The following is a 57,974-nucleotide window of genomic DNA, read 5'->3' as shown; positions in this document are numbered from 1 at the left end:
TTGCATATTTCTTAAAAGTTAAAGGAAGAAAAATATATTACTTCGACCATCTCTCATTTTTTTTAATGTCCTTCTTAGGGAATTGGAGATACAAAATGTCCTGCTACATCCACTTGCAGATCCGGCTTAGACTTGCTCTCAAAGATTGTGAGAGCAAAACCATCATTTGGTAACCTGTATACATTCAAAATATAGAATCGATAGTTTAATTTCTGGCATCCATAAACAGAGATGGTTATTAAAAATATAAGTAGATTTTCACCAAATTTGGTCGTGAGTGTTTTCTAGGTACGAAGGACATGCACCTGCACTCAAACCTCTCCAAGCAGACTTGACATCGTCAAGGAAAGCAGTTGATTGTGCCATTGTTTGAAAAACAAAAAGGAACAATGAGAGGTTTGTTACGAATATAAGTAATTATTTGATAAGTTAGAAACGATAATGACGTTCTCTATTTATAGTGTAGTAGGTTGTTAGGGTTTTTGGATCCAAGATTTCCGAAAATCTTGGAAAAAAGCAAAAAATATAAGATACGGTAAATAACATATATTCGTATTTGGTAAACTAATGAATGATTCACGCTTTTAGGAGAAATAAGGATATTTTGGAGTCTTTTATAATTACGATTATATTGGAATGAATATTACATGAATATCTTTTACTTATTAGGCGAGATATAGAGAATCTTTTTGCTCGAATATGCTTTTAATTACATACCAATTATGATAAATGGTTAGGATTGCAAGAAAGCATTTTTGTAGATGATCAAACCCGATTAGTTAATTGTGTATTGATTAGATCTTATGTGATCCAAGACCCACCCATTTTGAAAACACGCGGATCCTATACGATTAATGAAGAGTCAAAATTTTTTTGACCAAACTACCCTTGACGATTTTGATTAACCATATACAAAATCCAAAATTGAAATTGAAATTGAGGCCAAATTAGACCATTTTTCAATTTGTACTTCCCTTTTAATAATAAAAGGATAACAAATTCGTGAAATTCCAACATAACGCGTTTAGATCTCTTTCTCTCAAATTCGTATTCGTGGCTGTCATTATGATGGCGAATACAAAAAAAAAAAAGTTATTAATATTTGCGTCGCTTTTGGTTGTTAGTTTGCTTTTCCGACAATGATACTTCGTTGATGATAAATAAGTGACTTCAGATTTTAAGATTTGATATAAATATATGTACGCGTTAATTTGGGAAATTATAAGGATATGGTTCAATCATGAGTTCTTTTTCAAGTAAGAGAGAAGCTATTTTGATTTCAACTATTTAGAGAAATTTTAAGGAATAAACTAAAATAAAGATTATATATGGACCGACCATATAGGGTCCGAATGGTAATAGCGCTTTTTGCTGTGCGGGGAAAGCGGTATTATAGTGCGGTACGGTTCAACTGCGGTACGTGCGGGAGAAAAGTATTTGCGGGACAAGTGCGGTTTGTACAAAATAAGCGGTACGGAATAATGTTTGATTGGTGAAAAAACTATTTGCGGTACACAATAAAATGTTTGAATGATAAAAAAAGTAACAAGCGGTACGCATTACCGATTATAGATAAATATGTTAGAAATAAATATACTAATATTATTAGTGTTTTTTTGGTAATAAAGAAACATTTTCATATATTTGTGAACTTTAAATATTGATGATCAATAAAAAATAATTTGGCATAATTATTGCTAAAAATTTTAATCATAAAAAGCACAACACTATAAAAAAATACTATTATTGGTTTGAACCTAATTGTTCTCGCATATATTCGTTATTCCGTAAAACACCAGTTATAGTTTCTAGCAGTTGTAGCTTATTTTCATCGGTGCTTTCAGCTATGTCAATGAAATACTTACGCCATAATGCTTGCTCCTTAAGTGTACTTATGTATGTCCAGTAAAATCTAGTATATTTAGGAAGGTCTAGCGCAATGAATATCTCTTCCGCCTTTTTAAATTCATCGTAATCATCTTGGATCTGTATTGTTGTTTCAGTGGAAGCAGTTGAAATTTCGATTGGATGAGTTGAACCTGTTCGGCTGGAAGACATATCTACATTAAATAAATCCAACGATTACTCTGCAATTTTATAAATAAATTAGATATAAGTATTTTATTTTTTTAGTAAAATTTTTAAATATATATATATATATATATATTTACTTGTTGTTCAATATATATTTAACAAAGACCATACTATATTTATAAGTATTGCAACATTTTTAAGTAAAAACAAGTAATATTAGTCTATTTTTAGTTTCATGAAGTTTAAAAATTATTATTATAATAGGTTATAAGTAAGCTAATATTATTGGAAAAAAATTATGAAAAAATATTTCACATTTACATTCACGTCCATGGTTTTTGATGTGATTATAAAAAAATTATAAAATAAATACAATATTACCTGAAATATTAGGAAAGGAAAGATGCTGTAAAAAAAAAAAAAAAGAGAGAGGTAGGTCACGTTGGATGGAAGGAAAAAAATCTTTAGATATGTTTAGCTGGATAGAAAATGTAACATATATATAGGCTATTTTTAATAATTAAATATTACATATTTTTACTTCTATCCATTATCTGTTTGCGTTTTTCAAAAACCACTGGGTATAGACTTGAAATGCGGTCCACCCTTTAATCTGTTGGAGAAACCGCAAAATTTTTTTTTTTTTTTTTTTTCGAAAAACGCAAATTTCCAAAAAAAATTATGATTGGTAAAGTCATTGCGTTTTTGATAAAAAAAGTGGGGAAAACCGCTTTTTGTGTGTCACCAATCACTACCATAATGTTTATAACCGTTATCAGTATTCTTTTCTAGCAGTCATCAACTGTAAACTTTAACCGACCATTTTCGAATAAACTACCATTATTAATGATCCTTATTTCACGCAGAGGAAATGGAAAGAAAAAAATGCTAAAGTTCCCTACTAATTGTAATAAAGTAACCAACCAAAACAAAAAGATTAAAAATTATCGTTTCTAGTTTTCTTACATTCTCTAAAATTAAATAACTATAAATTGCATGCTAACCTTAACAATAATTTTCGTTTTGCTTGTGCATATTAATTTTTTTTTTTACATGGATATTATTTCTCTTAATTTCATCATATATTCAAAATTGTTTTAAAATATGAAACAGAATTTATTGGAACTATGGAAGAGATGTGCATGACTCAGTCAAAGCTTTCTTTTCTCCCTTTGTTGTCATAACTTTTGGCTTTTGCTTTCTCATAATTTATTTATTATTTTTATTAGCCAATAAATTGATTTTTTAATTATATAATATCTTATCCTTTTGCTTCTGACAACGACGACATTTTCAACCTGATGGAGACTTTTCAGAAGAGGTTCAGTTTTTCAGTCGAAACGGTCTGATTCCTTTCTTTACACATTTTTGTGATAAATCCATTTCGGTGGCGAACATTAAATAAAATCTCAATTCAGTTTCCTTTATTTTTTTCATGAAGAACTCGTATTTTCAGTTTTAATCAATTACTGGGGAAAAATACTTTTTACTACTTAAAATCAGTGTTCTAAAAAGCGGCCTAGGCGGTCGTCTAGGCCCCGACTAGGCGCTAGGCTCTCATGCGACGCCTAAATAACCGCCTTGACCGCCTAAAATTATATAGAACTTGTTTAGTGTATTTTTTCAATTTTAATTAGAGTTTTATTTATATATATAGTTATAAATATTCATATATTGTTTAATATAAATATAAATAAATGTTTTATTTAGTTTTTGTTTATAATTTCATAATTTTTAGTTTTATATAGATATTTTATATAACTTTTATATATAATATCATCTTTATAATGTTTTATGTTATAAACGTTTAAACCGCCTTAAAAATCGCCTAGGCCCCGATTAGGCGTTTTAGGCGCTAGGCACTGGGTCACCGCCCGCTTAGCGCCTAACGCTTTCTTGAACACTGCTTAAAATGGGCAGAAAATCTCCAAACCCCAATACACACACGTTACGCGTACAGTTTTTAGAACATTGATAAGTAGTCAAATCAGTATTTAGACAAAGAGAATATATATATATATATATATATATATATATATATATATTAGACAAAATAATATATTTCAATGTATCCAAGCTATTTTCGAAAATATAGGGTCTAAATGGTATTCGAATAATCTGGCTGAATCCGGCTGAATTGCTGAATCTGGCTGAATTTTTAGTGATTTTCAGCTGAATCTAGCTGAATTTTTACATTTTCAAATGGTAACCGCTGAATCTAGCTGAATTTTTTGTGATTTTTAGTAGTATCTATCACAATAATTAAAACTTTAACTGAAACATATCGTCAAATACTTATGAATATTAATAGAATAATTAAAAAATATCTAAATAAACTAGATATATAAAATTATCCAATGGTCTAATTAACTATTATACTAATAAATAAATACTAAATTATCTAAAATTAATACTAATATAAATAATATATTGGTTAGCAAAATTGAGTTATTCTTTCATATTTAATTTTTGAACTATGAAAAATATGTAAATAATTAATGAAAAGCTTTGTAAAGCATTATTGAAAACTTGATTTCAAAAATTAACATGATAATAAAATATATATTATCTAATTATTTTTTCTATTGTTTTCTAGTATTTTAATCAATAATATGATCAGGCTGATTAAGAAAATTATTAAATTTTTTTATATTTTAAGTAATATTTTAGTATGAGTTACGTTGTTTTGTGAAGTTTTAAAATTTTATTTTAAATTATCTAAAATTTTTTAAAATTATCAAAAATTATCTATAGTTATCCGAACATGAATTCGTCTCTTTTCTATTCTGGTAGTGATATATTATGCATCTGAATTATCCATATATCGTATATGTATAATTTAACTTATTTTAAAATATAAATTTGTTGTATAATTTTTGATATCCAAAATATTTTAATTCAATTTAAGTACTCGTTATTATCCGAACTTTTACAAGAAATGAATATATCTACATATCTGTTGGTGTTGAAAAAACTGCTGAATCTGGCTGAATTCAGCTGAATTTAGTTTTATGCAAATGGTGATTGCGGAATTGCTGAATCTGGCTGAATCCGGCTGAATGTTTTTATTATGTTATCATTTGGAGCCATATAGTGGGTTTAGTTTTGGGAGATTTTACTATTTTAGTGTAATTCATTTCTTATAGAAATGAATTTATAGAAAATACTATATGTAACATGACCAGATATTTGATACCTGGTTATAGGTTAGTTTATTCATACCTAAATGACAAGTTAGTAAGAGTTAGCATATAATCCAGACTAATAAACCTTCATTGCCATTTTATGCTGCAATTGTACAACAATGTATGCCTTTTTGATTTTTTAAGCACAAATTTGATTTTTTTTTTGTTCAAAGAAGCACAAATTTTATTGGTTAATCGAGTTCATTTGCATAGAAAACAAAGTAAAATAAAAGTGAAATATGTCATTCTGAAAAATAAAATAGATTATACATTTACTCTAACTATTAGGAGAGAAATTACAATTTTGCTTAGAAAGTTGATCATGGAAGAAGGTTACGGTTTATTATTATGAAAACATTTTAGATGGTCCAAGGCTTTCTGGACTGCTCTTGACCACTCAACTAGGAGTGTGAAGGCCAAGCGTACGCTCATGAACAACATGGCTAACGATATAGCCTTTACTATTTAAGTAACTAGGGCCTTTGTAGAGTCATGAGTGGACCCTAGATTTTATGGGACTAGCTTTTTAAGATAGTTATTGTCAAATTGGCGTACGTGATGCTATAAGATTCCACTCAACTAAATTAACTACAAAATTTGTCTCAGCTAGATATATGTGGTGTTACAATTTTCGTCTTAATTTGTATGATTATTTTTATACGTGTTAGGATCCCTGTTCAAAAACGCGGCTTCCGCGGCCGCATAATCAGCGACTAGGCGCTCGGCGGTCAGGAGCCGCCGCGATTTCGTCAATTCGGCTAACAAATCGGGAAATGTTAGAAACTTTTATTTTTAGGGAAAATAAAGGTATAAATCAGTTTTTAAAGTATAGATCTATCATATTTGGGTAAAAATCACTAAAAATACAAGAGAAAACGATAATAATCGTGAGAAAAAAATGAAAACGGCTGAGATTAGGGTTTGACGTCGCATAGAATGATGATGAAGACGAGGGCATTTTTGTCATTTCAGTAAACCAGAAAAAAAAAAAAGAGCCAAAACAAACATATGCGAGGTTCGAACCCCGGTTCGTTAGGATTCCTACACGCAACAAGCCACTGGACCAAGTCATTCTTTAAGTTATGTTCCAATATTTAGTTTCTATACATATATGTCGATAAAAATACTGAAAATTAATCCCCGATTAATCCCCGATTTAATTCCGATTTCCGATTAATCGCTAGGCCCGTACTCACCGCCCGACTAACTCCTAGCGATATTTTGAACAAGGGTTAGGATTCGAACACGACACCTACGCTTTTCCCATAAAAAAATTATTTGGATTTGAATGTTAACTGCAATTCTTAGACTTATTATGCATTTTGTTTTGGTAGATATCATCTTTGGTCCAATAACAAATACTAGAAGACTTAAAAAATAAAAACAATAAATATATAAAAAAACCAAATAGAAGACTTAAAAATTAAATGACAGGAAAATTTGATTAACAACTAACTTGACAAATGAATGAAATTGAAAACATGATACAATTTAAGAGATTCAGCTACTAAAAAAAAAAAAAAAAAACTCAGTTACATACGTATAATTTATATGGCATAAAAACTGTTTTGGATTTAACACTATATCTAGATTTTACTGGTAGTCTACAAAAAATATCCTCTATTATTTACGAAAAAACTCCAATTGTTTGTCTATGTTAAAGAAAATGTGAATAAAATATTTTAAAATGGCGGTAATAATTATTAAAAAAGTTGGATAAGAAAATACTTTTGCAAGAAAATATTATTGTAAGTTACTATTTGCATTTGAAACAAAATTTTAATAAACAAAAAGTTATTTTGCAAGAAAATATTTAGGCAACTTATTTTTGCATTAAAATTAATATTTTCGGTCCTTTTTGCAACTTCCAAAATTAAATAGGAAGGGAAATAAATAGTGAAGAAAAATACAATTATATACAGAAAAAGAAAAACACAAAGGGTGTGACTGGAAGACATTAATAGAAGAAAAGAAAAAAAGTAGAATTAGTTTTCTTCTACATTTACACCAGTCAAGAAGAAAATGTTTTCTTCTCAATTCTTCTGAAAAAGCCAAAAAGTAGAGAAAATTTTCCCTCTACAAAACTAAAGTAGAAATAATTCTTCTAAAAACTAGGTTTTGGACCCACGCTACGCGTGGGTTTATTTGTTATATCTTGGTGAAAATTATATATGATTGATGATAATTTTTAAATTACTATTAAAGCAAAATTTTCAGTTCAAATGCACAATTATAAAAATCAATAGTGTTTAAGAATAAAATCTTATCAAAAGAATCATGAATCAATCTTATTTTCTCATATTCAATTGGCCGCTAACACCTATATCTTCGTTTTCTCTTCACATTCATCGTTTCTTACTCTTCATATTCATTCTCGTCATCTACATTGTCAATTTTTCATGGTCGTCGTCACCGTTACTTTCCGCTTCTTCGTTATACTCTTCCTCTTCCTCTTCCTCACTTTCTTCCTCATCCTCTCTATCTTCTTCTATGTAAAACATTTATTATTATGTGGTCAAAAATAAAGCAAGAAATATAAACTTACTAACATTAACCAAACATAGCTCCATAAGCCTATGAATTAACTACCCGAAACAACGTCGTTCATTTGACCTTCTGAACTCGAAATTTGACGCCTATCTACCAAAAGTTTGTTCCACGTCTCCAGAATACTCTTACCAAATTTCAGATTATATCGAGTACGTTTGGATATTCATGTCTCTACTTTGCTTGTTAGATCTGAAACTTTAGAAGAAAACTTCTCGAACAAGTTGAAGAAGCTTTCTTCTAAAAATCCGTTTAAATCTATATCCTACCATTAAACCTCAAGACACTAATATCAGAAACCTCACCATCAAGTTTTAGCTACATATGAACCAAACGTTACAATAAAAAGGTCATGTTAAACTGTTTTCTCACTTTTCTTTTCCATGAATGATAATCCAAGTTTATCTTATGGTATCACAATCGAACATCTTCTCACGACAATGGTTTTCTCTCTATCTATCTCTCTCTCTCTCTCTCGCTGGTCGCCAATGTATCCGCGTTTCTCTCTTTCTCCTTCATTTTTTACATGGAAAACAACCCTCTTTGCTACCTAGATTATGACGTCAATTATTTATAACGCAAGAAAACTCTTATCAATTAAATGTATTACCTTTCTTACGTCTCTTCAATTCCCTTTTTTGATTGAAATTGGTACTCCAATAATAACAACTTTTTCTACAATTTCAACACAAGTCTTTATACCTTTTTGCCTGGTTAGATGTCATCCAACTGAAGTATATAAAACCTAAGTTAAAAAAAAAAACAGAATCACATAAGAAGTTACCTTATTAGCCATAGTTGTATCCACATTTTAACGTAAAACAATTTTTCCTATATTGGCCTAGACATCTTTTCCAAGAGAGATTTCTTGTATGGCCTTACATGTATGTTCCTCAACTTCCACCACCACCACCACTTCCTTAGATTTATTAGCATGTGGCACTTTTTGGGCACAAGCAATTGATGCTGAATTCGTTAGAACCACTAAATAAGCTTTCAAAAGAATTTGTCGTAGAGTAACACAACTTGTTTCCCAGCGAACCTCCTGTAACCTCCAAGACCAGAATAATTGCCTATTTTCTCATAACATTTGTGTTATTCAAGACCAGCATAGCCACCACATGTACTAAATTATTGATACTTTCACACATATATATACTCGATTTAAGATCCACACGTTTTGAAACTTTTCAAACCAAAATCCTTAATGCTATAAAATTGTAAATTACTTGCGGAGGAAGCAACATGAACATGATCCCATATATAACTAATAAAACATATGTGCTTGTTGTTGATCCTTCTTCTGTAAAAGCAAAAAATTAACTCAAATAATCAAATCAAGGTCTTATGATTCATAACCGATATGAAAGAGTACAAACATCGACCAATGATGCTTGTCATCGATCCTTCTTGTTCTTGAAACCCAAAACTTTTACGCAAACAACATCAAATCATATATAACATCATACACAAACACATGTTTTAGGGTTTATCAGAAATATAAAACAGAAACAGCCCGACAAAGAGAGAGAAGTGCCAGTAGTGGCAAAAGCGATGAAAAATATAAAAAGAAGCGCCATTAAAAGTAGTAATCAACCCTAATTGTTACTAACAACTTGAAATTTATAGCTTAAAAATTATAATCAAATCAGATGCCTCCGGTTATTATTTATATTGAAAAGATCTAGAGTTAATCGAATATGTTTTTTTTTGTTAATATTCTATTTTTTGTTGGAAAATTAGAAGATTAACAAAATAAGAATATAAGTTTAACGTATTTCATATATTGTTTTTCAAAAATTTACGTTTGTTTTCTTGTATATATTGTTTTTCTTATTTCCATATGTTGTTTTTCAAAAGTTTACATTTCTATTCTTTACATATATATCTTTATAAATTTAATTATCTTTAAAAATTTAAACTTGACATTTTGATTATAATTAGAAATATTTCTATAAAAATTTAAACTTAACATTTTGATTATAATTAGAAATATTTCTATATTTTCAAATTACACAAGATTAATATAATTAGAAATATTTCTATATTTTCAAATATTTCTCTTACTGTTTTTCTTTTCTTTTTAGATAAAACTTTAATATAGAAAATTATCATAATCAAAATATGTTAATCAACGAGATGTCTAATCGCGATTGGTCGTTTAAAATCCTATGTAGACGCTTTTAAGAGCTTATAGTCTCGACTTTTATATAGTATAGATTTATTTTCTTCTCTCCTTATAATTCTTCTCAATTCTACTTAAATTTTCACCGATCACACCCAAAATAAGAAAGAAGAACAAGTCTCTCGTCTCACTACCAGACAAAACATGTCTTCTCGCAATCTATCTATCCCCTTCTCCCTTATAATGACTCTCTTCTCTGGTCAATAATCTCAAAAACCCTTCTCTGCTTTATCAAAATTCTCTCTTTTTCCCACAAAAGATTCTCAAATTTGTTGTAATCTCTCCGTTTAGATGGCGCCGGCGACGGAGCATCAGAGTTCGTTCTTGAGTCGAATCAGCCGTCGCAGTCAGGTTGTTTCCATGGAGGTTAATCACGAGCAAGAGCTCGAAGAACTCGAAGATTTTCAGAAACACGCAGCTGAGCGTTTCACCGAGCTCTTACCACCGACGGATTCGCCGGAATCTCACCCGATTCTTTCGATCCAGTGGCTGAGGAAGCTTCTTGATGTTTTCATGTCTATAGAATCGGAGTTTCGTTCGGTTTTAACAACGAATCCGTCTCAGATCTCGAAGCCTCCGTTGGATAAGCTTGTACCGGAGATGCTTGATCGGATTGTTAAAGCTCTTGATATTTGTACCGCCGTAGTCAACGGCGTTGACTCAGTCAGACAAATCCAGCGTTGTGCGGAGATTGCTGTTACGGCGTTGAAACAAACGCCGTTAAGTGACGGAAGCGTTAGGAGAGCTAAACGGGCTCTTACAAGCCTCCTCGCCGCTTTAAACGTTGATAAAAATAGCGGTAGCAGCGGCGGAGGAAGTGGTAGGAGGTCATCGACGGAGCAGTGGTCTTCGTTTGGTCGACGTAGCGGCGGAAGCGGAGGAGGAGGGTGTGTGAGTAAGAATTGGTCAGCGGCGAAGCAGATTCAGGCAATGACGGCGAATCTCGTAGCGCCACGCGGCGGAGAAGCGTCGCCGATGTATATAATGAGTAGTGTGATGGTAATGGTGATGTGGACGCTAGTTGTAGCGGTTCCTTGTCAAACAAGTAACGGCTTAATGGTTCATTTACCGCTGCCGAAGAATCAGGTTTGGGCTAGCGCCGCCGTGAGTATCTCCGAGAAGATCGGAGAAGAGATGAAACGGAAGGAGACGCGTTGCGGTGGATTGATGGAGGAGATGCAGAGGATGGAGAGGATTGGGTTGAAGATGATGGAGTTCAGTGAAGGGTTTAGGTTTAATGGGGAGGATGATGTGACGGCGGAAGTGGCGGAGATGGAGGAGATTTGCCGGAAAATGGAAGATGGGCTTGAAGGGTTACAAAGAAGAGTTAGAGAAGTGTTTCATAGATTGGTGAAAAGCAGAAGTGAGATTCTTGAAGTGATTGATCACTGATTGTAATCTCTAACTCTTGTGTGAAAAACCTAATCTTTGAGTAACTCTTTTGGTTAAAGAAAAGAGTAAAATTACAGGTTTTTGATTGTTTTATTTATGAATGATAATCTTTGATGTATATAAATTACAGTTCGTAATTATAAGATATGTATACACCATGTTCCTTTTTTTGTGTGTGTAAAACTTAGATTGCAAAACTCTATTGTTAGTATTTGATGTTCTAGTTCTCTTTGATCAATGGAATCATCAACCTTGGCAGACAAACAAATTAAGTCTTTATTTTCTTACACTGAGGTTTATGTATACTCAAGAGAAGATATGTTGCTTGGACAATGTATCTTCTAAAGATTGGTATAAGGTAGGTAAGTAAAGTATAGTCTTCGTATGTAAAAGTTCTTCTTACACATTGAGTTTTACACTAAGTTACACTTGTGTTTAGTAGCTTTATCAATGGTAAATTTGAGAAGAGAAGTCGCAGTCTCGCGGATAATCACAATTCACAAGTGGGTCAATGGGTTTTACTCAGCCCGATATAGTTTTTGTTCCAGCATTGAGCTTACCCTTTTGGGTCATGTGGCCCAATATAATTTCTTTTACATTTTTAGAAGAAATAGTAAGATTGTTTTTTTTTTTTCGTTTGACATCAAAATAAGATTGATATGAAAAATAAACTAGTTACAAAATTAGAAGAAAGTTTCTACGAAAAAAAAAAATCTAGAAAAAAGTTTTCCTAACCTTTTTTTCATCTTTAAACATTTAATCATTTCTATTCATAATTTTTCAAACCTTTTATGTTTACTAATAAGAATAATAAATTTAATAATTTTTGTATCTCGATTTAATAATTTTGCTAATCATAATTTCTAATCGATGTAATTTAAAATAATAATTTATCTCAAGATGTAGCACCATATTTCTAGCTTTTGTTATCTTGCACATATAATTTTTTTCATCAACTTTAATCTCTCTAATAAAATTGGTTCACTGTTTACTATTTTCTAAAGTTAAAAAGATTTGGCAACATATTTCTAGTTTTTTTTTTTTGGATCGACAAGGCCCGATCAAACCAATTCATACTACGCATAATAACGCGATTTATTGAAGTCGAACTCCGGTGGAGAAGATGGAGTCAAATGGACTTAACCACTTGACTAAAGTGAAATCTCCCACAACATATTTTCAGTTTTAAATGTTCTTTTACATATATTTTTTTTTGTCAAACTTAGTCACTTTTATAAAACTTGTTAAATTTTTTTTCTTAAATTGATGATATTTGTTGATGAACAAAAAAAAAACATTTCTGTTTTATTATACAAATTTATCTATTGCTTTCTTAGAAAAAAAATTATAATGTTAAAGCAAATTTTTCTTGAAAAATAAATGGATGGAAATGTTAGTACAACGATTTCACAAACGTGAAATTTATTGAACCACATACAAATACATATCTCGAAATTGTAAACACTAAACACCCAAAAAGTTGACAAAAAAACAAAACCACCAATATAACGATATTTAAAAAAAAAAAACAGATTCGAAAGAAAAAGTTAGAAACACTTCTAATTAACAAATGCACATGTTCTCCGGATCTCCCCATCCGACCCGGTTTTGACCCCAATCCTTCCCATTTTCTCCATGGACTTCGAGAACTCAGCAAAGAACTCTTGCTCCGATCCTCCGGAAAAGCGTTTGACCTGAGCCAATGCCGCGGGATTCATAGTCAATGCAGCGTCAGACTCGAAAAGTCCACGACGTTTCAGCACCAGACGGTAGTAGCTAAGATCGAAGGTGTTTCGACTACCGGGATCCATTTCGACCGTTGTGGTATTGTCGGCGAGAGCCAAACATCTCCGTGACTTGAGATTGTCGACATATTCGCTGTCCATTGACGGATCTTGGTCTCCAACGCCGGTAAAATTGAAGAGACGGTTTGAGAAGGAGGAGCAATGAGACACTCCAATAGTGTGCGCACCTAAAACGTTTAAAATGACACTGTTTAAATACCATAAATTAAAACGACACCGTTTAAATAACCCATTAAATCAAAACGCAGTGTTTTGTTTCTTCTATGAGTTTTAGCTCAACCAAAATTTTATAAACCGAACAAAAAAAAGACAATTTGGAGTTGGATATTACCGGATAACAAGACAAGGTCTTTAACATCAAGTCCTTGGTTTCCAAAGAGGGTTATAAGAGTCGTGAAGTTTCCGAAAGGAGGTGGAATATTGTTCCTAGCCTCGGCAAAGTTAGAGATACGTCCGTCTCTGCGTCCCGTTGGAACATTCCATGTCGGTCCACCCTAAGCCACAATTAATCAAAACTGGTTAGTTTTTGTGTATTGGTCAAAACGAGGTAATTAACTAAAGTATTAGCATACTCACAATTGCAACAATAGAGTCTCTAGTAGCGAGGGTAATGATATCAGCGCAGGAGACGATTCCAGGACACTTTGATTCTAGAGCAGACTTTACTTTATCGATGAAATCGAAACCTCTAACAGTTAGATTCGGAGGAGCAAGCTTCTCGACTTGTTGGTTGCTCGATGTCGCGTTGATCAAGATCGAACCATCGCAACCCTGTCAAAACCATGCATACATATTAATATAGCTATCTATATACAAAACTAAACGTTTTCGCATATACTATATGATTTAATGCATGGCTAAAGTAATATCTCTGAATTAATTTTTTGTTTCTTTGTTAAAGCCTCTGTAATATTTTGATGATACTAACACATAATGTTTTTTTTGGGTAGTATAATCTATATTTATTAAGTGTGCTTATGATAATCAGTCTAGTATACGATAAATTTGATACAAAAAGAAAAGAGAAAAAGAATACCCGCACGAAGCAATCATGAAAATGCATCCTAATAAGCCCAGCAGCCAAAGAGGGTGCATTGTGGATATGTTGGTTGACAACATCTTGGACAATCTTCTCTGCGTAAGGGCAAGTTTGGTCGTAGAATCCCATCTTCAATTGTGCTTCTGAAAATCTCACAAACCCTTGAATCACAAGAATCATCATCACAAGAGCCAACCCGAATTTCGCCATTTTTATACGAGACACTTAGAAAATTTGATTTGAAAATGTTTGGAGAATAAGAGTTCCCAAGTTAGGGATTATATATAGTGTTGGTCGTGAGACGATAAAGCAATGAGGACAAGAGAACAAGAAGAAAGAAGCTACCTATTTTATCAAAAAAAAGGAAGAAGCTACCTAACATGTTCTATTTTTTCCTGTTTGATTTCAGTTATCATCATAAAAATACTATTGCCTTGTGTTTTCTTATTGTTATTTCTATTTTCTAATTTATTCTTAAATATTAGTTATGGTGTACGTATATCTATATAATTAAAGAAAATTAGTGAAAAGAGACAAATTCTTTCCAAATGTTTATAAGATATAATAAATGTAATTTAAGTACATTAAATATAAATAAAATAAAATGGTTACAATGTAATTTAAAGAATATTAATTTAAGTACATTAAATTATATAAAGTATACTAAGTTAAATTGAATAATAAAATTAATTAATAAATATTTTAAAACGTTTAAAACCTTCACCGGGATAGATATTTTGGAGATTTTCTGAACGGTTGAATTGTTTTTGATGGAACGTCGAGTGCTCTAAATTAAAACAGAATGAAAGGTAGATGGTCTAGAATCGAATACTTGATCAATTATCCGCTGGAAATGATCAAGCAAGGCTTCTCCGACCGCCTTCCGGAAGGGTAACGATATGCAATATATAGTAGCATGGCTAAAACAACTTATGCAAGAACAAAAATAAGTTTGTCCTCTCATAAAACCTTTAACGTTTTAGTCATACTGAATCAACGTGACTGAAAGTCCGATTATCGAAAATAAATGGGGATTAAGCGCCTATAGGTCTTAGTTCGAGAGATCTAAGTCTCGATTACTGTTTAGTAAAAGAGTTTAATTAAGGATGAATGTTGCTTCTCGGAGTGGGGATGTAACTCTTTGAAATGCAACTTGGACAATAAGGGATCCAGATGAGGAAGAGGTAATATAGGTGAAGGGTCCCAAGAGGATCATTGTTCATAATTTCTCGTATATATCGCTCACATTCTTTTATTATATAGTGTGCACCTGCGGTGAAGAAATTGGTCGCGGTAATTGACCTGCTCGGGAATGGGACATAGTGTTTGATGGAGCGATGTACGCAACTATTTATTGACATAGTTGTCTAGCATTATATGTTGATTGACCTTGCTTGAACTGAAGTTATAGTGACTGGGGTGGCTTGCCCTACGAAAGCGTCTGGGACGAGATCACATCTTCTGGTCTAAGTCCTATTCTTCGGGACTATCTACTAGAGACATCTCAATTTAGTATTTATTCAACTTGCCATGCCAGGACACTAGAAAAATTCCAAAGCTATTTATATTTTTTTTGCATGATGTTACGTACGATGGCTACTTTTATTAGCCTATCTAGATTGCTCGTTGAAATAAAGGTTACATAATGAGAATTTCGATAACCTTTTTATTTCGTCGAGAAAGTCGGTAAGTTAATTAATTGTATTTGGTAGACAAATCATGGCATGTGACGTATTTTAATGAAGTTGAATTTATTTGCAATATATCTAACCCTTAACCAATTGTTTTAATAATGGTTGTTAATTACCAACCCAATTAACAAACAACAACTAATCTTGACGAATGTCGTTACGTATTTTATATATGGCTTATAAATATGTAAATGTAGATCATATGTATATAACAGCCTAAACGAAAATTTCTATAGACTTTTACGTTAACGTTTAAACATTTTCAGATGGTGTAAAATTAGACTTATACATTGGGTAGAAAATTTTGTATAGCTAATTTCATCATATGTTTTATGAGATTACTTTTTGTTGGGTCATATATACAATCGAGTTCAAACATTCAAACTTATTCAATTCATAGACTTTTTATTTTAATTATATGCGAATAGCTAGCTAGGCAGAGTCATGTGTGCATTTGCACTTTATAAACACATGCAATTGAATATAATTCTTACCATAATTTAAAAATTTAAGAAATAATCCTTAAATTCTGTCGTTTGGTATTATTGTATGCCTTGTTTGAAAAATCGCTAGTCGCTAGTCAGACGTTTGGTATGGACCTAACGATTAATCGGAAAATCGGATTAAAATCGGGGATTAATCGGAGATTAGTTTTAAAGTTAATTAAATATTTTAATCTAATATTGTTTTCAAAATTGCAGTAAACACATAAAAATATATTTTAAGGAAAATTTTTATGATTTTTTAAATTATGATTTTTATTAAAATTTGAACATAAATTATTGTAAAATATCACAAACTTCTCATTCAAATGTTTGAATAACAAAAAAAAAGTTGTTGATATTTGCGATAAAAAAATAATCGGGATATGTAAGAATATGCGGAAAATAATCGGATTAAACGGGAATTAATCGGATAAAGTGGAGAGTAATCGAGTGATTGATTTTTTTAGGGATTAGTTATTAATCGAGACGGAAAAAGTAGCCTAGTGATTAAGCAAAAAGTAATCGGGATAGGTGAGGATTTTTAGAAGAGGGATTGTATGTACCCATAGACCTGCTCCCACCATTTGTAGCCGCCATGATCCATCACCAAGACCGTCCACGTTACTGAGATTTTATAACACTATATACATAATATATATTTTAAATAAATTCAAGAACATAACGACATTAGTGTTAGTTATCCAAATATTAATCCATCGTTGTATGGATACTTAGCGCAGACACAACTTTCTCTCTAAATTAATATACTATTCAAGTAAACTTTTTTTTTGTTTTTTTGTTAATATATTCAAGTAAACTTTTGATTCAGTTTTTATACGATTGTCAACTTTGAACGAAACCCAAAATGATTATACTACTCCTCCCAATCAAGAAACACAAGAACACGTAAATTATCTACTTCGAAAATGTACTAATTTCAATTATAGAATTCTAAATATGGAATCAAGATAGAATAAATTAAAATTGTGAACTTCAATTATGGTGGCCTAGTGTTATTAGGGCATATGCAACGCCAAAACAGTTGGTGTGATCTTAGTAATTTAAAATTAAGAAATAATGAGAATAGTGCGTTTAGTTCTTGGGTTTAGTTCTTGCTCAAGACCTGTTCCTGGCCTGTTCCGGGCCCTGTTCTTGGGTTTGGGTCTTATTTTTTTTTTTTTTATTCTAAGCACACCATTAAGATGATCTTCCGATAATTATGGTCTTAGCATAAGAGGGTTGGTTTTTAGTGTTATTAAAAGATGTGATACTAAAATTTATTTTTTAAATCAGAATATTAATGCATTTTTGCAGTGACACTTTAAAAAAGAAGCTAGGCTCGTTTCTCTCCATAAGATGATCTTCCGATAATTATGGTCTTAGCATAAGAGGGTTGGTTTTTAGTGTTATTAAAAGATGTGATACTAAAATTTATTTTTTAAATCAGAATATTAATGCATTTTTGCAGTGACACTTTTAAAAAGAAGCTAGGCTCGTTTCTCGCCATTTGAAAATTAGAGCATTGCAACAGAATATTTGACAGCTAAACAAAACTCGCATGCTAATTAATAAGACACTAACTTGGCTACTATGGTCTATGCTACTAACAAAAGAAATTGAAAACTATCTATCCACGTGAAGCATTAAAAGAATAAACAGAACACATGATTAAAAATTATTAAAACTTAGACTAGTTTCTTCGTAGGAAAATTAGCTGTCAAAAACTAACATATCTCTAAAGATCAAAATATTTTCCCAACCAAAAAACAAAATGTAATTACATATAAAGAAAAACTCTTAATTTATTGGCTTGTTCTTATGATGGCTTGACTGGTACAGTTTTCAGACTAACTAGTTGAATTAAGAAGAAAAAATATTTAGAAAAGAAAATTGAATTCAGAAGGAAAACATATTCTCGTGAGCTTTTGTAGAGGAAATTTTATCTCTCTTATAAGTTATAACCATTAGGCTGTCCTGATAAAAGCAAGCTCATATAAAGCAACAAAATAGTGGCTGATCTTTTTATGTCATAATTTTAATTTTGTTACTTTTAAACTTTTAGTTATATAACACTTATAATAATTTTAATTCCTTTTAATGGTAGAGTTCAGAAAAATAAATTTTATTATTTTAATTGTTGGAATGAGTTATTTAATCTTCTGTTCATGGGCGGCCCAAATGATTTGGATGCCTAAAGCCCAAAAAGTTTTTGTTGCCCATTTACCAACAAAAATAAAAAAAATGTTAAAATTTCAATATAATATGACTCGAACCCGCCACCTCTTGCTGATAGATGAGACAAATGATGCCCCTTAAAATTAAAATATAATCTGATGCCTAAAGCACCTGCTTGATGGGCTTTAGGTCTGGGCCGGCCCTGCTTCTGTTTGTAACCTAAATTATTAAATTTGATAACATTCACATCAATTTTCTTACTTTAGTAGTATTTTTCAACAAAACTCTTTAATTATGCAACCAAAAAAAATGGGCCACAAAGAATTGTTTCACCAGTTCTCATGACCGTTGGCTTTGCTTGATACATTTCTTTGTGTGTTTTTCAACAAAAAGCAAAGTTGAAAGAAAAATAAATCTTCTCTTTTCTATTTGATTAGTAAAAACAAAACAAATTATAAAAATGTGAAATTTTTCGTGCTAAAACACATTTGATGTCTATAAGGATTATGATCAATAATATAGATTAAAGAAATTTATAAAAAAAAAAAACTAATACTAAAACTGTATTGCACAAAAGGAAAAAAAAACTCCAAAATCATACTTTGTTCCTAGTTTGGCTCTTTAAAAATTTCTTGTGGTTGCAACTTTTGCCTTGGCTTCGGTTTTGAACTTCACGTTGAAGATGCAGTTATTTTGGTGTTCTGTACTAGTCGTTGAAGTAGTACAGAAAGTAGTACAAGATGTGATTCAGGAAGATGAGATGCATAACTGCTGATGAGGAGCTCAAGTACTTGGATGTTGGAGCGTTTGTTAAGTCAAGGAAAAAGAAAATATCTTTGTTTGAAGACAAAAAGAATCATGTAAGCAAAGAGGAAGTTTGCTTGCAGTGAAAAGGAAATTGGCAAAAAGGAAAACCTTTTCCTTATGGGATTTAGAAACTTTCTCTTATGTGTGATTGGAAGAACTTGAGGTGCAAGTTTCTGATTATTATATAAGGGGGACGTGACATTATGAGAAAGTGGATTGGCAAGAGTAAAAATCCCAAAGAGATTCGATGTGAGAGATTGTGTGTGTGATCGTGTGCGACGTAGTTTCGCGGGTTAAGTGCTTGTGTGATCAAACTTATTTGTGTGTTGGTGTTGACGGTTCATGTTGGAGAATCTTGGTGATCGTTGGGTTCGTTGGCGTGACTGTTCGTGTGTGGTGGTTGTTCCAGAGACTTGGAGAATTGAAGTCTAGACTCAGGGGGAGTTTAGCTCAGGGTTAGGTTATCCTGATTAAATCTAGTGCTCATGAGAGTTTAGTTAAGGGTAGAGATTTATCCTTAAGATTTCATGTTAATAGAACGGAGCGGTGAATCAAGAGGGTTGTGCTTGATTTACGCGTTTGCGAATAGGTTGTATTTGCTTTCTTGTTCTAGTGGAATCGAAATCTGGACGTGGTCCCGGGGAGTAGGAAAAACCGAACCTCGTTAACAAATTTCTTGTCTCGTTTACTTTCCGTAATTTATTTGACCTCATCCGCACTTACAATTGGTATCAGAGCGGGTTCTCGATAAAGATTTAGTCTTGTTTCGGATAGATCAGGGTGAGGTTCAGGAGATCGTTCAGAAGATTGTTCAGGAGGTCATTCAGGAGATCATTCAGGAAATCGTTTAGGAAGTAAAACAAAGCTAAGCATCGTGCGTTATGGATTCATACATCTCATGAATATTTGGTCTAAGAGAGTTAATCATTATGATGATGGTGCAATGGTATCTCATTCTTCGTTTAGATGGAGGCGATCGTTTGGTTAGTTTTTGACCATGATGTGACTCAAGTAAGAGGAGATTAGAGTTATTGGTGTTGTGTTACTGGTGATGAAGTTATTGAAGCTAGAGTTGTTGAGTTCACATACATAGTCAAAAAGGGGGAGATTGAAGATGCAGTTATTTTGGTGTTCTGTACTAGTCGTTGAAATAGTACAGAAAGTAGTACAAGATGTGATTCAGGAAGATGAGATGCATAACTGCTGATGAGGAGCTCGAGTACTTGGATGTTGGAGCGTTTGTTAAGTCAAGGAAAAGGAAAATATCTTTGTTTGAAGACAAAAGGAATATTCATGTAAGCAAAGAGGAAGTTTGCTTGAAGTGAAAAGGAAATTGGCAAAAAGGAAAACCTTTTCCTTATGGGATTTAGAAACTTTCTCTTATGTGTGATTGGAAAAACTTGAGGTGCAAGTTTCTGTTTATTATATAAGGGGGACGTGACATTATGAGAAAGTGGATTGGCAAGAGTAAAAATCCCAAAGAGATTCGATGTGAGAGATTGTGTGTGTGATCGTGTGCGACGTAGTTTCGCGGGTTAAGTGCTTGTGTGATCAAACTTATTTGTGTGTTGGTGTTGACGGTTCATGTTGGAGAATCTTGGTGATCGTTGGGTTCGTTGGCGTGACTGTTCGTGTGTGGTGGTTGTTCCAGAGACTTGGAGAATTGAAGTCTAGACTCAGGGGGAGTTTAGCTCAGGGTTAGGTTATCCTGATTAAATCTAGGCTCATGAGAGTTTAGTTAAGGGTAGAGATTTATCCTTAAGATTTCATGTTAATAGAACGGAGCGGTGAATCAAGAGGGTTGTGCTTGATTTACGCGTTTGCGAATAGGTTGTATTTGCTTTCTTGTTCTAGTGGAATCGAAATCTGGGCGTGGTTCCGGGGAGTAGGAAAAACCGAACCTCGTTAACAAATTTCTTGTCTCGTTTACTTTCCGTAATTTATTTGACCTCATCCGCACTTACAATTGGTATCAGAGCGGGTTCTCGATAGAGATTTAGTCTTGTTTCGGATAGATCAGGGTGAGGTTCAGGAGATCGTTCAGAAGATTGTTCAGGAGGTCATTCAGGAGATCATTCAGGAAATCGTTTAGGAAGTAAAACAAAGCTAAGCATCGTGCGTTATGGATTCATACATCTCATGAATATTTGGTCTAAGAGAGTTAATCATTATGATGATGGTGCAATGGTATCTCATTCTTCGTTTAGATGGAGGCGATCGTTTGGTTAGTTTTTGACCATGATGTGACTCAAGTAAGAGGAGATTAGAGTTATTGGTGTTGTGTTACTGGTGATGAAGTTATTGAAGCTAGAGTTGTTGAGTTCACATACATAGTCAAAAAGGGGGAGATTGAAGATGCAGTTATTTTGGTGTTCTGTACTAGTCGTTGAAGTAGTACAGAAAGTAGTACAAGATGTGATTCAGGAAGATGAGATGCATAACTGCTGATGAGGAGCTCGAGTACTTGGATGTTGGAGCGTTTGTTAAGTCAAGGAAAAGGAAAATATCTTTGTTTGAAGACAAAAGGAATATTCATGTAAGCAAAGAGGAAGTTTGCTTGAAGTGAAAAGGAAATTGGCAAAAAGGAAAACCTTTTCCTTATGGGATTTAGAAACTTTCTCTTATGTGTGATTGGAAGAACTTGAGGTGCAAGTTTCTGTTTATTATATAAGGGGGACGTGACCTTATGAGAAAGTGGATTGGCAAGAGTAAAAATCCCAAAGAGATTCGATGTGAGAGATTGTGTGTGTGATCGTGTGCGACGTAGTTTCGCGGGTTAAGTGCTTGTGTGATCAAGCTTATTTGTGTGTTGGTGTTGACGGTTCATGTTGGAGAATCTTGGTGATCGTTGGGTTCGTTGGCGTGACGGTTCGTGTGTGGTGGTTGTTCCAGAGACTTGGAGAATTGAAGTCTAGACTCAAGGGGAGTTTAGCTCAGGGTTAGGTTTTTCCTGATTAAATCTAGGCTCATGAGAGTTTAGTTAAGGGTAGAGATTTATCCTTAAGATTTCATGTTAATAGAACGGAGCGGTGAATCAAGAGGGTTGTGCTTGATTTACGCGTTTGCGAATAGGTTGTATTTGCTTTCTTGTTCTAGTGGAATCGAAATCTGGACGTGGTCCCGGGGAGTAGGAAAAACCGAACCACGTTAACAAATTTCTTGTCTCGTTTACTTTCCGTAATTTATTTGACCTCATCCGCACTTACAATTGGTATCAGAGCGGGTTCTCGATAGAGATTTAGTCTTGTTTCGGATAGATCAAGGTGAGGTTCAGGAGATCGTTCAGAAGATTGTTCAGGAGGTCGTTCAGGAGATCATTCAGGAAATCGTTTAGGAAGTAAAACAAAGCTAAGCATCGTGCGTTATGGATTCATACATCTCATGAATATTTGGTCTAAGAGAGTTAATCATTATGATGATGGTGCAATGGTATCTCATTCTTCGTTTAGATGGAGGCGATCGTTTGGTTAGTTTTTGACCATGATGTGACTCAAGTAAGAGGAGATTAGAGTTATTGGTGTTGTATTGAAGCTAGAGTTGTTGAGTTCACATACATAGTCAAAAAGGGGGAGATTGAAGATGCAGTTATTTTGGTGTTCTGTACTTGTCGTTGAAGTAGTACAGAAAGTAGTACAAGATGTGATTTAGGAAGATGAGATGCATAACTGCTGATGAGGAGCTCGAGTACTTGGATGTTGGAGCGTTTGTTAAGTCAAGGAAAAGGAAAATATCTTTGTTTGAAGATAAAAGGAATATTCATGTAAGCAAAGAGGAAGTTTGCTTGAAGTGAAAAGGAAATTGGCAAAAAGGAAAACCTTTTCCTTATGGGATTTAGAAACTTTCTCTTATGTGTGATTGGAAGAACTTGAGGTGCAAGTTTCTGTTTATTATATAAGGGGGACGTGACCTTATGAGAAAGTGGATTGGCAAGAGTAAAAATCCCAAAGAGATTCGATGTGAGAGATTGTGTGTGTGATCGTGTGCGACGTAGTTTCGCGGGTTAAGTGCTTGTGTGATCAAGCTTATTTGTGTGTTGGTGTTGACGGTTCATGTTGGAGAATCTTGGTGATCGTTGGGTTCGTTGGCGTGACAGTTCGTGTGTGGTGGTTGTTCTAGAGACTTGGAGAATTGAAGTCTAGACTCAGGGGGAGTTTAGCTCAGGGTTAGGTTATCCTGATTAAATCTAGGCTCATGAGAGTTTAGTTAAGGGTAGAGATTTTAAGATTTCATGTTAATAGAACGGAGCGGTGAATCAAGAGGGTTGTGCTTGATTTACGCGTTTGCGAATAGGTTGTATTTGCTTTCTTGTTCTAGTGGAATCGAAATCTGGACGTGGTCCCGGGGAGTAGGAAAAACTGAACCTCGTTAACAAATTTCTTGTATCGTTTACTTTCCGTAATTTATTTGACCTCATCCGCACTTACACACGTAAACCAACTTTTCCTTTGATGATCATCTTCTTCATATCTCAAGTCGATGTCTTTTTTGGATCAAACACATGGTTCATCCAAGTTTCAACTTCGAGCTCACAATAATGGAAGGGGCACTCCTTGACCCATTCATGGTATTTGGTCACATGGAACCATGATGCACATGATATGCTTCATCATTACTAGCAGCACTGTGATATGCTTGTTTGCAGATTGGCTTGAAAACAATGTTGATGGATTACACTTGTTGTCAAGAATTGGACATCCCTGCAAACACCATGTGTTACATTAGTAAAACTCTCATTTCTCCTCCTCAACCAACAAATAATTGAATTTACACTCTACTTTTTTGTCATTTTTAATGTTTTCTTATGTTTTGCTTATAATTTACTCATGTTTTTCTTATATTTAATTTGTTTATTTTCTTCAACTTGTTTATTTTTCAAAATTTTCAACAATTCTTGTATATTCTCTAGTAAAAAATAAAGCATCATTAAAAAACTTAATATTTGGTGTTTCGAAAAATGTTTGATATAAATTTATTGATTTTATAGTACTAATATCATATGAGTCTTCAATTGGAAAATATAGAACTAGACCAATCTCTAATCTTCATTTTGGTTTATTATTGATGGCCCAATAGTTGTCTCTTCCTGGACTATATGGGCCGAATTCTCCAACTCCTATTGCTTGTATTACACAGCATCTCAATTCTTGCTTGTATTACACAGCATCTCAATTCTCGATAAAAAGTAACATTTTAAAACCAAGCTTCCACAACAGACCAGTCAATTTACCGGTTTTATCATGTCAGATTCCCGGTTATGCAGGTAGAACCAACGGTTATATTTGATTTTGACTAAACTCAGCCATCTTTTTTTTTTTTTTTTTTTTTTTTTTTTTTTTTTTCCCAAAATGATCGATTAGATTAGATGGTTGGAGAGGTCGCTATGCAGCGCGTTTGTTATTACATGAGGTATCAAACTATAAAAAAAGAAACAAGAGTTAAAAGGAACACCATCCATAAGAACACCTGCCAACACTTCTTCTTCTTCTTAGAGTAGAAATTTTGGCGAAGCATCAAACTCAGCCATCAGAACACCTAATTGGGACTAATTCATTGAGATTTGAGTTTTCTTTTCATGATAATTCAGATATACATGGCTAGTGGCTACTAAGAGTAGAAATCTGAACTGGTTCAATAACGGTTAAACAAATTCCGATTTCTCATTTTTATTATTCACCCGGTTTAAAAATTACATGAGATACATAATTTTTTTTTTAAAATAACAACTTGATAGTCGTAGCTATACATTTTAATCAGACAAATGTGTCAAAATCAATCTTAAAAGGATTGATCTTTTAATTAACGACGACTGGTCTAGTCAAAATATGAAACGGTCTTTAAGTCTGTGCACGGACGAGCGGAGACGGCGGCACCGGTGAATGAGGCGAGAAGAAGCCATCATCGAACCGCCTCGTGTCGCTAAAGCTTAAACGGAGGTTACTCTGCCAACACTTCTTCTTCTTCTTAGCCATCATTGTTGTTGAAACCATCGGTTTAGTCTCCTCCTCGAGTTGGCTAGTGAACACTCTAATCCTCTCTAGAGCCGTCTCCATCGTCTTGTGGTCCATATTTGCAAAACATACTCTAAACCATCCCGGTTCGTGGCAATGGAAAGAACCGCCTGGAGACACATTTAACTTCACCTGGTGAACAATCACGCGCCATAGTTCGGTTTCCGAATCAAATGTAGCTGTCTTCAAAAGATTTCTTAAATCCATCCATAAGAACAAACCGGCTTTGGCTTTTAACCAACCAATGCCTAAACCATCTAAACCGGTGGTTATCTCTGCGTGCCTTGCAGCTAACCGCAATTTGCTCTCGCGGATGAACTCATCAACAAAGTCTTCATCGGATAACATTTTAGAAATCAAATGCTGCGTTTGAGACGAAACAAGACCGAAACTCGACATTTTCCTTGCGATCTGAACCACCCGGTCATTGTAAGAGTACACTATACCAACTCTTAAACCAGGCAAGCCCATATCTTTAGATAGACTATACACAATATGGATCAAATCGCGGTTACAATCCTCGATCTCTTCGACCACTTCCGCAACGCTTATAAACTCGGATTGACCAAAAGTAGTAGCAGCATAAATCTCATCAGCAATAAGATGAATCCCTTTGTCATTAGTGAAGTTAACAAGAGACTTCAAACATTCCCGGTCTAACGTCGTACCAAGCGGATTCGAAGGATTGGTTACAAGTAAACCCTTAACCGGAATATTCGATTTCCTCGCATTTTCATACGCAGCTTCCAAGGCTTCCACCGTGATCTTAAACCCATCAGAGCTATGACAAGTAACCGGTACAAGATTCACTCCGGTTCTCCATCTCAAATCTCTATTAAACCTGAAACCAAACCAAACCAAATTTAGAAACCAAACCAAACCAAATCCAAATGTGATTCAATAACCAAATTGATGATCTTTGAACATACCCTGGATAATAAGGAGTCGGAACTAAGAAACCATCACCGGGATTAGCTAAACAGAAAGCAACCGTCTCGTGTGCACCGGTTGCGCCGCCGCTCATAACAATCCGGTCAGGATCAAACTTAACTTTGTTATTTCTTGTCTTCTCCATAAATTTCGCTACTGCCTGAAGAATTAAACAATAAAGTTAAAATCTTTGAAACCTAACAACCAAAAGTGATGAAATTGTCTGAGTTCAAACAACAGTTTACTTACTTGTCTGAATTCAGGCAAGCCATGATAATCTTGAAAAATTGCAATGTCACTGAATCGATTCACACCTTCTGATGTACAAATCGAAGCTTCTGGATGTTTTAAAACCCATTTACGCATCAAATCTCCACAAAGCTACACAATTCAGAAAAAAAAAAACCTAAAAATTAGATTTTTAGGTTATAGAAACAGAGAGAGACAAAAAAAAAAAAGTTTGGATTTTTATTTTTCAATTACCTGATTTTCAGCGAGACCCATTTGAATAACTCCATCAGGTCTATCAATTGGGTGAAATGGGTTTTCTTCATAAGCTTTCCAACCATCGAAATAAGATGAATTCTCGCCGTGACCGTCACCGGAGGCGATTCTTGACAATAGATTCAGATCTTGCTTCTTCTCTGTTGCAAAAGACACCATTTTTGTTTCTTCTTTGTTTATGTTTTTTTTTTGGTTCTGTTGAGATTTAGAAGTTATTGTTTGATGTGTTGGGGAGTGAGATTGTGGTCTATATATAGAGGTTTAGTTTCAGGTGTCCACACCGAGTAAGTAGCGTTGTAGCAGATTTAAGCGAAAGTTCTATGAAAGAACTAAAAAAATAGATATTGCAAAATGGTCCTTAATGTTTCTTATAATTTTGTTTGACTTCCCTAAAGTTTGAGTTGTTTTTTTTTTTTTTTTTTGGGGAGTGGATTTGAACCAAATTTGTGAAAAAGAGTGAACATTGTGGGGGACCTGTGAGTACATAACATTAAGTCCAATTCAATATTTGGAAATGAGACATCAACTTGAATTTTACAAGATCAGAATCTGTTAAAATTTTGTATTTTACAAAAAAAAAATTGGATCGGAATTAATTTTATTTTGTTGACTAATGGAACAACATATTTTTCTTCAAAAACCATAAGAAACCCTTTTAACCGAAAATAATAGTAACAAAAAAAAAATTGAGCTCCAACAAACACACAACTTCATATTAATAGTTTTGTTAAACAAGAATTCAGAATTTTCATTTCCGTTTTATATTATAAATAAAATCTAAATTTTGTTTCCAATTTTTTTCTTTCTAATCCGTTCGAATTTTCTAATATGAAAGTTGTAAATATTTTATATCAGGGAGACCAAATGTATAAGTTTTCATATATATAATTTCGTTGAAAAAAGAAAGAAGTCAATATTTTCTCAGAAGTTTTATAAAAATAATAATAATAATTTGGTCAATTTTATAGTTTATGTAAGAATCAATTTATTATACTATTGTTTGTGTAAGTTTTGGCAGGCCAATTAGGTCATCTCTATATCGTCACAATGACAAAGGATTCGTGTAAGAATTGGTAGTTTTTCCTATATTACCGATATCTTGTTTTAAAGAATTAGAGTTTATTGAAAAACACCGATAGTACTGCAAACGTCATGTCGGCATAAACAAGAATTAGAGGTCGGAACAGTTGAAGTGTGCCGCTTTTAATGGACATTAATATTAGAAATGTTCTTGCTTTTGGTTTTAAAACTAATTATAGGAGTCTTAATTTATGTAAAAGATTCTAAAAAACAATATCCAAATTATTTAGGATATATCACTCATTGGAGAAGGTTGAGATCTCCACCTTCCCTTCAATAAATCAATAATGCACTCAACACGTATTGATATCTTAACGCCCATTCACTTGTTTTCCCCTCTATATTAGTATTCATTAACAATATAATTAATGCTAATCACTTGACAGCTTAGAATAAGCTAAAAAAGAATAAGTGTAAGCTTTTGTATTAAATAAATTTTGTCTCTACATTTTTAGAATGCTTTTATAGTAATGCGAATATTATATGGTTCAAAATCTTCTTATTGCATAAAAGCTAGAATCAGTAATTTATGATAGTGGCAGACATTGGACCACTTAATGAATGAAATAAATGCAATTTTGGCAGCCATAAAGACCAGTAACATTCCACAAAGATTTTTCTAGTCAAAATCAAAAACTGTTATAAAGGATGATTTTTGAAGCCTTCACTTTGACCAACCATCTCAACGACTTTTGTTTTCTAGACTTGTTACTTTCTTTTTTCTTCTATACAAGTATTTCTTTATTCAGGTATTACTACTATTTTTATTTCCTTAGTTCTTTTTTGTTGTTTTATATTTTGTTTCTTCAGGTTTTCTGATTAAACTGAATTTAAAAATATTCTTCTTTTTAATCTTAATTTAATAAAAATATATTTTAAAGATTTTTTCTCAGACCGATATATCAATGAAAATAATTAACTAGTTTCCGCGGATTTTCTTAATTTGATAGCAAAGTCAGAACTAAAAAGAACATATGGTGTGGTCTGTGGTGTCAACGTTTTTAGTTGACATAGTAACAAATCAACTCTATTTTTGTCGATGAATAACAACGACTTTTGTATATAGTTTTACTTTTATTGATAAACTCATCTCATTTTTTTTTATTTGAAAATATATTTTTTCATTTGACCAGGAAAAATATATTTTCTGTAAATCTCTATTGGTTGGTACAGTCATTCATCGTGATTTATAGTCTAAAAGTCAAACAATAATTTCAATATTGTCTTTAGAGATTATTATTTATTTTACTTTTTTTCCACCAAGATCTTATGAAAATGCCATTTGTTTAACGGCTTTGTGAATTGTGATTATTTTGCCATTTTAACAAAATTAACATTTGAGATTTTTTTTGAAATAAATACTAAACCCTAAACTCTACACCTTATACAAAATTGAAACATAATAAACCCAAGCGTAATCTCTAAAATTGTGTTTCTAAATCTTAAGAATGACAAATATAAAATTTTTAAGGTAAAATGGCATTCTCTACAAATGCCATTGGAAGAAAGGGCAAAATCCTTAATCAAAATGCTTTGCTACAAAAGATCATTTTTTAGTAAACGTGTCACAGTTAATTAACATATGTTTTTTAGCATTCAAAAGTAGTTTTTCAAAAATACTTTCTAAATATTTTTTATTTATTTATCAACCACACATTAATTAAAAGCTAACTCCATTTAAAACCAACAAAAAATCTATAATTAATTCTTGTCTTTACATATTGAAAAATAGAATTTGGCTTCTATAAAGACGTTCTATTTTTTCTAAAGATTAAATATTGTACTAGTAGCGTTTGACTAATTTTGAGGATGACTAGATCATTTACATATGGTTGGTTAATCTACCTATCAATAATCAATCGAAATCTATTTTCTCATATAACGTTTTTGAAAGATTTAAGGAACCAAATGTCAAAAACATTTTGGTAGATATCAGAAACCTTATAAATTAAAGTGCATATACTAACAGTAGGGAAAACAAAACATTTTGGATTGCTAATGTCTCATTTCATAGTGATTTAAGGATTTTTTATATTTAAAATGGCAACACTATATATAAAACCTATTATATTTTACATTGGCACATATTTAACGGCAAATGAAAACATTGTCTGAGATCTTGTTGGCACGTATTTAACGGCATATTGGTGAACAATATTTGTAATTGCATTGAGATTTTGAGAAAAGTAATTGGTTTTTTTTTTTAAAGATATCCGAAATTATGAAACCTCATACTAACCTCTAGAATCTATAAAAACAAGTCAGATAAGCAATTATTATTTTCAAATTGAAGATTAAGGAAACTTAGTAGAGAAAACTAACATTTCTACCATACACAGTACATGCTCTTAGCAAAAATGCCACTTTTCTCATTTCTCTTCTTCTATACCACTTTCTGTAAACGGAAAAGTCCATTTTGCCCTCGACACAAACACAAACACAAACACAAACATAAACAAAAGAGTAATTTTATTTTTTTATTAATACATTTTCTTCTATTTCTTCCTTCATCGCTATCTTTTTCCTCCATCTTCTCTCTCACACTCTTCAATATATGTCCAACTCAAATCTTGAAGAACGGAAAAGAAGAAAAGAGATGTGGTTCTGTTGACTACGATGTCACCGGCGGAGCTCCTTAACGTCGCCGCCATGATCTGGTTTAATTGACTACGATATCACCGTCAAATCTCGTCAACGTCGTTGTCGCTATTAGTAAGTCAAGATCTTCTCGTCGTCTTCTTCCACTTCGTTACATCGTAAGATCTTGATATCTTTCATTGGAAAACTTAGATCTTTGAATTTTGATGTTTTCATGAATATATCTCTGAATTCGTGGACAAATTGTTAATAATGATGCTCTAATTTTGTCCATAGGTGGAAAAAGATGAATTCTAGGAATAGGATCGTCGACAGAAGGGCTGAAATTTTAGTTTCAATGGACAAAATTAAGATAAGATGACTTAGGTCGTATGTGACTAGTCAAAATTGTATGTTTTTTTTTGTCCATTATATTTTTTGGTCCATGCATCATATATGTTAGTGGTCCTTGTTGATTATATTTCTGTTTTGTTACATATCTTGTCTATTTTCTTAATTTGTAATGATGACATAGTTTTGTTAATAAATCTTGTCCACAACTTTGGTATGTATAGCAAATACAAAATATGTTTCAACTTACATAATTTTTTTTGTGTTGGTCAAATAAATATTAAGAAAAAAATAATAAAGATTATTCAAAAGCAAAGTCAAGTTTCAATTTGCCATCATTACATCATGTCTCGTTTCTGACGCCATCGTTTTCTATGCAAAACATAAGAGAAGGGCAATTTCGTCACACTACGTCTTCTCTACCACACAAATATGGTAGTTTAGAAAAGATTTTGAGAAAGTGGTAGATTCAGTAAGGGGCCCACCAAAATGTGGTAGAAAGGAAAATAATCTCAACTTATTAGGTCTCTAAATCTTATAAAATTGGGAGACTCACAAAAATGCTCATTTTTCAATACCCCTTTTCAAAAATGCCCCCTTTGGCTGTCCATTTTTAAAAATACCCCTTTTTATGTACAAAATGACTAAATTACCTTTCTTTTAATAAAAAATATCACAAATATATAAGGAAAACATGAGAATGTGCACACATCAAAATTACAAATTTGATTTTGTAAAATTTTTTACAAATTTTTTTGGCGCGAAAATTTTTGGTGGGAAAAATTTACAAGGTATTTTAAATGTTTTTTACAGGGTATTTATAAGGTTTTACAATGTATTTTAAAAGGTTTTACAACGTATTTATAAGGTATTTATAAGATATTATAAGATTTTACAAGCTATTTTATAAGGTTTTACAAGTTATAAGGTTTTACAAGTTTTTTATAAGGTTTTACAAGTTATAAATACCTTATAAAACTTTATAAGTACCTTGTAAAACTTTTTAAAATACATTGTAAAACCTTACAAAACACTTGTAAATACTCTGTAAAACCTTTAAAATACCTTGTAAATTTTTCCCACCAAAAATTTTCCCGCCAAAAAAAATTCGCCAAAAAAATTGCGGAATCACTTTTCCCGCAAAAAAAAATTTTTGGCGGGAAAAATTTTTACGGGAAAATTTTACAAGGTATTTTAAAGGTTTTACAAGTTTTTACAAGTGTTTTGGCGGGAAAATTGCGGGATCACTTTTCCCGCCAAAAAATATTTTGTATTTTGTGGACCTAATTTTGTTGCAAATAAGGGTAAAATGGTCATTAAAAATTAAAAGAGGGCAAACTTAAAAATGGACTCTCAAAGGGGACATTTTTTAAAAGGGGTATTGAAAAAGGGGCATTTTTAACAATTTCTCTATAAAATTTGGATATTTTAATCATCTAATTATAAATCGTTTACAAAAGCCAACCATAGTGAACAATGATAGCATTCAACCTTATTCATATCAAAGATGAGAAATAAATTTGGTCAATTTTACCTCCTAATATAATAAGATATATAAAATGAAACAAAATATATATAAAATGAAACCATGTGCCATAATTTCTAATTTTATAAAATAAAAAATTAACATACATAATATGATATTAAAGGCCAACATATTTTTAAATTTCATTACCAATGCCATTTTTTGGTTTTTAAACTCACATATTATTCATATTTCTGTAAAAAATTATGCAATATAGTTAGCTAAATAAAATAATGCCCATCAAATATAACGACATTTGTAAGTTTTATAATAGTGTTATTTGTACTTTGTTGTTTGTAATCTTAGTTTTAGATCAGATTAGAGAACATAAATATATATATTTTTAAAAGGCATAAAAAATAGTTGTGCTAACTATTGCATGATCAGAAGAATTACATGCTTAATACGTTATAATCGTATAATATATTGCTATTAGTAATCAGTTGATTTTTCTTATGAGAAACGTATATTTTGGGGAATAAGAGTTAATTTATGATTACATTTTTTTTTTTTTTCATTTTCATCTGACCAACGTTACAAAACATCTAATTGACTATATATATGTAGAGAGACTGAATATTTTTTAGTGGAAAGTTAAACTTCATTCAAAAGAAGAATATGCAGAAAAATTGCCTGATTCGCCTTGTCGACCAAACACGCCAAATTTGACATAAGTTTATACCATATTTATCATATGTTTTGATGATAAAATAAAATCAGAAAACTTAAATAGAACACATTTTTAAATGCCGTCAAATTAGGAATCATTCAATACCTCAGAAAAACTTCTTCAAGTGTTTCAAAATCTTATACTATCTTCAAAGTCATTTATATCATTCAACCTATTTTCTTATACGTATCAATCCAAAATGCCACGTTGCTAATACCCATGCAAATATTGATGGATTAGCGAAATAATTATATTCTAATTAAGCAGTGTAGAATATGATTGTAATTTGTAAAGTCATTTTTTTTTTGGTAAAAGTCAAAATTTCTAGAGTTTGTATTAAGGAGTGCATTGAGACTTTCAACTAACTGTTATGTGCAAAATTGTATTTCATATGATCATATCAATGCATAAAATTCATTTCCATAAAACTATTTTAATTTTTACAAATACACATAGTTATTGAGCTTGTTCGTTTCGTTGCCGTAGGCAGTGGCAGCAGCGACAACGACAAACATTACCGAATGTTGTTGTTCGTTTCGCCACCGCCACCACTGCTGCAGATTTTGTATTCGTTTCGATATTGTTGTCGCTGGCTCACTGCCACATATTTTTGTATTCGTTTCTTTAATGCTGCCACAATTTTACACTTAATTCTTCTTTTATTTTTATAAATTTATATAATTATATTTTGAATCAACAAAATGTAATTTAAATATATTATACCGCAGCTACTTGCACCAAACGAAGTTAACGAACATTGATATATGCGTCTGCCGCTGCCACAGTCCTATTGCATATATCTCCTGACCAACACTGCAGTCTTTATTTTCTCTTTTGTTTTTTGTTTTTTTTTCTGTCACGAAGTGAATATTTAAATATTGTAACGATATAAAACCAACAAACAAATTACTTAAAAGCGTTGTCGAAATCAATTCTAACCCTGAAAAAGCAAACACTCTTTGTCGTTTCTAAAATCTCCCTGTCGTTCTTCTATCAGGAAATTGGATAATTTATCTATAACAATCACTTTCTCAGGTTTATATTTATAAATAATTTCATATACAAAGAGAAAAAAACATTCTTGTTTTCAGACACACGAACAAAAAAACTTCTCATTCTCCGGATAGTTCCTAAGAAACTCATAACTGGAAAGCTGCAACACAAAACTCTCGAGCAAAATGAGGTACTTGGGTTGTGATTTTTCTGAATTCTTACACTGGCTGTCACAACAGGCAAGTGCCCAACTCAACACTGTGTCTGGTTAGAACTACTTTGCGTTCACTGGCCCATTCGAGGCGATAAGAGAGATCAAGATGCTGAACAAGCTGCTTTAGCCGCTCTACGTGGCTTATGTTCTTTGCGGTTTCCTGTTCCAGTCACATCGAGTAGAACAAATATCGGTTTAAAGCCATATTAAGGGATTTTTTGAGTTTTGGAGCAATGAGAATATGAGATAAACAATTAGGTACCTGAAGAGGAAGTTCTTGTTCGTCGCTTGTGATACTTGAGATCACGCTTGTTCGAGAAGAGTTTGATGAAAATCCATCCCATGGATGGATAAATATCAGTTTTGTGCATTGAACAGGTGTGAGACTTCGGCTTATTTTCTCCCACCAAACCGATCCTAGTGACCACCATCTGATCATCAAACCGTTTTCTGAAAACGCAACCAATCCCTGCCATTCAAAAAGATTTTATCCTTAAGGATCTTATCAAGACTATTCATCGGGAACTTGTCGACTTTAATGTTTCGTGCAGAAGCTACAATGTCTTTATACTTAAATTTTACCTCTCCATCAGGTGAAAAGCTGAGAGCTGAGATAGCTGTTGTTACTGCAGATTCCGAAGCTCTGAGAAAATTTGGTAGACCCGGAGGGCCACTCGCATCTAAAACCTTTATTTTTGTCATACTGCAACGGAAAGCACACAAACCACTAAGAAACTGAGATAAAGGTGGGACACAATTACAAAGCATGTACATTTTTGTACCTTTGCATGTCATATATGCGAATACATGCATTGTTGATCTCTGTGATAGCATCGCCGATTGCTAACCTTGTTAATGAATCGTTTAGGATTACCATTGGAAATACACGCACAACTTCTCTCAGTGTAGCCATTGAGGTTTGCAGGCAAGTTTTACGCATGACAGTGTTGCTTGGGTCCATCGTTTGAAGAACAAAATTAACTGCCTGCAAGATTTTCCCAACTGTTTCTCAAATCTCTATACGAGTATACAGGCATATGTCAGACAAAATGTTCTGTTTATTCAAATCTCAACTACCCTCGCTGAATGTAAAAGAAGATGCTACAAACCTTCTCAAGATGCAGTACCAGATTTCTAGGAGCAGCACGGATTATTCTGATGAGAGTTCTGAGAGATACTACATGAACAGGAGAATCAGAAGCTGTAGACCATATTTGGCTCTCTATTATGCTAAGAAATCCAAGGACATCCGCCATGGCTAAACTTGGAAGAAGAATTTCGACCAGAGTCTCCTTTATAGACGATGGTACAGTTTGATGTGCTCCGACTGAGGAACTGACACACTCTATTTGGAAAAATATGTCTGAAACTATCCGAGGAATGTCAGGTCCGATCCATGTTTTCCATGTAGTCTCCATTCCTTCTGAGAGAAGCTCCGCAGCAGTCGAGCTGTATTTCTCACTCATGGCCATAACAAGGTTCAACAATTTGTGGACGACTAGCATGGCTAGACCAGGTTTTACTAGACTTGGGTACCAGACTGATAAGGCAGCCGCAACAATGATGTGAGCCGCCATTGCGTCCTGACTTGTTCCCCCAACGCAAGAAATCCAGTCTTGCATTTCAAAAGATTCAAGCCAGGAGAGTAGTTCTGACTCCTCAGCCTGAGAAAGCCGTTGAGCTTGATGGATATGCTCAGAGTCCACACTGTTTGTGGGATGTTCTTCCACTGTGCTAAGAACTTTAGGTTCGTTCAGACTGATTCCAGACAGGGATCTCACCAGTTTTGTGTGTTCAGATGCGTGATCACTGCATAATGGAAGAGGTATTGCCAAAGAAGCAGTGTGGTGGAATAATGACCGAGCAGCCATACGGACTTGTTCGCTTTTATCTTGCCAGAAAGTTACCAAAAGCTACAATAAAATAAAAGGAAATTAAGAATGTCTATTTAGATCATATACAATGTCACCTCAACCCACATAACATCTGGTGCAAATAGCCAAAGAACTCACCTGGAGTAATGGTGGCTTCAGATCTGGATATTTCTCAGCCAGATTTCGTGTGTAGAATGCAGCCAAGTTGCTGTAAGGGAAAAAAAAACAAAATTCGTTTACACATGTGAGAATAAAACATGTACATAAATTTTTTTGCAAGAAGAGAGATGGTCCAGAATCACATGCTGTACCTGCTATATGTGGCAGTGGAATGTGACAGACTTATCATGCATTGAGCAAGCGACACCATCATCACTGACCTCAACGCAGAAAACTCCGAAGATGATTTCCAGAGCTGGAATGTTTTATGAAATCTCAGAGAAAGAAGGATATTGTTAAAATATGTGCGGTTGTGACATCAATAGAGGTCATCAAGAATACCTCAAGTGTTGCATTCAAACCCGGGAATGCTAATGTCAATGACCCTTTGTCCCCCTGCAAACCGGAGGTTACAATAAAACTCTCTGGTCTTTTTAGCTTTAGATGTGCTACTAGCATTTGATCGAGTTCAGAATCTATACCCCACAAATGCAGAAAGGATAAACTAAATCGAATTAGATATTCCCCAATTGCCTTGTCCATGTGAACAACTTCTGCAGGGTTATCTAGAGTCTTCTGGACAGGAGACTTGTCATTTGAAGTCTTCTGCTGAGCAGTTGGCTTATCACTCTTCTCTTCTAGCATCTTATGCATATCAGAGTCTTCATGTGTTTGACAAGAAACTGCTAAAGACGAAAGATCGAAAATCAGAGTAGATATTCCAGGGAATGGGCAAGTGCATTTGATGGGAGGGTATCTGATGCTTTGGAGAAAAGACGAAGCAATAGAACTCTCTTCTCTAGCCTTTTCCTGCGAAGCACTTGGCTTAGATGTTGACAAAGAGGCTGCTCGCTCATAGTTCTTCAAATAAAATGGTTTCCTCTCTTCGTCTACTGGGAAAAGCAAAGAAGAAACTGACGTATTTCCATTTAACACAGTGCCAGAATAAGATTTCTCACTAATGCCTGCACAGAAATGATCAAACATCGAATGTGAAGCTGCCCCATTGAGGACACGTTCCCGAGCACCTGTCTTCACATCCCAAATGTACAAGACATCAATTGGATCTGATTTTCTCGAAAGGGAGCGGAAAAGACATGCAATGTAGCCTCTTGTACCATCCCATACGACTTTTGTAGGATAGTTTGGGTGCCCAGGAAACATCCTTTCAACACGCAAAGTCTCAAGAGAAGAAAGAGCAACACATGAATCATCCCCAACAGATAGAAAGCAATTGCTCCATGGGCGTTCTGTTCGAGCTGGGGCTAGAATGATCTGGCGCACCGGAGCAACATGATGATGCATGATCATGATTACATTTCCACTTTCGAGATCCCAAATGCGGATGGTACAGTCCATACTTCCGGAGATCAAAACATGAGAAGAACTACATCCATTTGCATCCCCAAACATTCGATGTGCTGCTAAGCATAGAACAGATCCTGTATGTCCCAAAAGACGCTGTCTAGAGACGAGTGAATCAGTGTCTGATCTAGGGCTTGAAGCAGGAGAATCAAGTCCATGAAGAAAATCAAACTTTGCAATTTCTATCTCACCACTAAAGAAACCACAGACAACAGCATATGGGACATACAAGTTCTCAGAAATAACCATGGACGATGACACGCACTGTCTATTGTCACTAACAAAGCTTTGTAGACCATTTTCGGTACGACATTGACTTCCTAAATGGGAAATACCAGTTTCTGCACTAATGGAGCCCGTGGGATCTAAACAACAGCTTGAAATCCAATCAGCAAAATAGGAGCCTTCTCCAAGCAATTTGCGCTGAAGTTCTTTTTCACTACCTATTCCTCCTAGGCATAGTGACCAGACAGTTATATGGGGCCTCCATTGAGAAGGTTGTTCAACATCACAACAGGTAGACTCAACGCGAAGAAGATACTGCCTCAACTGTACAAAACAAAACGTTGATTTAACGGAACGCTTATCAGGGGAAGTAACAATCTCACCGAGGTTTTTATATGTAAAATCTCCATCTATATATGACATAACAAACAGCACAGCTGAACCACTATCATCCCACAGCACAAAAGTTTCGGAAATTCTATCATCTTTATCACCTTCGATAGTTGATGTACTAGAGTAAAGTATCATTGCTTCTTTGAAATGAAAATTTGGAGGATGATTTTCAGAACAAAGCGAATCATCAACAAAAGATATCTCTCCTATTGCCTCCTCGCGATTCAACAACCAAAAGACACACCTATTCTTTGAGAAAAAAGCAACAAGCTTCCCTCGGGTTATCACTGATACAGCTATTTCCCCTTCATTTAACCAGTTCCTAGACACGACAGAGCCTTTGCTCGACTCAGATACATCTTCACCCTTCTCAGAATTCTCTGACACAGGAACCAACTGCAACCTACCAAACGAATCCGCCATAAGCAACGATTCCTGCTCCTCCAATTGCACCACACCCATAAAATTCAAATAACCAATAGACAAATTCCCATGGAAAACTGTATGAACAATCGTAAGAGTATAAGTATCAACAACCACCACAGTACACCTCGACGGTTTCCTGTTCTGAAAATCAGTATCTGCTAAAGTCTCAGCCCCATCAACAGTATCAACAGATTGAGTATCAATATAAGAACACCCAACACATACATATCTAGGCTCTGATGGCAAAGTACACAAAATCGACGGACTTCCAACCCAAGGAGGTAACTTTCTACGCCGCCTACAATGACCACTACTTCTACTCCATACACACAATACACCATCAGAACAAGCACTGATCAATGCACAACAGTTAACAAACGGATCCGCGTTACCATTATCCGAACAATCTGATGTAACTCCGTTCCCTGAAACCGTAGTAGGATCACAAACGGCAAGATCCACTATTGGTGCAGTATGGCCACACAACATAGCAATCGGCTTAATCTCGGAAGACGAGAGACGAGTTACCGAATTGGACTCGGAAGAAGACGAGATGCTCCACCAGATGATTGACCCATCGGATCCACCGGTATAGAGAGTCGGTGGATTTGTTAGAGAGGCTGTGGCGGTGACTCGATGAGATGGAGGAGCTCGAGACCAGAGGCAGGCCACGGATCGGCACTTCATCGGCACGAATCAAGCACCAACCGAGTCAGTGAACGAGTCGGGGTGAGAGAACAAGGAAGAACCAAAATGGTAAACGACGTCGTAGACCATTTTGTCTCGTTCAATATTGTCTGGACTCTGGAGCAAGAATACCCTGAAAAAAAAATTATTTTTCAATTACTAAAAATTATATAAAACTCAAAATAGATCAAATATTTTTCGATCAATACAATAAAAACAACAAAAGTCTCTACAGTGTTGACACCTCAGCTTTTTGGAGTGTTCTGGAGGTGATACCTCAGTAAAATCGATACCCAATCAAAACATATCGAATAATACAACTCAAATTTGTCTTCCAATAATATTATTCTATTTTGGGAAATATCACAAACTATGCTCAGACGAATGTATAATTAGGTGAGTAAAATAGGTACTATTTCTACAGTAGTAAATCTAAGAAGATTACTCTACTATCCTTCTTTATTTATTTGTTTTTTTTTTAATCTCTCATCTTCCTCGCTCTCCCTCTCTCTTCTTCGTCAACCATTTCCGGTGAAATTCCGGCCAAGAGTTCATCACATAAACTTGACATAACAAAGTTAAAACGAAGTGGGTTTTTAATTCCGTGAAGGGTAAAGCCAAGGTGGAGCGGTTTTCGATTCTGGCGGAGTCTATGGTTCTATTTTCGGTTCAGTTGGTGTCGTTCAAGTAACAATAAAAAAATGAAAGGTGACTGTGGATGTCGGATTCACACACTCAAGTATTTTTATTAAGTAGGAAAGACTACTCTTGAAGGACAAAAATGAATATGTAAAAGCTTGTAAATTGCTACGGAAATTGGTATAGTCTTTTTTTCTTGAGAGGAAGCCCCCCCTTACATGGCCATTGGCCTTTGTATTTATACATAGGAAACCGTCATTAAAATGAATAATTAAGTATAATTATTCTCTCTTAAATATGTCCGTTTTGATCTTCGGTTTTAATGCCTCAACGTTTGAATTTGAATTGACTCTGATCTTCATGGGCCCCGCCTTTTGGCCCAAATGTCTTTAAACCGATTCAACCGTGATTTCGATGCCACAACTCATGCCGAAATGCAGTCACTTCGGATCCTCCTTGTGGCGATGCTCACTTCGACTGTTCCCTTGGCTCACGGATCCGACGGGCTTTATCCTTTATGGGTCTTTATCTTGACTACGTGGCAATCTTTGGTTGGTCTCGGACTTCTGGTGCGGGATCTGACACCAACAATTATCCCCCCAAGTTCTTCGAAGTGCTATTCCAATTCGGAGGACTTTAAATGCTTTAATGACCAAAGATTGCGTTCCGAGGAATCTTCTGATTTTCCCGCCAAGATCCCATCAGTCCTTTAATTTCGGTGCTACCCATATTTAGTCGCGTGACATCTGTCGCCATTATGACCGCATATCGTTTATTTACTATTAAAGCGGGAAAAACCTTCCCACTTCTTCCACGATTTCCAAGACGGTTCCATCATTATCACCTAGCTTGCGTGAGGTAACCTTCTTTTTCATTATTACTTTTACACTTGATCTTTGTGGTTAAAAACTCCTTCTACTTCTCTCTCCAAATTCTTCTTTTTCCCGAAACTTGAATTTTTCATTCTTCCCAATGACTTCCGATTCCGATAGACCCGAATCTCCGTCTTTTGATGAGAGGCGTTCTAGCAATGACGAGTGCACCCGCTCTAATGATATTGCCGGTCCGCACTATAGATCCACCTGCACCCTTCAGTCCCTCGAACGATTGAAGGAGCTCTGCCGAATCCCACCGGGAATTATGGCGGAGGCGCAAATAGCTGATCCTACGGAGTCCCCAGAAAACCATCGCGACGGCTATTTCTGTGTATATGAGATCTATTTTAAAGGTTGCGGGCTGACTTTTCCTCTTCCCGAAGCCCTAGTTCGATACCTAGCAGCTCTTGAAATCGCTCTTCCTCAATTAACCCCCAATCTTCTTCGTACTGTTCTTGGAATTATAACAATCGCGACGGAGGCCGGATACGTTATCGGAGTCACTGAACTAAATGAGCTTCTAAGTGTGAGAAGTTCATCGAAGAAAACGGGGTATTTCTCAGCATATCCTAACGCTAACAGGAACATCATTTCGCATCTTCCGAACAAGGATGAAAATTGGCATCATCCTTGGTTTCTGATTAAGAAAACTCCCGCTTCGATTGGAAATCTTGCAGATTTTCTCCCTTCGAAGTTGTCCGCGAAACCTGGTAGAGATTAGGTCGCCCGTATCTTTCCCGGTTGTTTCTTTATCTTTATTGACTAACACCGTTGTTTCATTTCGCAGCTTTCGTCGCTTCCACTCTCCCATCTGAAGAGTTCATCGAATTCTTCAAAATAATTCTTGAAGGGGAAATCCTTTGGAATTCTTTCACTCTTGAACGATTCCTAGAAGCTAACCACAGACTCAGGATGACTCCACCAGGTCATCTTCACCAACTTCCGCCTCCTTCCTCAACTTAGGGGATGTCATCTCGGGCCCTTGCGGCCAAGCGTAAGATGCTTTCCAAGCCAATGGCTGAGGCTTGCGAGGAGAAGAAAAAGTTTCTCGCGACTTCCATAGACAAGAAGGACTACAGTAGGACCTTGCTGGTTGATGATGGCAGCACCGAAGGAGCCAGATCCGTTGCTTCTTTCAGGTTAACTCCTCGTCGCAATCGTCATGATTCACGTTCTCCTCGGAGGGACCGATCTCCTCGCCGTGATTCACCTCATCCTCCCCGAGATGATTTTAGCAACGAACCAATTAAGAACTTGGTTCGCCGGAAGAGAGACAAGTCCTCTCGCAGTGATTCTTCTCCGCGAAGGGAAAAGTCAAGGGCCCGGACTGACCGTTCACCTCGATCATCTCCCCCTATTGAACCAATGGGTCCTCCACGACCGGTTGATATGTCTTCCTCTTCCCATCCTGACAGTGAAAAGACTGCCCGGAGCGCATCTCCCAAAAAGGGAGATTCTGAATCCCGAGATGCTTCCTCGAGGTTAAAGCCTGCTCTTGTCCCTCAAGTCAAATCGCTTTCAGGTTTGGTGATTCACACAGTCTTAAAAGTTTTTGTCTCTATTCAGATTCTGATTTTTTACAACTTTTCTTCCTTTGCAGCTATGGAGAAGGAAGGCAGCGTTTTCCGATGCTTCAAGACCCGATCGGGTTCGATGAGGTTCTATTTAAACTCTATGAAGAAGATGAGGTTCTATTTAAACTCTAGCATCTTTGCCCAAAAACAAAATTAAACTCTAGCATCATGACGTGAGCTAAGATATTCCCAAAATTTTGAAATAGTTACTTGCTTTGGAAAAAGAGAAATTATATATTTGTGATTATTGCTCACACCAATAGATCTCTATATATAGGGAGTGGAATGAGATATTATCTCTAGTTGATTTTTAAGTTAAGCCATTCAGTTAAAAAAAAAAAGATTTATGAGATACATGCAAATCTTGAGATAATTTCTAAAAATCTTAATATATAATATAAGATTTTCCTGTTTTGAGTACATTTTCCATATATATCATTGATCTCATTAAACAACTAAAAGAAGATTTTACTCGATTATTATATACTGTATCAAGATTTGAGTTTGTATAATCATTTAATTTAAATTTTTTTATAAGAAAGTAATAGTATTTATGTATCAAAATCAAAAACGATACAAACAAATAATTAAAAATCTTCATAACTTTTAAGTTATAATACATGTTTTGATAGATTAAACCATGTATGTAACCACTAAAACAAAAAAAAAATGTTTGTAACAAAATTACATAATTTAAATATTGTTTGTACTAACAAAATTACATAATTTATGTAACAAAACAAAATTTTTAAAAAATATAACAGTATTTCACGGATTTATTAGTTAGCATTTACTTTTAATTTTTTTAACAATATTAAACTATCAAACGAAAATTTAATTACCAAAATCGGATCTTTTAGCATTTAGTTTTAGATACACCATAAAATCCGTAAGATTAGTCAAAAATTAATGTGATTTATGATAATTGTAATTAAGGAAAAATCCGACTGCAATATTTCCGGTGCAAAATCATAAAACCGACCCGACCCGCCAATGGCATTCCTATGTAAATAATAGACAACTCCAGGATTTATTTGCTAAATGTACTCCAAAAATGTATATATAGAATTTCATAATTAGGGTAAATTTGGGGATTTTGTATGGGCCGGGTTATTTTCTTATGGGCTGGGTTCGGATTGTTTGGTTGGGTCGTAATTTACTTATTTTCGTATGGGTTTTATGTAATTTACTCACTTTCTCGATTTAAAATTAATTCGATAATCATACATATAAAAGTAAGGTTTCACTCTCCCCTTATTGGTCCACTTGACATTTCTTTTTTAAAAAGTAAAATTAAAAATAATAATATTCACATCCAATTATATTATAAATATAATATATTTAATCATATACTTTTAAATACTAAATTTTAACTGAAATGATTTAAATTATGTATTAAATATGTTTCTACACTCAATGTCATTCAACAACACTATTAATTGTAATTTTAAATGTAACTTTCATCATCTCTAATCCTATAAATAATCATTCTCTCATCCCCATCTACCATATCTCAAATCATAAATATTTTTCTTCTTTCTTTCTTTTTCTTTCTTATGTTGTTGCATTGGTTGAAAAATCAATTGAGACATCATTATAAGAGTTTGCTTCTATATTTAAAGTCTAGATATGGTATGTATCTTATATTTTTCTTATTTTGTTGTAAATAAAATTATTTTTCAAAATTATTATGTATGATAAATGTTTTGATGCTTATAACAAAAAAATTCATATTTATCGATGGAGATTCAAAAAGAGCAATTCAATCAATATCACAACAAGGTGATAAAGTTAAATCCATCTCCAAGATCTACATTAGACATTGAGTTTTTTTTTTTATATATACATGTATCTTTAAACTGAAATAAATTATTGTAATACATTTATCAAAGAAATTGTACCTACTTTTTTGTTATTTTTATCTCAATAACTGTTTTGTAATATTTTTAATATACTCATCATCATTATGTTTAATTTTTGTTAATCTAATAGACAATTATATAAAATATCATTATAATATTTATTTTATTCGATTTTTGTGTGCTTTAATTTCTTTACTTCTTAATTTACTTTTTCTTTATCTCAAACTTTTTTTGGCAATATTTTTAATATACTCATCAATACATTTAGTTTTTGTGATCCAATAGATATATACTTATGTAGTTTTTGTGGTTTAAAGTTTTTTTCTTCTACAACTACTCATTCTTATCTCAAATATATTTTTGTAATATTTTTAATATACTCACCATTACATTTAGTTTTTTATCCAATAGATAATTATACAAAGATCATTATGCTTATTTTACTCAAGTTCCGTGGTTTAAAGTTTTTTTTTTCTAAAACAAATCAAGTTAATTAAACTAATTTGATAATCACACTTTTCAATGTAAATCCTACATTTATCATTATAATGAAACCTAGCATTATAATTTAAATTGAGTGAAATATAAAAAAGATTTTTTAAAATGGGAGTATCCTTGGATTTAATTCAAAATTAGAACAATAATTAATAAATAAATTCAAAATATATGTTGTATGTTCATATTTAATCTTAATAAAATTATATATACCTTAATATTGTATAATTTGGATATATTAAAGTGTAAGAAATTTTTTTCTATATCTACAAAATATATTATTTTCTCACTTTCAATTTCTTCTTCTTAATATTTTCTAACATTAGTATACTATAATATTTATCTATAAATAACTTATATTTAAATTCATTTGTGGCTCTTATACTAAATTTAAAATCAATGTTAATAACTCATACTAAATAAATATAAGACATCACTCAACCCCACTAAAATACATTTACTATTTGATTAAACTCACATTGACATAATTATAAATTGAATGGTTTTCCTACTAATTCTACAAACATTATAACTCTTTAAATGCATTTATTTTCTAAATGTAACTTCCACCATTCATCATTGTATAAATAAATATTTTTTTTATTTTTTCCACCATATCTAAAAATATTAATATATGCATAATAGTTTTACATGTTAAAGAATAAAAATATGCAACAAGCCACGCTTATGCGTGGCTACATACATCTAGTAAACAGCAAACATAAGAGTGGCATAAGAGGTTACCGATTCTCGATTAGTGGCACCAGTGCCGGCTCAACATTTTTATGGGCCCTAGGGCGAAAATTTTTTTTGGATTCTTAGAAATTTTTTTTAATGTTTTTTTGCTGTAAAAAAATTTTATATGCTATTTTTGTTAAAAATATTAATTACTAATACTAAAAACAATAAATAAACAATTTTATAGACCTTTCTAAATTTTATTTTTATGTTATAATCTAATTTTTTAATATTTTTTTAAAAATATTTTAGAAAATGGGCCCCTTAATTATTGGACTACGGAATCGGACCCCTGACCGTCGCACCGCCCGCCCACCCAGCTATCCTCAGTTCTTTCAGAACAACAGAAGTGTGATAAGGAAATAAAATTTACCTGAGACCAGCTGCAGAACTTTGTAGACTAAGAAGCTTGCCATCGCTTAGTTGATGGTTACCATTTGCGCGCATTCCCTATGCTTAGAACAAGTTCTCAATCATTGATTTTTGAAACAGAGAGGATTTTGATGCAACAAATAAAACACAATTACCAGGCACCCTCCATATAACCCTCTTCCTAATCTGATCTTGAAAGCTTTATTCAGCTTTAGCAGTTTTTTCGCATCAATAAGACGAGATGAAAAATACGTAAGCAATGAGATCCGCCGAACTTATTTTTAACAACTGCAACAGAGAGACATAGAGTAGTTTATTGAGGAAAGGTTTAAGGACATGCTCAGATTCAAGAAGAGTTTAATGACCACAAGGAAACAATGTGAATGAATAGACAAAGTATCCAAAAAGAATCGAAATAAAGCATCAAACCTGTTCATACATGTAAGGATTAGTAATACAATTGATCCTTAAGCGCCAATCCTTAAGACCAAAGCTGAAAGCTTTGATATATGGTAACATCCGACGTCGAAGATCGATATCCTCAATGTAATCAAGAACCGATTCAACCCGAGTTTTGTCTTCTACACTTAGCATACTGAGAGCTTTTACCTATGCAATAGATAAAAACATAAGATCTTTAGTATATTACTAATCAAAGCAGTGTCACATTACACATAATCATTGTCCTTACTAACCTCGGAAGATCTTTGATCTATGAGTTTACTGGAGAAATACTTATACACAGCCTTTGAGCTACTGGTTCCATTATCAACATAAATCTTAAGCCTCTTCTTCTGTTGTTCCTTTATTGAGCAAATCCTTGTCTACGCCGAGTTCCGGTGATAAAAGCATATGATCCTAAACGCAAAAGAAACTCGGCCGACACGATTGGCCAGGAGCAGAGGCATAAGCACCGGAGGTTTCACAATTGGAAGAGACTGTACGGCGAGTCAACCACGATTACACGGTGGAAAGATCGGACGCCGGCGGTGGAGTTATTCTCGGAAGCTTACCTACTACGTTTTTAAAATCCAAGGGCTTTTAGATTTTTTTTGTCTTCTAAGTGGACTATTAAGTGGGCTATTACTTTGGTTGGACCAAAACAAATGATTGTTTTGAAATTTAATCAGAAAAAGTGATGTGGAAAAATAGAAGGGTTATATTAATTGATATGCATAGAAGACTGAAAAATTAAAAATCTATTCATGATAACTTAAAAATTAAGTAACTATGAAAGAGAAAGAAAAAGCAAATCAAAAATCTCCTTATACTTTTGATTAATAACGAAAATGCTATTGATTAAAGAAAATAGTTTTCTACTTCAATATATTTCCGACACTGTTCATTCCGACGTCTAAGATACTGTTCATCACCGAATAATGTTCATTAACCACATAACAACACTGCTCATATGTGTGGATAACTATTTTATTTACATGTTAAATGTTATATTATCGTGATAAGTTCATATAATGTGTTACATTCATAGTTATCGTGTTAAACGAGTTATCATATCATACAAAGTTAATATAAAGTATTAATTTTAGAATTGTGAATTAATATTCTTTAAAAAAAATCTTAATTAATTACATGATATACATATTATAAACATATTACATATAATTATAGCGATAACAATATTGATAACGCACTACACATACTTGTAACGGGTTAAGATATTAAATACATCTAATAATATTAATATAAATCTCTTAATATATTAAATAGTATTACATATTGAAAAATTAGGATGGTGATGAGATACTTAACAAATGGTTATTATTAATTTGGATGATTGTGGATGTCGGATTCACACACTCAAGTATTTTTTTTAAGTGGAAAAGACTACTCTTGAAGGACAAAAATGAATATGTAAAAGCTTGTAAATTGCTACGGAAATTGGTATAGTCTTTTTTTTCTTGAGAGGAAGCCCCCCCTTACATGGCCATTGGCCTTTGTATTTATACATAGGAAACCGTCATTAAAATGAATAATTAAGTATAATTATTCTCTCTTAAATATGTCCGTTTTGATCTTCGGTTTTAATGCCTCAACGTTTGAATTTGAATTGACTCTGATCTTCATGGGCCCCGCCTTTTGGCCCAAATGTCTTTAAACCGATTCAACCGTGATTTCGATGCCACGACTCATGCCAAAATGCAGTCACTTCGGATCCTCCTTGTGGCGATGCTCACTTCGACTGTTCCATTGGCTCACGGATCCGACGGGCTTTATCCTTTATGGGTCTTTATCTTGACTACGTGGCAATCTTTGGTTGGTCTCGGACTTCTGGTGCGGGATCCGACACCAACAATTAGCCCCCCAAGTTCTTCGAAGTGCTATTCCAATTCGGAGGACTTTAAATGCTTTAATGACCAAAGATTGCGTTCCGAGGAATCTTCTGATTTTCCCGCCAAGATCCCATCAGTCCTTTAATTTCGGTGCTACCCATATTTAGTCGCGTGACATCTGTCGCCATTATGACCGCATATCGTTTATTTACTATTAAAGCGGGAAAAACCTTCCCACTTCTTCCACGATTTCCAAGACGGTTCCATCATTATCACCTAGCTTGCGTGAGGTAACCTTCTTTTTCATTATTACTTTTACACTTGATCTTTGTGGTTAAAAACTCCTTCTACTTCTCTCTCCAAATTCTTCTTTTTCCTGAAACTTGAATTTTTCATTCTTCCCAATGACTTCCGATTCCGATAGACCCGAATCTCCGTCTTTTGATGAGAGGCGTTCTAGCAATGACGAGTGCACCCGCTCTAATGATATTGCCGGTCCGCACTATAGATCCACCTGCACCCTTCAGTCCCTCGAACGATTGAAGGAGCTCTGCCGAATCCCACCGGGAATTATGGCGGAGGCGCAGATAGCTGATCCTATGGAGTCCCCAGAAAACCATCGCGACGGCTATTTCTGTGTATATGAGATCTATTTTAAAGGTTGCGGGCTGACTTTTCCTCTTCCCGAAGCCCTAGTTCGATACCTAGCAGCTCTTGAAATCGCTCTTCCTCAATTAACCCCCAATCTTCTTCGTACTGTTCTTGGAATTATAACAATCGCGACGGAGGCCGGATACGTTATCGGAGTCACTGAACTAAATGAGCTTCTAAGTGTGAGAAGTTCATCGAAGAAAACGGGGTATTTCTCAGCATATCCTAACGCCAACAGGAACATCATTTCGCATCTTCCGAACAAGGATGAAAATTGGCATCATCCTTGGTTTCTGATTAAGAAAACTCCCGCTTCGATTGGAAATCTTGCAGATTTTCTCCCTTCGAAGTTGTCCGCGAAACCTGGTAGAGATTAGGTCGCCCGTATCTTTCCCGGTTGTTTCTTTATCTTTATTGACTAACACCGTTGTTTCATTTCGCAGCTTTCGTCGCTTCCACTCTCCCATCTGAAGAGTTCATCGAATTCTTCAAAATAATTCTTGAAGGGGAAATCCTTTGGAATTCTTTCACTCTTGAACGATTCCTAGAAGCTAACCACAGACTCAGGATGAGTCCACCAGGTCATCTTCACCAACTTCCGCCTCCTTCCTCAACTCAAGGGATGTCATCTCGGGCCCTTGCGGCCAAGCGTAAGATGCTTTCCAAGCCAATGGCTGAGGCTTGCGAGGAGAAGAAAAAGTTTCTCGCGACTTCCATAGACAAGAAGGACTACAGTAGGACCCTGCTGGTTGATGATGGCAGCACCGAAGGAGCCAGATCCGTTGCTTCTTTCAGGTTAACTCCTCGTCGCAATCGTCATGATTCACGTTCTCCTCGGAGGGACCGATCTCCTCGCCGTGATTCACCTCATCCTCCCCGAGATGATTTTAGCAACGAACCAATTAAGAACTTGGTTCGCCGGAAGAGAGACAAGTCCTCTCGCAGTGATTCTTCTCCGCGAAGGGAAAAGTCAAGGGCCCGGACTGACCGTTCACCTCGATCATCTCCCCCTACTGAACCAATGGGTCCTCCACGACCGGTTGATATGTCTTCCTCTTCCCATCCTGACAGTGAAAAGACTGCCCGGAGCGCATCTCCCAAAAAGGGAGATTCTGAATCCCGAGATGCTTCCTCGAGGTTAAAGCCTGCTCTTGTCCCTCAAGTCAAATCGCTTTCAGGTTTGGTGATTCACACAGTCTTAAAAGTTTTTGTCTCTATTCAGATTCTGATTTTTTACAACTTTTCTTCCTTTGCAGCTATGGAGAAGGAAGGCAGCGTTTTCCGATGCTTCAAGACCCGATCGGGTTCGATCTTGCCAGAGTTCGACAAGTGGCGCCCTGCAATTCGTGAGCGCTATTTGCTTCATGCTTATCATTCATCCCGGGTTAGTTCCGCTTTATTTTTCCGATTACGCTGCCGTTCATCGAAATGAGTCACCATCCCGATTTCATGCATAATGGCAGGCTAACGGTGAACTTAATGACATGATTGAACATTATGAGGGGCTGATCCTTGGTCGGGAAATGGAGATTGACGCGTGGAAGAAAAAGCTTTCAGCTCTTGAGGCTGAACTAAGCTCTTCTACCGGCTCCAAGCACGATCTGGAAGACAAGGTCGACAATCTAACATCCGAACTGGCGAAGATTAAGGGGGAGCTGCAGGATCAGTACGACCAGAATTTCAAGCTCCAGGAAGAGTTTTCTGGTATTCAGGGTAGGCTTCAAGAATCCGAATCAAACGCTGATTCCCTGAACAACCAACTCATCGAACTTAACGCGAAGTACAAGGCGATCGCCAAATTACGTGATTCCGAGTTGGCAAGGTCGGCGTCGAAGGCCAGAAAGGAGGTTAAGGGACGCGGGATGGAGTTGATCCAAGGGGCCATCCGCTTCATGCAGATCGAGAAGGCTAGGTCAGACTTGGAATCAGACATCAAGGAGCATGAGAGTAACCTGATTCTGTTGGACCAAATCCATGACACAGATTTCTCCGAAGAGCAAGAAAGGACCGAACTGTCGACTAATCTTTCTGAAAAGCGGAGTCGCTTGGCAGCTCTTCCCACTTCGACCTTCAACCCGCATGACTTTGAGGAATTCTTTACTGAATCACCTCCTATAAGTGAATCGGGTTTAGACTGGGCAGGTAACGCTTGGCTCCTGATGCTTACCACCCTTTTCTTACCTTACGTTTTTTTTTTTTTTTTTAAAAATTAACTGGAACCGTCCTTCCCAGGCTCAAGTGAGACGGAAGATGTCGTCCCACCCAACGTTCCTGTCACACCGGAGGTCATCCCGGAGGATGGTTGTACTGTGGAGAGCGGACCAGGAGTTTCATCTGACCAAGCACCTGCCAAGGAGGCGAATGAAGCTTCGACTGTTGAGCCGGAGTCCGTGGTGGCTGTTGCTCCGTAGTGGCTGTGTCCACTTTAAAATGGGAATTGTCCCATTAATTTTAAGACTTAATTTCGAACTTGTTTTTGCCTAAAGAGGCTTTATTATTTCTTTTGAACAAGATATTTGCCTGAGGAGGCTTTTAAACCTTTCTAGGTTATGACCCCAAGGGGGTTTGGTTAAAATTATATGCGGGTTTGCAAAGTCCGCTTTTAACCTTTTGTGGCCTTGTGGTTATGCTTTCGAGATTTTTAGGCTGATCAGACCTTTCTCTTTAGAATGCGAGAACTGAGCTCGGCTTAAAGCGAGTTCCCCACTTCGGGTTTAGTCAACTCGATAAATTTATTGGGCTTGAGCCTTAGAAACTTTTGTAGTTAATGCGACGGTTGCCCTTTCCCTTCTTATTTCTTAAAACTAGGGAAAACGGCTCGTCTTTAATGCAATAACTGCCTTTTCTCGATTTTCCAAAAATGGTTTAAACCACTCGGACACACTACCATTATTGGATTTATGGTTCCAAGACAAACCCTAAATCATTATAAATAAAGGCTTACCTACTTCTAAGCTTTATTTAAACACGATTTTAGAATCTTACTTGAGAAATATTTCGAGAATGGAAAACGAAAAAGTAGCCCCCGTTGATCCCGGCAGCCCACTTTTCTTGTCCGGTGACGGCTTTGAACCGGCCGGCGTTCTCTTCCCTCACGCCGTCTTTCACTTTCCTTCAAAGGAGAAGAAACAGGCTTGCGACTTTATTGACAAGGTAAATATTTAAAGTTTTTGAAAAAACTTTTTGTTTTATCTTATTCATTCATCTTTATGCTAGGTTGCCGACAAGCACCGTCGCTTGTGTGAAGAGAGGCAACGGCTGGGCCTCAAAAGGCAAACACTCGAGGCTCGCATCGCTCGGGTGGAGAGGAAGATACGGGCCTTGGAAAGTGATCCCTTTCAATGGGAATGGCGGAATTTTGACTCTGTCGCTGAGATCCCGAAGATGCTTCGGATGTATCTCCGCGCTAAAGGAGTCCCGGGTCCCGTGAACGCCCCGGTATATGCCGTTCCATCTAACAGCAAAGAAGAAGACGAAGAGGAGGCGAGCACCTGTCGGAAACGCGTTCGGGATCATCCCGGAGTGGATGCCAAGAACAAGGCGTCCACTTCGAAGACTAAACCGGCGATGAAGGAGCCTGTTCCTGAGCCTCTTCCATAAATGTTCTCTAACTTCTTTACTTATTTTGAACTCGTAATGGGCTTCGGCCCCTTTTTATTTATGGAAACATTTGCAATTTTCCTTACTTTTCGAATATTCTCGGAGATGCGTCTTTTAATGTAGGATCTGTTCGAGGGCATAAATCTCTCCGCGAATCAATCCATTCCTAGGATAGAATCCGCAGCTTGCTAGGGATATGGCGTTACTATAAATTATAGTCTCAATTTCCCTTTACTCCTCACTATTCTTTTCATTTTAGTAGGTATGGAGTTCAATCTTCGCTGTTCAGAATCTATGCCCGACTTCTCCAGAATCGGAATGGTAAACGAAGATGTTCCAAATGAGCCAAGCAGGCAGCCTCCTCCACTTCGCGGCTTCTTAAGATCTCAGATCCGAGCCCCATGTGCTTTAATCAGGGATCTCCCAATCAGAGACCAAGGAACAGCGACGGCGTTCATAGAGGCACTCGCGCTTCAACACCGGAAGCTTATGTTGGAAAAGAGGAGACTCCAGAAGAGGATTAACCGGATGCAACGCAGGCTTACTATGGTGTCGAGAGATCTTCACATCCTTGAATCTCACCTGCGGAGAGTGGATTGAGCTTGGAATCTCTGACTTTGCTCGAATTCCGGACTGCATGATGCCAATCCTCGATCTTGCTGGTCAAGGAGTTGAAGTGTTCTGCTCGTCAACAAGTATTTTCATAGTCCGAAGTGTACGATGAAGGACATTTCGTCTTTTGAATAAACGCTCTATTTCCAATCTCTTGTATGTTCGCATAGCAGAACCTTTATTTGCTTTACTTGTTCGCGCAGTCGAACCTTTTTCCTTTAATAAAGAAATAAAACAAATTTTTATTAATAGCTGAACTCGTTTCCGAGCTGCCTACGTACCCTTTTCGGGATCAAGCCACACCGTAGTTCATATACATAAACAATGCATGTAGTTTTAAACATAAAACTTCTTTAGGTTGATCACATTCCAAGGTCGCTTGACTGGATTGTCTTCTAAGTCTTTCAACCTATAAACACCGTTCCGAACCACTTCGGTAATAATGTAAGGTCCTTCCCAATTAATACCGAGTTTACCGGCACCTTCTTCTTTTTTGTTGTCAAAGACGCACCTTAATACATAATCTCCCACGAAGAACGGTCTACTTTTAACCTTAGAATTGTAGTACCGAGCTGCTGCCTGCTGGTAATTCTGGATCCGAATCAAATCTTGATCACGCCTTTCATTTATGGTATCTAGCGAATCATTAAGCATTGCTGAATTTTCTTCCTCATTTAACGGTGCTTCTGTTCGGCGAAGTCCGGGCACATTAAGTTCGGCTAGTACTACCGCCTCCATGCCATAGACCAAGGAGAATGGAGTTTCTCCTGTAGGTCGCCTAGGGGTTGTACGATAGGCCCACATGACGGGTTGGAGTTCTTCATACCATCCTCCCTTTAGATGATTTAAGCGTTTCTTGAGATTGCTCAATATCGTCTTGTTCGCGGCTTCAGCTTGACCGTTTCCTTGCGGATATCGTGGAGTAGAATAACTAACTTTGATTCCCCAATCCGCACAAAAGGCATCAAACTCGTGTGAAATGAATTGTGGTCCATTATCAGTGACTATTTCATACGGAACTCCATGTCGACATATAATGTTTTTCCAAATAAAGGTCTTCACCGCCGAATCCTTGATGCCAACATATGCCTCAGCTTCAATCCACTTTGAAAAATAGTCCGTCAAGACCAAAAGGTATTGCACACCTCGAGTTGATCTGTGCAATGGTCCAATGATGTCCATTGACCATCTCATAAACGGGTACGGGGCGGAGATGGAAGAGAATAACTCCGAAGGTTGATGGATCAATGGTGCATGGAGTTGGCAACGCTTACATTTTTGGGCAAATTTAACACAATCCGTGATCATAGTGGGCCAATAGTATCCCATTCTTTTAACTTTAAAAGCCATAGCTCTTCCTGATGAATGACTCCCACACAATCCTTCATGCACTTCGCTCATGACGATTTCAACTTCGGGTCCAAAAATGCATAATAGGTAAGGGTCACTGACACCTCGTCTATATAATGCATCCTTTGATAGACAAAATTTCGCGCTAACGATTTTCATTTTCCTGGCCTGCCACTTATTCTTTGGGAGCTCGCCTGTCATGATGTAGTGCATTATTGGCTCCCTCCAGTCAGCCCCCCAGTCTTTAGCCGGAATTTGGTCAACCTTGTGAAATACTCGTGGCTCCGGTTCAGGATGTTCGTTTGGTTCAAGAACATCCTCCTCGGTTATCGGCATGGTTTCAAGTATCGTTTCTGGAATCACATCTTATGCTAAGACAACGGGCTCCTTGTTAGATGTGTTTGATCCCTTTGACTTTCTTCGTTTGTTGGGCGGAGGTTCGATCTCTGGTTCACCACGGTCACGTGCCGCTGCCCGAGACCTTGTAACGACTAGGGTTCCTTTGTTGTCTTGAATGCTTCGCTCCGAAATGCATTCCACTAGAATAACTCTTTTCAACTCAGGATCTGACGTTGACGCTAATGCAGCAAGTGCGTCCGCAGTTGTATTCTCCCCCCGAGGTATGCGAATTAATTCGAATTTCGAGAAATTTTTAGATAGATCCTTCACCACTTCGAGGTACGCTTCCATTCTTGAATCCTTGGCTTCATAGTCTCCATTAAACTGGTTAACTACTAATTGCGAATCGCAATAAGCCAATACTTCCTTAGCTCCAACTCCTTGTGCCAACCGAAGTCCGGCAATCAGGGCTTCGTATTCTGCCTCATTGTTGGAGGCATTGAATAACAATCGGAATGACTGTTCTAGAATTTCTGATGTTGGAGACTCCAACTTGATTCCCACTCCAGATCCTTGTTTTGTTGAAGATCCATCTACATGTAATTTCCAAGTTTGGTTCTCCGATTGCTCTATCGTTCCAAGTATGGGTAGTTCTGTCAAGAAGTCTGCTAAAACCTGAGCCTTCATACTGATCCGGCTTTTGAATTCTATATCGTACTCGCTTAATTCCACCGCCCATTTCGCCAAACGTCCGGATTGACTTGGACTATGAAGTATTGTTCGGAGTGGTTGGTTGGTTAGTACTTCAACCGGATGGGATTGAAAATATGGGCGCAGCTTCCGAGCCGAAGTCACCACAACGAGTGCGAGTTTCTCCATCATTGTGTATCTGGTTTCCGGATCTGTCATTGACTTACTTACGTAATAAATTGGTTTTTGTTCCCCGCGGTCCTCCCGAATCAAGACTCCACTAACCGCATGGTTTGAAACCGACACGTACAAATAAAGCTTTTCATCCGCTTCTGGTTTGGAGAGTATAGGTGGAGTGGTTAGGTATGCCTTAAGCTGCCCAAAAGCTTCTTCACACTTCTCATCCCAAAGGAATCCTTTGTTTCCTTTTAGAATTTGGTAGAAAGGTAACGACTTATCTGTTGATCTCGAGATAAAACGATTCAAAGCCGCAATCCGCCCAGTCAACCGTTGTACTTCCTTGAAGTTTCTTGGAGATGGCATGTTCAGAAAGGCGTTAATTTGATTTGGATTGGCTTCAATCCCTCTTTCTGTCACGATATAGCCAAGAAATTCCCCGGACGGGACTCCGAATGTGCACTTCGCCTGGTTCAGCTTCATTTGATATTTATTGAGAATATCAAAACATTCCTCTAAATGCTTAATATGATCTTCTTTCTTCAACGATTTAACCAACATATCATCTATGTAGACTTCCATTGTCTTCCCGAGATGATTATGGAACATTTTGTTAACCAACCGTTGATAAGTTGCTCCTGCATTTTTCAAACCAAAAGGCATTACCTTGTAACAATAGATACCTCTATCAGTGATAAATGACGTTTTTTCTTGGTCTTCGGGGTTCATCATTATTTGATTATAACCCGAGAAGGCGTCCATGAATGTTAACAGCTCATTCCCAGCGGTAGATTCTACAAGTCGATCTATATGCGGGAGCGGGAAACTGTCTTTGGGACATGCTTTATTGAGGTCTGTGAAGTCGATGCAAACCCTATCTTTCCCATTTTTCTTCTTGACAACGACAGTGTTTGCTACCCACTCCGGGTATTGCACTTCTCTTATGGACCCTATCTTCAAAAGCTTATCCACTTCGTCATTTACTATTTTTGCTCGTTCCACTCCAAGCTTTCTTCTCTTTTGTTTCACCGGCTTGAAGCTTGGATCCACGTTTAGTTCATGACAAATTATGCTTAGATCTATGCCGGGCATATCTGCCGCAGACCATGCGAATGACGTTATGTTTTTTCTCAACAGTTCGACCAAAGCTTCTTTTATTTGGCCAGTCAAAGTTGCCCCAATTCTAATTTTCCGGTCCGGTTTATCTTCTTCCAACACCACTTCGATTACTACATCATCTTTCTTCTGCCCGCAAGGAAATTTTGTTCTTAGTCCCTCTTTTGCGGGCTTCGTTAATTGCTATTGAATCTTCATACGGTGGCTAGCTAGATAACACGTCTGTGAAGCTTCTTGATCACCCCGAATTGTTTCCACTCCTCTTGATGTTGGAAATTTGATACATTGATGATATGTAGAGGGGACTGCTTTCATTTGATAAATCCAGGGAGTACCGAGGATGATGTTGTAAGCTACGGGCTTATCGAAGACAACGAAGTCCACGATCTTCGATACCTTTTTGGCGAGGACCGGAAGCTTGATTGTCCCGAGAGACATGGCTGACTCACTTGTGAATGCAACTAATGGAGACGAAGGCCCCACTATGTCCGCCCGACTAATTCCCATTCTTTCTAAAGTACTTAAAAAGATCAAATCGACCGAACTGCCTGTATCTATAAGGATCCTTGATACTTCGAAGTTGGCAACGTCAAGGGTAATGACCAGAGCATCATCATGAGGTCTTTTGAGGTACCGCGTTTCTTCTTCATTAAATGATATTGATGCACCTTGAAAATCGACTTCTTCGCTTAAGCTTGCTTTGAGTAGGATATTTCGTCTATGTTTCTTGATGGAACTTATCGAATCTCCGCAAAATTTGGAACCTCCTAGAATAACATTGATCTTACCCTTAGAATTCCTTGGTTCTTCCTCGTTGGTTAATCTTGGTCTTTTGGAATTTTGATCTTTGGAACTTTCCTTTGCTTCGTGGTACTCCTTCACAAAATCTTTTATATCGAATTTGGAAAGATCTCCACTGGCCCAAAGCTCTGCGAGGTGCCTTTTAAGAACGCTACAATCCTTGGTTAAATGTCCGGTTATTTTATGAATGTCGCAATATAGACTTTCATCACGGACCCAAGTGTTTGATCTTCCTTTCCCTTGGAATTGCTTTCCGACGGTACTGTTGAAGGGTTGCGACCCAAATTTCTTTGGTCCTTTGTTCTCCCTAGGTTCGAATTTCTTGGTAGGGGCGGTGATTGCCGGCTTCTCTTGCTTATTTCTTTTGGCAAAACTTTCTTTTTCGTCCTCTACCTCCATCCAGTTGTTTGCGCGGAAAAGTGCATCCTGAATTGTGTCTGGTTTATGAAGTATTAAATCTTCTGTG

The 57,974-nt window shown here is 35.4% G+C and overlaps 4 protein-coding genes, 2 long non-coding RNA genes and 1 pseudogene across 6 annotated transcripts in view; 2 read left to right on the top strand and 5 right to left on the bottom strand.

Moving 5' to 3' along the window:
• Nucleotides 1–568, top strand: part of LOC110227766 — a 1,732-nt gene extending 1,164 nt beyond the window's left edge. The window contains exon 2 of the long non-coding RNA XR_002331449.1: nt 79–568. This is a non-coding gene — a long non-coding RNA (uncharacterized LOC110227766). The remainder of the gene's footprint in view (nt 1–78) is intronic.
• A 1,162-nt stretch (nt 569–1,730) lies between these two features.
• On the bottom strand, nt 1,731–2,481 carry LOC9310756. Its single transcript, XR_002331568.1, has 2 exons — nt 2,416–2,481; nt 1,731–2,060 (listed from the first exon to the last, which is right to left on the bottom strand). It is a non-coding gene; the product is annotated as an uncharacterized LOC9310756 (long non-coding RNA).
• Nucleotides 2,482–10,053: 7,572 nt separating this feature from the next.
• LOC9308641 lies at nt 10,054–11,540 on the top strand. The gene has a single exon (XM_021023417.1). The coding sequence runs from the start codon at nt 10,243–10,245 to the stop codon at nt 11,341–11,343; it is 1,101 nt and encodes a 366-aa protein (XP_020879076.1). The 5' UTR covers nt 10,054–10,242; the 3' UTR covers nt 11,344–11,540.
• Nucleotides 11,541–12,696: 1,156 nt separating this feature from the next.
• Nucleotides 12,697–14,528, bottom strand: LOC9308640 (peroxidase 39). The gene is made up of 4 exons (XM_002872525.2): nt 14,185–14,528; nt 13,725–13,919; nt 13,480–13,642; nt 12,697–13,315 (listed from the first exon to the last, which is right to left on the bottom strand). The coding sequence occupies exons 1-4, from the start codon at nt 14,395–14,397 to the stop codon at nt 12,903–12,905; spliced, it is 984 nt and encodes a 327-aa protein (XP_002872571.1). The 5' UTR covers nt 14,398–14,528; the 3' UTR covers nt 12,697–12,902.
• Nucleotides 14,529–24,981: 10,453 nt separating this feature from the next.
• LOC9308639 (1-aminocyclopropane-1-carboxylate synthase 6) lies at nt 24,982–27,120 on the bottom strand. Its single transcript, XM_002872524.2, has 4 exons — nt 26,767–27,120; nt 26,533–26,664; nt 26,283–26,443; nt 24,982–26,194 (listed from the first exon to the last, which is right to left on the bottom strand). The coding sequence occupies exons 1-4, from the start codon at nt 26,944–26,946 to the stop codon at nt 25,180–25,182; spliced, it is 1,488 nt and encodes a 495-aa protein (XP_002872570.1). The 5' UTR covers nt 26,947–27,120; the 3' UTR covers nt 24,982–25,179.
• Nucleotides 27,121–33,955: 6,835 nt separating this feature from the next.
• On the bottom strand, nt 33,956–39,439 carry LOC9308638. The gene is made up of 8 exons (XM_002872523.2): nt 36,573–39,439; nt 36,383–36,486; nt 36,210–36,279; nt 35,307–36,110; nt 34,980–35,182; nt 34,780–34,900; nt 34,460–34,666; nt 33,956–34,357 (listed from the first exon to the last, which is right to left on the bottom strand). Exons 1-8 carry the CDS (start codon nt 39,324–39,326, stop codon nt 34,214–34,216), a joined length of 4,407 nt encoding a protein of 1,468 aa, XP_002872569.1. The 5' UTR covers nt 39,327–39,439; the 3' UTR covers nt 33,956–34,213.
• Nucleotides 39,336–46,927, bottom strand: LOC9310755 (annotated as a pseudogene).
• Nucleotides 46,928–57,974: the final 11,047 nt, after the last annotated feature.

This window comes from Arabidopsis lyrata (assembly GCF_000004255.2).
Source record: "Arabidopsis lyrata subsp. lyrata unplaced genomic scaffold ARALYscaffold_6, whole genome shotgun sequence".
Classification (NCBI taxonomy): domain Eukaryota; kingdom Viridiplantae; phylum Streptophyta; class Magnoliopsida; order Brassicales; family Brassicaceae; genus Arabidopsis; species Arabidopsis lyrata.
Note: the sequence above shows the minus strand (reverse complement) of the source record. Positions and strands in the feature narration are given on the sequence as shown.

What these genes read in the sequence shown, in the direction of transcription:
- LOC9308641 (XM_021023417.1), top strand. Translation starts at nt 10,243, where the DNA reads ATGGCGCCGGCGACGGAGCATCAGAGTTCGTTCTTGAGTCGAATCAGC.
- LOC9308640 (XM_002872525.2), bottom strand. Translation starts at nt 14,397, where the DNA reads ATGGCGAAATTCGGGTTGGCTCTTGTGATGATGATTCTTGTGATTCAA. An exon ending in GAGACTCTATTGTTGCAATT is followed by an intron (nt 13,643 to 13,724) that starts GTGAGTATGCTA and finishes ATTGTGGCTTAG; the next exon opens with GGTGGACCGACATGGAATGT. An exon ending in AGACCTTGTCTTGTTATCCG is followed by an intron (nt 13,316 to 13,479) that starts GTAATATCCAAC and finishes TAAACGTTTTAG; the next exon opens with GTGCGCACACTATTGGAGTG.
- LOC9308639 (XM_002872524.2), bottom strand. Translation starts at nt 26,946, where the DNA reads ATGGTGTCTTTTGCAACAGAGAAGAAGCAAGATCTGAATCTATTGTCA. An exon ending in TGGGTCTCGCTGAAAATCAG is followed by an intron (nt 26,665 to 26,766) that starts GTAATTGAAAAA and finishes TGAATTGTGTAG; the next exon opens with CTTTGTGGAGATTTGATGCG. An exon ending in GCTTGCCTGAATTCAGACAA is followed by an intron (nt 26,444 to 26,532) that starts GTAAGTAAACTG and finishes TTAATTCTTCAG; the next exon opens with GCAGTAGCGAAATTTATGGA.
- LOC9308638 (XM_002872523.2), bottom strand. Translation starts at nt 39,326, where the DNA reads ATGAAGTGCCGATCCGTGGCCTGCCTCTGGTCTCGAGCTCCTCCATCT. An exon ending in TGGTACTGCATCTTGAGAAG is followed by an intron (nt 35,183 to 35,306) that starts GTTTGTAGCATC and finishes AAAATCTTGCAG; the next exon opens with GCAGTTAATTTTGTTCTTCA. An exon ending in GCTTTTCACCTGATGGAGAG is followed by an intron (nt 34,667 to 34,779) that starts GTAAAATTTAAG and finishes TTTGAATGGCAG; the next exon opens with GGATTGGTTGCGTTTTCAGA.